Here is a 72,089-nt window from a genome sequence, read left to right as displayed (position 1 = left end):
AAACTCCGCCTACCAGTCGACTGCTAAAACTAACAGTCGACTGCCCTCTGTGGAAATTTGACCGTTACATCCCAAAGGCTCGATACCAGTCGACTGCCAAAACTAACAGTCGACTGCTCCACACAAACCGAGCGAACAAAAACATTCTGTTCGCTGCCAGTCAACTGCACAATCGACTACATCAGTCGACTGCTGAAAACAGCAGTCGACTACTTCAGTAACTGCTACAGTACTGCTATAGTATTAGCTACAGTACTGCTACAATAAACCCTAAACTTAGGATTTTACCCCGAGTACAATCTCTTAGCACTCGAACCATCACCCTTATGACTCACTTGACGCTTCTCTGCAGCCTTGACCTCTTGCCTTCAAGCCTACTTCCTTTGGCTCTCGTCCCTCGGATGCATCCAAGTCTGTAGCTTGTCCCCAATGCCATCCTTCGCGTATGCCTCGAAGTCGCTTCCCTCGACCCTTGTCCTTGCTGCCTTGTCCACGGTTCCTCGGATGCATACAAGCCCGCTGCTCATCCCCAATGACATCCTTCACCAGACCCGAAGCCATCAACCTGAGTCACATGTGTATCCTGCAGTCCTGCACAACTCAAGTACACATATCAAATACAAGGGTGAACCTAACTTAAACCCTTTGTCCAAACACCAAAATACATGGTCGCACGGACCATTGGGATTGCTCCAACAATCTCCCCCTTTTTGATGTTTGGCAATACGTTTAAGTTAGGGAAAATATAATAGCAAAATAATATGCTAAAAACAATGGATTACGATGCCAAGGCTACACACTTGGACTTACACCGCCGAATGAAAAATGCACCATGCATTGGAACCTATCCCAAGGCTCCCCCTACACCTAAGCTTCCTATTGAGCAAGGAATTTCCAACAGGGATATTTAAGAACCTATCACAAGGCTCCCCCTACGCAAAGGCACTAAGGTTTTCCCAACTAAACCTAACTTCTCCCCCTTTACCTAACATCCAAAAAGTTCTCCAATAATATCCCAATTATTGAAAACTTGTCATCCAAATTGACCCTAAACTCATGTATTAATCCCCCATGGATTTCATACATCTATACGAGTTGACCCGGTCACAAACAACGCTGAAAAATAGTTTCAGGCTGGTATCAGTCGACTGCCATAAGTACCAATCGACTGCCCCCATGAAAACGAGCTTACAGAGATATTCTGTGCTTAATAACACTGTTACCAGTTGACTGCTAACTATACCAGTCGACTGGTACACTATGTTGGCAAAAATCAACCTTTTTGACCCACTTTCAGAAATACGCCAAAAATTTCATAGATCTCCAAAAAATCCCAAATTTTGTGGAGAGGTCTATTTTATCAATATATACTTGGAAAAAATATATATATATAAATATATTTATCACAAATCCCAAGATTAACATAAAATACAAAACTAGCTAAAAAGTTCAATTGAACCTTGACCTAAAGTCCTAGTTTTGGCTTCCTCTTGATGTATTTGCCCATACTAACCCACAATGCATTCCTAGCATTAGTTTATATGGCATTTATACATCCAAAATCAATTATCATGCAATATGACCCCAATGTCATAGTTCTTGTATGAAACACAACCCAATTATGCCAAAACCCTAGGTTTGAGACTCAGCTCCATCCCTAAACCAATTGGCACATTTCATGACCCCTCTAGACTCCCAAGTAAAATCCACTTGAGATCCATTGGGCATGGGTCCCAAATTGACTCTTTGAGCTCTCCCTAGAGCTCTTAGCCATAGCCACATCCCTAGGTGACTCATCCACAATCGCTAGGCCACATCGGTACACCTCCGGTGACATTTGGCCTACAAACCTAACCTTCTTAACCTTGGACACCTTGTCCTTGGTTAATTTCTCTTTACCTTTAAATGGATTTCCCTTGTCATTTATTGGTTTCTCCTTGCTATAGTCATATGTAACCCTAGCATAAGGCTTTCCCTTAGCATTGGAGACCCTAGATCGGTATCCTAGACCCGATCTATTATTGTTGAGTCTTTGACTACCCAACACCATGTCTAAACCCTTAGATCCAACATTGAATCTTTCTAGGGTTTTCTCTAAATGATCAAGCTTTGCCTTCAAGGCTTGATTTTCCCTCTCTAGGTTCCTAACCCTAGAGTCAACATGTCCACCATGGACATTCCTAGACCTACCCTTTCTAGGCATATGTATCCCCTTCTTGAAATTAATGCCTTGGGTCTCCTTAGGTCTATCATTTCTAGATTTATCATGTATTGGTCTCCTAGGGTTTTGATCTACACTTACCCTATTCCTATCATGATATTTAAATCCAAAATTTTGCATGGGCATATAATGATTAACATTATTTTTCCTAGCATGCAAGGAGGAATGAAAATTTGAATTGCATTTCAAATTAGGGTATACCTCCCTTACCCTTGAAGCTCCCCCTTGACTTGAGCTCTTCTTCTTCTTCTCCGATTTCTTCAATTGTTCCAACTTCTTGAGCTCTCCCTTCCTAGGGTATTTTTTGTGGTAGTGTCCCTTCTCCCCACACGTGAAGCACACAATGCGCAATCTTCTCCTTTGGGCTTCTTCATTCCTACAACCCTTGTTAGTGTTTAAATTAACTTGAATGAGTTTAGGAGCTACCTTCTTCTTACACAATGGACACCTACTCTTGTAGTGTCCCTTCTCATTGCACCCGAAGTACACAATGTGGTCCTTTGACTTTGCTTCGGTGGAGGTGCCCACTAAGGTTGACCTCCAAGACCTCTTCCTCTTCTTCACTTGTCTTGGATTCTTCTTCAACCCTTGAGGATGTGGATGATGTCTCATTTTCCTCATCCACACTCGTGGATGGCCTCTCTTCATCCTCCTTCTCCTCGGACGTGACCGAATTCACTTCCTCTTCTTCTTTTGATGTTGAATTGGTCTCTACATCTGATTGGTTCTTCTTCTCCTCTTGGACCACTTCATCCTTTTCTTCATATTTTTCCTCTTCGTGTGTAGGCATGAGTTCTTCCCATTGAACCTTCTTTATCTTGCTCCACAAATTGTGAGCATTCTCATACTCACCTATACACCTCATCACATTAGAAGGCAACATATCAATTAAAATTGATATTACCTTATTGTTTGCCTCCGATCTCGAGGCTTGCTCCACTGTCCAATTTCGTGGTCAGAGCTTCTTCCCTTTCTTATCTTTTGAGACTTCGAACGGTTCCTTGATCACCATCATGGTATCCTAATCCGTGTCAAAGATGACCTCCATCTTCATCATCCAATAGGTGACGTCCCATAGGCCCCCGCCATCAAACTTTGGCGGTTCAATCAAGCCAGTCATCTTTTGCCTCCTTGGCGGCTAGTCCAATGGAGAGCGTCCTCGCTCTGATACCACTTGTAAGGGGATCGGTGGCCGGCTTGAAGGGGGGTTGGATAGACCCCCAAATACTCGCTTTCTTCCTACACTTGTTAGTATGTACAGCGGAAATCTAATACTAACTACAAATATGAAAGCTAAAGACAATGAAAAGAAAGCAAACCACTAACACGTCAATGTAACATGGTTCGGAGATAGCTTGCTCCTACTCCACGACTGTCTGTAAGGTGGACGATCCCTATCCGTCGATGGATTATCCCCCGACAAACTCCGGCTATCTCAAGTCGCTCCTTGTGGGTGGAGAAACCTCACCACAACACCAACCAAGACTCTTGAGATTAGTAGACTACTAATTAGGGTTTACCACCACTAATTTCGTCAACTATAACCAAGCTCCCAAGGCTTGGTTATATAGGCCACGGGTTGAAAACTCCACCTACCAGTCGACTGCTAAACTAGTAGTCGACTGCCCTATGTAGAAATTCAACCGTTACATCCCAACGGCTCGATACCAGTTGACTACCAAAACTAGCAGTCGAGTGCCAAAACTAGCAGTCGACTGCTCCACACAAACCGATCAAACAAAAATATTCTGTTCGCTGCCAGTGGACTACACAGTCGACTACATCAGTCGACTGCTGAAAATAGCAGTCAACTGCTACAGTAACTGCTATAGTACTGCTACAATAATAGCTACAGTATTGATACAATAAACCCTAAACTTAGGATTTTACCCCGAGTACAATCTCTCAGCACTCGAACCCTCACCCTTATGACTTACTTGACGCTTCTTTGCAACCTTGACCTCTTTCCTTCAAGCCTACTTCCTTTGACTCTCGTCCCTCAGATGCATCCAAGCCCGCGGCTCGTCCCCAATGTCATCCTTCGCGTCTGCCTCGAAGTCGCTTCCCTCGGCCCTTGTCTTTGCTGCCTTGTCCACAGTCCCTCGGATGCATACAAGCCTGTAGCTAATCCCCAATGTCATCCTTCACCGGACCCAAAGTCATCAACCTGAGTCACATGTGTATCTTGCAGTCCTGCACAACTCAAGTACATATATCAAATAAAATGGTGAACTTAACTTAAACCCTTTGCCCAAACACCAAAACACATGGTCGCACGGACCTTTGGGATTGCTCTAACAATTCTTGTCTATGGTGGATATCAACCCACTTGGAGAAAACCTACCATCTTCCGAATTTAAAATAAGGGTATTAAAATTTGATAAATAAGTGGGTTTTTATGTAAATTGTTTACATAAATAAAATCATGTCTTTTATATATTCTCATTTTTGTATTTCTAGGCTAATCATTTAATTATAACTTCTATTAATCTACGTTCAATTTTGGACTCAAACAAACTGACTGGGTTGAACTTCTTGGACCGGTTTCAAATTTGAGAATTGTTCTCAAAATTGAGAAGCTAGCTTATATCCTTGATCAGCGTCTTCCCACCAGTCTTGATGCCAATGCAACTGCGGACCAACTGCTGGCCCTTCAGAAACATAAGGATGATTCTTTACTTGCTAGTTGCATCATGCTAGCCGTTATAACTCCTGAATTACAAAAAGAACATGAGCATTTAGATGCTTATGATATTGTCTATCATCTTCATGAGCTATTTGATGAGCAAGCTAGATTCGAAAGGTTCGAGATCTCCAAGCTTCTCTTTTGCTCAAAGATGCAGGAGGGTTCGTCTGCAGTACAATACGTATTAAATATGAATGATTATATAGAGTGTTTAGCATCACTCAGTTTTACGATAGATCATGAATTATGTATTGACTTAATTCTACATAGTTTATAGAAAAGTCATTCATAATTTGTGATGAACTATCGGATGAACAATTTGGAATCAACCATTCCCGAGATGATAAATATGCTCAAGACTATGGAGCCTTCTATTAAGGGTGAAAAGAAAACTGCGATGTTAGTAAACTCCTCCAAGAAAGGTTCTAATAGAAAGTCAAAACATCATGCTAAAGGGAAGAGCAAAAATGCCAAGACAGTAGAATCAGCATAAAAGGGCACATGCCATCATTGTGGCAAGATGAGATACTGGTGAAGAAACTGCAAGATCTATCTTGAGTCAATGAAGAAAAATAAGGCATCCAATGCCCCATCCTCTTCAGGTATTTTCGTTATTAATTGTCATGATATTTCCTCAAACATTTAGATATTGGATACTGGTGTGACTCACATATATGTAATGACATACAAGGGCTAAAGAATCACAAAAGACTCGTCAAGTCTACCAGTTGGGAATGGAGCAAAGGTTGCTACAGTCGCCATCGGAACATACTTGTTAAAGCTTCCTAGTGGACTTGTCTTAGAACTAGAAATTGTTATTTTGTTCCAACATTAATAAAGAGCATTGTTTCTATTTCTTGCTTAAATAGAAAAGGTTTCCATTTAACTTTTAGTAACAATTGTTGTTATATAATCTTAAATGGCGTTCTTTATGGTACTGGAACTTTATGCAATATCATCTACGCATCAGACATATCTAGTGATTTACTCAATATCGAAAAGAGCAATAAACACACCCGAATAGATAACTAATTAACCTCTTACTCGTGGCATTGTCGTCTTGCCCATCTAAGTAAGAAACACATGTCCAAATTGCAAAAGATTGCAGTTCTCGAATCATTTGAATTAGATACATTTGATACATGTGATTCATGTTTAAAAGGCAAGATGACAAAGTTACTTTTTTCTCGAAAGGGTGAACGAGTTGATGAGTTACTTGGGCTTGTACATACCAATGTATGTGGACCAATGACAACTTATGCATTAGGAGGTTATAGCTACTTCATTACTTTCATTGATGATCACTCTCATTATGGGTATGTGTATCTAATGAAGAACAAGTCTGAAGCCTTTGAAAAGTTTAGAGAATCCAGAAGTGAAGTAGAGAAACAACTTGGTAAAAATATTAAGATACTTTGATCCAATCGAGGTGGTGAATATTTAAGCCAAGAGTTTCTAGATTATCTAAGGGACAATGATATATTGTCTCAATGGACTCCGCCTTATATACCACAATATAATAGTGTATCGAAAAGGTATAATTGAACCTTGTTAGACATGGTTAGATCAATGATGGATCGTGCAGATCTTCCCAAGACCTTTTGGGGTTATGCACTCATGATAGCTGTTTACTTGCTAAACAAAGTCCCGACGAAGGCAATCTCAACTATTCCATATGAGGTATGGACTAGTAAGAAACCCCTCATATCTTATTTGAAGATATGGGGATGTCCTGCTTATGTGAAGAGAACTATATCAGACAAGTTGGACGCCACGTCTGATAAGTGTTTATTTATTGGATATCCTAAAGAAACTAAGGGTTATCAATTCTATCACCCCTTGGAATAAAAAGTGTTTGTTTCAAGACATGCTACCTTCCTAGAGAAAGAATTTCTCTTATAGGAAGCAAGTGGGAGTATGATTAAACTTGATAAAGTTCAAGAGACTCTAATAAACACTAATGAGATGCCTAGTCAAGAACCACAACCGATTATGATACAACCTCCTCGTAGATCAGGTAGGATACGTAATATTCCTGAGAGATATGGATCTCTTATAAGAGAATCGAATAATGTGTTACTCATTGGGGATGAGGAACCTATTGATTACGAAGATGCTCTGAATAGTTCAAAAAAGGACAAATGGCTTACAACCATGAAGTCGGAAATGGATTATATGTACGAAAATCAAGTTTAGAACTTGGTGGATCCACCTGAAGGTATTACGTCTATAGGGTGCAAATGAATTTTCAAGAAGAAAATTGAGATGGATGGTAATATTATTACCTACAAGGCAAGGTTGGTAGCAAAAAGCTATCGTCAAAGGTAAGGCATTGACTATGACGAAATATTCTCACCTGTGGTCATGCTTAAATCCATTCAGATACTCCTAACCATATTAGCTCATCATGATTATGAGATATTGCAGATGGATGTGAAAACTTTCTTTAATGGAAATATGCTCGAGGATGTGTATATGACACAACCCAAAGGCTTCACATTTGTCAACAAAAATAAAGTATGCAAGCTTCAACGGTCTATTTATGGACTAAAGCAAGCATCTAGGAGTTCGAATATCCATTTTGATGAGGCGATCAAACAATTTGATTTCTCACAAAATCTAGATGAACCTTATGTGTATCAAAAGGTTAGTGGGAGTGTAGTCATATTTCTAATATTATATATTGATGACATATTGCTTATAGGAAATGATGTACCAGTTCTACAATCAGTTAAAGTTTGGTTGTCCAATATGTTCTCCATGAAAGAAATGGGAGAAGCAACTTACATCCTCGGGATTAAAAAATCTATAGAGATAAATCGAAAAGGTTGCTTGGTCTTTCATAGTTGACATATATAGATAGAGTGCTAAAATGGTTTAGAATGTCTGAATCCAAGAAAGGTTTCACACCTATGAGGTATAGAATTCAACATTTGAAGTCTATGTGCCCACGCACAGAAGATGAGAGGATTTGTATAGATAAGATACCTTATACGTCTGCAATAGGATCTATCATGTATGTTATGTTATGTACAAAACCTGATATATCATATGCTCTGAGTGTACGAGCAAATACCAGCCTGATCCAGGAATGGATCATTGGGTGGTTGTCAAGATGATCCTTAAGTACTTAAGAAGAACTAAGGATATGTTCTTAATTTATAGAGATGGTGATATAACTATACGCGGATATACAGATGCTAGTTTCCAGACAGACAAGGATGACTCCAAGTTTCAGTCTGGATTCATATTCATATTAATAGAGGTGCAGTTAGTTGGAAAAGTTCCAAGCAAGACACTATTGCAGATTCTACCTGTAAGGCGGAATACATTGCAGCTTCAGAAGTAGCAAAGGAAGCGGTTTGGATCAAGAAGTTCGTTACTGAACTTGGAGTGGTTCCATCCATTGTTGAAGCATTACCCATTTATTGTGACAACACTAGAACCATTGAGCAAGCAAAGGAATCGAGGTCTCATTAGCAATCAAAACATGTGATTCATCGTTATCATCTGATTAGGGAGATTGTTAGTAGGAAAGAAATACAACTCGAGAAAATTCCCACTGAAAGGAATCTAGTGGATCCTTTGACAAAGACTCTACCACAAAGCAAGTTTGGGAGTCATGTCTGTGCTTATGATTAGGACACCATGGCTAGGGATGTAAACAAGCCGAACCGAGGCGAACAGTATTAGGCTCGAGCTCGGCTCGTTTAAGTTATATTCAAGCTCGAGCTCGGCTCGAGCTCGAATCGAGCTTTTATCACAAGGCTCAAGCTCGACTCGTTTTAGAATTATCAAGCTCGCGAACAGTTTGAGCTCGGCTCGTTATTAGCTCGATTATCAAAGTTAACAAGCCTAACTTGTTAAGCGAGCTCAGGCTCATTTTCGGGCTCATTTAGAGCTCATTTTGGCTCATTTTAGAGCTCATTTTTTGGCTCATTTTATAGATCATTTAAGGCTCATTTTAGAGCTCATTTTTTTGCTCATTTTAGAGCTCATTTTTTGGCTCGATTTAAGGCTTAATTTATGGCTCATTTTTTTGGCTCGTGAGCCTATAAATGAACATGTTCGCGAGCTCACGAGCCCAATATCCTTAAGATCGACCTCAGCTCAATAAAATTGTTGATCTTGAAATCGAGCTCGAGCTCAGCTTGATAAGATAAACGAACGGACTCGAACGAGCTTTTTACCGAATCGAGCTCCGAATAGCTCACGAACCGTTTGGTTCATTTACATCCCTAACCGTGGTGATTGACTTTAGGCCAAGTGGGAGTATTAGAATTTGAGGGATGTCCTAAGGCAATCGCCTTACAATTTTTTCTATTTATTTGATAAGTATAGATTCACTATTTGAGTACATATTATATGTTTGATTGTCTTAAACTCATTTACTGAATATCCGTAATATAATTTATAGCATGAGAGAATTTGTTATTAGATCGCAACTAGTGATTATCTCTACATGTGTAATTATGAATATATTGAAATCTTCCTAGTCGTCGAATTGATGTATTTGGACATCATCAATTCTATAAGACTAGCACGGGTTATACTCCTTGGTTCGGCTAAGTAGCTGTTTTCTCACTGGCTGGAGACATTGGGATGTCGAGAGTTAAACGTGGATACTGGTGATGGTAACTAGTTCATTGGAGTGACTCACTGTAAGACTTCATATGGTTCTCTACATATATATAGATATGTATATGAAGTTCTTACTGCGACATGAGTGCAAGTTTCCTTCGACTTGAGGTATACAAGTCATCTTGGTCATGGAGACCTATACTTTGACATCTTAATCAAGCATTTCATTAAGGTGTGGACCCAAGATGATTGAGTATAATTTGAAGTGCCCAAAGGTATTTGGATAGCCCACAAAGGGTTCACCGCTCCTTGCGAGGAGACGTATACCCTATGGCAACTCGTTAGGATTATTACTCAAAGTCTTTGGTCAAAGTATCACATGTTAAGAGTGTGAGACTCTTATACACATGTACGAGTAATTTGAATCCGTAGAACGAGACAATGTCTTGAACCAAGTGGGTATAAGACGAGTGAAAGGAACAAGACACGACTCACTGTAGCTACTGAAGGGTTTAGAATTCATTCTAAGATCACTATGATTTTAAATAATGAATTTCATTTTTAGGTACATAAAAATGATTGGTCCTACTTGTGTGGTTAAGCATGCTTTCGGAACCCGGGCTTTAATTAGTTTCTTATTTTGATATATTAGTGATATAAACATTTTGTTAATCAAGCTGGACTTGTATTCGAGTCCGGATTTATTGTATACAGCTCTTTGTGATCCAAGTATCATGTCGAGTTACTTGGATCTAGTTGTGAATTTCTCTAGTAGTTCTTTTAGTTTAACCACTTCACCTTTCAATCTGGAATTATCATTTTCAAGTTTTACAACTTGAATTGGGATTTCAACTTGACTTGGCTCAGTTGTTGAATCTGAATTTAGTTGATTATTAAGTATTTTATTTTCTTTGATTAGTTTGTTTATTTTATTTTTAGAATTAATTAATTTTTTATTTAAACATGCTATTATTTTAAAGAACTTTTTTTTTAAAGTAAATTGTACCTTATCAGAACTTTCAGAAACGAGTGTAGACTCGTGGCTCGATTTGGGTTTGAACCCGTCTTCTTGGTCGCTTTTCGATTCTGGTCCATAAGCCATCGGTGCGAGGTTAATTGGTGTGCTTCGGTTCATCACCATCTGATTCCTCTACGGATGATTCGTCCCAAGTCACCTTGAGGACTTTCTTCTTCTTGAGATTTGGGTAGTTGATCTTGTAGTGCCCCTTCTTATTGCATCCAAAGCATGTGGTGTTTGACTTTTTGTTGGGGTTAGAGGTGGAGTTGATCTTCTGTAGGCCCCTTTTGGTGAAATTCTTCTTTCTCCTAGTGAACATCTTCCTTACCAGGTTCACCAGATATTCTTCATTGTCTGAGTCTTGGTCAAACTCAATTTCAGGTTCTGATTTGGTTCTGGATTTTTCTTTTGATGTTCCTACAATAAAGGCAACACCTTTCTCGGGTTTAGCATTAGTCTATTTGTATAGCTCCAATTTACAAAAAAAGTTCATCTAACTTTAACTTGGATAAGTTCCTTGAAATCTTATAGGCATCCACGATGGATGCCCACAGTGTATTTCGAGAAAATGCGTTTAGAGAGTACCTTATAAGATCATGATTCTCCATTTGGTGGTCGATCGTGTAAAATCCATTGAGGATGTTCTTTATCCTCGCATGTTGCTAATTTACAGTCTCACCTTCCTGCATTTTTATATTAAATAATTATTTAAATATATATCTCTTTTCATTACCTCTGCGTCGTTGGTTCACTCATGTAGTTCTATGAGTTTGTCCTATAGTTCCTTGGCATTTTTAGTGTGGGGCAACGCAGTTTAGCTCCTCCTTTGTTAATCTACACTGGATTATGTTAAGGGCCTTGAAATCAATCTGGGTCTTCTTCTTCATTTTTAGATTCTAATTTTCTGGGCCCATTGAAATTTCAGCATTATCAATTGGCACCTTGTACCCTTTGATGATGTTGAACCATTGGTCAAAGTCAGTTTTCATGTACACCTCTATCCGCTTCTTCCAATATGGGAAATCATCCCCGTCGAAGAGTGGGAGACAAACGGTGTTGTACCCTTTGTTTTGGGCCATTTAGAACTATAGATAGAAAACTGAAGAAAGGTACCAAGACTTGGTCTTGGATTAGAAAAGTTTGAGAAGAAGAATAAAAAACTTCGAGGAACTCGAGTTGTGTTGCACCAATTTCAAGTTAAAAACCGAACGAAAAATCATTATTTGAAAGGGTAAGTTTTACCAATTCAAATTTAGTACGAAAAACTAAAATTCGAAAAGAAAAGAAAATAATTCCCCCTGGCTTGATTTATGATTACACTAATTCAGAGCAGAACCTGTTCTGATACTACTTGTTGGATCAATTCGCACGTGAGAGGGAGGGTGATACTACTTGTTTGAAAATCTCGTTCTTTTCAGATTTTAAAAGATAAATACACAGTGGAAATTAAGTAAAAAACTAGAAAACATGATTGGCTTTACTTGGTTTGGAGCCTTCGGCGACTCCTACTCCAAGACCTAGGTCCTGCGGATCTATTGACGGATAATCCACTAAAATACCTTTTCTGGTACCTCCAGAAGAGGGAATCAAGTATAAAGAATCTAGGTGAAGTGTAACACACTACACTTCCCTTTTTCAGTAATTAAGTACAAAAAATTTTGCTACCAACATGTAGGGATCGATATGAGAGCGCTCTTGTGTTGGTGTCAGTATGCTGGCCACGATCAGAAGTCCTCGGAGCAGTCGTCGGGTGCAACAGATTCATAGCAGGATGTCGGAGTAGTCAAAACCTCAAATAGACGCGTAGTAGCTCGTATACTAGTTGTTGAATGAAGTTTGGTCGAGACTGCCTTAAATAGGGCATGGAAGGCCCCTTCCATTGGTGTTGAAGGTGCCTCCAATGAGAGAAATTTTATCCCGACTTTGTTCTGTCTTATCTACACCAAAATCCAAATTTTATCCCTTAGAAGACGCCTTCCATAAACAGTGCAAAGTGCCTTTCAATGCTTGAAGGCGCCTTCAGGTACTGTTCATTCGAAGGCTTTTTTGATCCTTTTGTTCTGCAAAATATGTTAGTTCAACCAAAATATTTAACCTGTAAAACAAGATTAACACGATAATAATATGATTAATTATTACTTAGACCCTGTCTCTAGACAAGGATCTAGTCAAAGTCTCAATTTAGGTTTTCGAAATGGACCTAAATTGGACTAACGCCTATTGTTCCCTCAATCGAGATGCATCCTCACTAAGTCACTCTCTTCCAGTGACTTACCTCTACTTACCAAGTGTCAAGTTACCTCCTTGACAGTGATTCTGACCCCGAGGTCTTCCCGCCGGAATAGAACATCCAGACTTCACCAATCGAGAATCAAACATCCTCATCTCTTGCCTGAATCATACATCCGGTCTTCAACCCATCAAAAATTGAATATCCCAACCTCCTGCCAGAATCTCATATATGAACTTCCTGCCTAGTGTCATGTCCTCTTGACCTATCAAGTTATTCAACCCTGCATACTTGGTAACAAGGTTAGATCACAAACAACTCTAACTTTAATCCACTTGTCATTCATCAAAACTTCAGTTTGATCATTGATGCCAATTATATCAACAATCTCCTCATTTTTTATGCAATAACAATCAAAGTTAAAGTTAGAAAAAAAATATGCAAACATAAAAAGAAATGACTTTAAGAGAAAAAAAATGAAACAAATAAGTTTTATTCTATTTTTCATTTTAGAGTTAAGTTTTTCATATTTGTGTTGATTTTTTTACTTAAACTCTAACTCTCCCCCTTTAACATTTATCAAAAAATACGTAGATAAATGTATCAAATTATGAGAAATATAATAAAACTTTCAAAAGCAAAAGTAAGCATGGCAGGTAATAAACTTTTAAAGTAATCATAAACATCTACAAGTATATTGGAGTGAGGAGTTAATAAATTTTTTCTAAAGTATATTGAAAGAAAGTTTCAAACTTTTCAAAAGGTTGTCAACATTTTGAAATTTGATTTTGCAAATACAAACCATTTAAAAATAAATAAATTTTGCAAGAATTTTATAAACTACTTTTTAAGATAATTTTCAAAATACTTGTTTTAAAAAATAATTTGTTGCAAAGTAATTTTTAGAGTTAAAATTGTTCAAGGCAACTTTTGAAAAGTTTTGCAAATTATCTTCCAAAATATTTTTCAAAGTGAAAAGATAACCTTTATAAAAATTTTATAAAACTTTCCAAAGTGTTTTGGAAAACCTCTTTGAAAATATTTTTTAAAGTATGTTTAAGCAGTTTTTCAATGTAATTTTCAAAACTCTAGCATTTTATTTTTCAAAATAGATAATGAAAAGATATAAGAGTTTTTTCAAAGTAAGTTTTAAAGGAAGTTTTGGAAGCACTTTGCAAAATATATTTCAAAAAGTAGTTTTCAAATGTTCTACCCCTGAACCTGATATTATAAAAAAAATATTTATTTAAAAATTATCTTTAAATGTCTAATCATTAGTTATCAACTAATTATCTGAAGATAGCAGTATTCACTTGGTTAGTCAAGTTAAGTAATAATATCTAGTTAGAAATTCATTGAAAAAGAACTACTTAACTTGATCAATGTAGTGTTGTATTTATCACTCAGACTTATGTTGATGCACTAATATAAGCATCTGAAGTCTAGGCAAAAGACCTACGTATCTAATGTCATTCTAAGTTTTGAATACACAATCAAGATAGACCTAGTGTGTTTATGAGATGCTCGTTATTTAGATCTATAGGATCATACTTTCTAGGAGATTGTCCTAGACTAAGGCCAAAATAAATTTTGAAATACTAGGGAAATGAGAATTTTTAGAAAGCATACATAATGAATTTTCCTAGAATTTTTAAATCACTTGAAGTAGTTTTAAGGAATAAGATATCCTACTCTTTCAAAAGGATTATCCAAATAAAGTGGTCAAAAATTAATTGAATATATAGATCAAGTCAAGCAGATAAACAATATATATAAGTGCACTGAATACAATCAAGTTTAGTCATCATCGATAGGTGGAGGTGGGGTTGATCAGTCACTCGTAAAGCTTGAAGTATTGATTGTATCTGTAGGTCTAACTGCCGAAATCCGGTGGTCATCTCCTCCTAGAGAGAGGTAAATCCAGTGGTCATCTCCCCTCAGAGTGAGGTGAACCCCTCTAAGACTGACTACCGGATTTGTACGAAAGACTCCTCAAGTCTAGCAAGTCGGTCCTCTATGGATAGAGAAGTCGAGGGATGGGTCAAGGTCAGGAGAGGTCTAACGAGCTCCTCCATTGTAAATGTTAGCATCTCCTCTCCCTCAGTCAGAATGACTGGTGGGATATTCTCCTCGACCTCGTCTGGAACGTATGGCTGAGGGCCCACTCTCCAAGTCAGTCTCTCCTAAGTGGTAACATCTATATGCACTAATGTAAGCTAATGCTGACCAATCTCATCATATGCGCTAAGGGAAGTAGACGCACCCTGTCTCATATCTACCTCTATGGCCAAAAATATGAAGGTCAAGATGTGACAGTAGGGCATATGAACCTGTCACCTAGTGATGAGACTTGATGCATGAATGGCATTCTGAAACATATGTAATGCAATGTCGATATCTAAGCGCTGGCATAGTGCATAAAGGAAGAAACGGTGGGAGGGTCACATTATCGCAACATCGCCAGATGTGATTAGCAAAATGCATGTGGTTAGAATTCTATACAAGACATAGTTCTGAACCCTAAGAAAGAGAGACCTGAAGTCAGTCACAGTGGTACATGCAAGGTTGTTAGAAAACAGACTAGGGGCTGCCCCGGTCTGGCCCTTTAACGCTCAAATTAGACTCCAGTGATAGAAATGAAGAAAATAAACAGTAGTGCAATGAAATAACTAAATGTAAGGCATACCAGACCCGCAAGAGCGGACCAAAAGCGGCATAAAGTTGGAGGTGATGGCATGGAGCCGAAGGGTGGGACACAGTCAGAGAACGACAAGGAGGCGGAGGTGATGGCAATGGCGTAGAGCCAGAGGGTGGTATGGAGGTGTAGGATAACACGGAGCCAGAGGAAAACGCAGAGCCAGGGGAACCGAGTAGACAGACAAGTTGATGATGGAAGGATTTTGAGCTGGAGATCAGGAGGTGAGTGAGTTGTCCCCGTCGTCGGAAGAGCCTGCGAAGAGTAAAAGAGCGAAGGAGGGGTTAGAACGGAGATCCAACTACCCCGATCGTCCACTCTAACTCTTAAGTCAATTTCCGATGATGCCAAGAATAAAGAAGATGAACAATGCATAACATAGTGAAGATAAGTGTACGTAGAAAGGAGTCTCCCCCCTAGCCTGCGGGGGCAGGGCTTTTTATAAGAGGGTCATGTCAAGATAAAAGGTGTCAGAGGGTCATGATATCCTTGTCTAGGTGTCGAGGGTCCTGTCTAGATAAAGATGTCATAGGGTCATGTGTGTTGGGGCAATTTCCTTAGGTCAAGGTTGACCAGTTTGACTAAACTTGAGTTGAGTCAAACTTGAGTTGAGATTTAAATTTTGATGTTTGACAATATAAGGAGATTGCTGGAGCAATCGCCCAGTTATGGAGATGGTCAAAGGGTTGACCAAGTTGATGATAATACAAGTCAAGTAGGTCAAGGTTGACAGGAGACTTGACTGGGAAAGTCCTAATTGGAGGTTAAGCATTTGGAAAGTCCTGGTGAGGAGCCAGGCAACGGGAAAGTCCTAGTGAGTAGCTAGGCAGGAGAAAGTCCTAATGAGGAGCCAGGCATTTGGAAAGTCCTAGTGAGGAGCTAGGCAAGGAGAAAATCCTGGTGAGGAGCCAGGAAATTAGAAAGTCCTGGTGAGGAGTCAGACAAGTGGAAAGTCCTGGTGAGGAGCCAGGCAGTTGGAAAGTCTAAGTGTGATCTTGGCAAAGGATGTAAGTCCAAGCATGTGGTCTTGGCAAGGTAAGTCCTAGTGTGACTTGGCAAGGAGAACTCGACAACTAGGATGATATCGAAGGAAGCTCCTGAAGGCAAGGCGTGAAGGATGAGAGATATTCGAGGGACGCAAGGATGATGGAGGAGGCTAGCACTACAACAAAAACCTTCATAGACATCGGTTTTCCACCGGTGTCTATTTCATTTTCAACCGATGTCTATGAAGCCGATGTTAAAAGTCTGTCATTTTAGACATCGGGTTAAAACCGGTGTAGTATCACTTAACGACACCGGTCTTCGAATCGGTTATTAACCGGTGTAGTATCACTTAACGACATCGTTTCATCAACGGTGTAAAACCGATGTAATATTGTATGTTAATAACACCAGTTTTGACAGCGGTAAATGACCGATATAATATTAGTTAATAACACCGGTTTTGCAGCGGTGGAAAACCGATGTAATATGTATATTTTTTAACAGCACAAATTTGATTTCCGAAACAATGAAAAACCGACAATAACAAAAAAAAAATACACAAATATTCACAAATTATACAAATATTCTTCATTCAATAATATCCATAAAATACACAAATATTTACAAATTATATAAATAATCTTCTTACAACAATATCCATAAAATACTCAAACATTCTTTTTACATCAAAAGCTAGCTAATAGATATCAAAAATCAAGGTAGAACATTCTTTTAACACATCAAGGTAGAACCGCACTTCAAATGTAATCTAGCATGCATTCAGCCCACTCGAACCGCACTTCATCAATTTCAACTCTGGAGTACTTGAGATTTGTAAACTGTAAAAACACATAAATCCACCATATGTCAAATAACTAAAACAAATGTGTACATGTATCAAATAAAATAGAATACTAAGTTTTTAAAGGCTGCTGTGCAAGATAACGAATATAATATAGAATCTAAAACTTTCATATATGACACTTAGTATATGATGCTTAGAATATAACATAGATAATTTGCTCCTTCTAATTCAAGTGTACAGATTGATAAGAACCGACAGCATCATACAACAACTTACTAGGCATGATAATGGTTGAACAAAGAAATATGACTACACAACAAATCTAGTGAAGCATAGAAGAACAAAGCTACCTCTGATGAAGAGATATACTATTTATTATACTACCTCTGATGCCATCTTGGTATCCTGAATATCCTGCACTAAGCCCCCTATTTTCTATGATTTCTGTTACCAACCACAGCAGCAAGGAATGCGGCAAGAAGGCAGCTGCCTCCTTAGTTCAGCACCCAAAACATCAAGTTAGAGCTTCCTTTTGGGTCCATTCAATCCTCTAGTAAGTAGAAACTATTTTCCCTTTGGTTTATGTTGGATTTGGAGTGTCTTGACCTAAGATATAATCCTCTTGTAGCCCTCTATATTAAAGGCCAGCATACATGGAAAATTCAGCATGTTCTTCTGAAGTCATAACAGGGTAGGTAAACTTTACTTGTAGTTTTTATTCATTTGCTTCATGTAGGAGTAGATTCTAGTAAATTCCCACACATTTAATGTTTAATGATCGGCTAGGGATAAGATTAGGGATCAACATGATCATTTCCTCCCTATAGCCATGTGGTAGAGGTCGAGCTTGTAGCCTAAATAATGTAGTTAGGGGTCTCTATCTGATTAATGAAAAACATGAATATAGGTAAAAACAAAAGAGGTGAGTAAAATAATGAAGAGGGGTTAAATCATAAAAACAAAGAGTTCCCTATTCTTGAGGTACCCACAGGCATATTGACACTCACTCTTACTTCTAGTTGAACTTGAAATTCATTGGTATAGCTAAATATGGTAATGGGTACCCTTTAGGTTTGATTACCCATTTATCTTAATAGGTTAGGTTAAATTCGAGTATCAATGTGTTAGATATTTAGAGGAAGTTGAGTAGGTTAAAAAAATGTAATCAATACTTTAATCCTAAGGTTACCATTTAAGATAGCTTATCCAGCCACTCTACTCACTGTAGCTCCTAATCTCTAATTCCTTTCTTCTTAGGCAATCATTTAGTCTCCAACTAGTATCTGGTTTGTAACAAAAGCATAGCATCCGGTTTGTAACTTATTTTAGGCAAATAAAGCAACCATATAAGCTTATGAAATGAGAGAATGCTACACTCATTAATGGTTGCATAAGGATTGCTTAAGTCAACATATAAATTTTCTTTAATGGGATGTAGGTCAATTAATATGGGTTGTTTAATTCATGTGTTTTATGTTGTGTGAATTGCTTAAGGTCATCCCTAAGCTACTGTACATGCTATGTCAGAGCTAAATTCGTCCCAATTTGTGTGGGTTCTTTTCTCCTTTTCACCTAAGCCATATGCATAAACCATGTACATATTAAGTAGAAGCAACTAGTTTTCACTCTTGTGAAACAAAACATCTAATGCTTTTTGTAAACGTTTACATGCTATCAAATTAAGAGTGTCAAGTTTTGATTGGAAGTGTGGATGTTGACAGGTGTAGAGAAGGCATATGAAAACCAAAGTATCAGAAAGGACAATATCTAATGGAAAAAAACTGTATTCACTAATGCATTAAAACCCCCATTGAATCAAGAACACAAACAAGTACTTATGAACTTTTGATGTAGCATGATGTGGGCATATAGTGAAATATACTGCCCTAATTCCATTTGTGGAAATAAAATTGTCAGTATAGATTTTGGCAAAAGTTGGAATGTAAAATTTGTTTATTTATCTCCTCATAATTTTTTTTGATAGGATATAAATAATTTAACCTGAAAAATCCAAAAAAGTTAATGTAGGCTGTACACTCAGAGCTAATATCAATTAATTTCAATATTCCTAGTGATAAAATATTGCATATAGCTCAATGGAAAGATAAGATCCATATAGTTAAGCCCAAATAATTAAGACAAACACATCACGATTAACATGATAAAGGTTAATTATATTAAAATTAACAACCCCGACAATAGAGGCGATGGAAGATTGCAGTGATGCTTATTTCACCAAAAAAAATGCCTTTAGTGTTGAGCATGAATGACATCATCACATGGACAGAAGACGAGTGTGGTCCTCTATTGTCTTTAAAGACTCGCTTCAAAAAAATATATGGGAAAATGACTTTCCAAAACCTTCATTATAGATAAACAAATACCTTCATAATCCCATATATTGAGGAAGCCATCCTCAGCAGCTCTTCTAAAAATTGATGCTTTGTCAAGAAACCACTGGAATAAAGTCAAAAGGATAGTAAGTTATAGCAGCAGTTAACAGAAGTATTCCAATGCTAATAATATAGTAATATAGCATGCCTGAACATAGAGAACAGCAACCTTGTGACCATCAAGTTTGTGTACTGGTGCACCAACACCACCAGAAGTTAGGTTACGTTGATCAAACATATGCACAGACTTATCAACAAACCTGAGAAAAAATATGATCATAGATAAAGAAATGCTAAGGCTGCATATAATCACTGACTCACAAACTCAAGACATCATGTTTATAGGAGAAAGTAACAAAATACTGCCTAAGAACCAGCAGAGGTTATAGAATGGGAACAAATAAACATCAAGAATATACGTAGTCACCAGCTCTCCTCATTGCAGCGATAACTCGTCAATAAAGATCAATTTTTAGCACAGAAAGGTCTTCCACCCACCAGTCCTGACAATGCATCATTAATTTTCCTGATCTACTATCACATTCTAAGTGAGCTAAACCAGAAACCAATTGCTCCTTGCTAGCGTTGATCGCGATTGCATCTATGCATCGATTCACTATACCGACCTCGTCGACTATGGGAGACTAACCATTAGATGAAGATAAAACTTCCAGGGACTTTTCGAGGCTTTGAAACACAACCTCGTTTAAGAACGCCTCTGCTCTGACGATTAGGTTGCGTTCTTGATATTGTTCAGTCATTTCCAGATACTCGGCAATGCAACGAAATTGGGCAACATTACTCGCCGTGATCTCGAAGTTAGTCCCGTAACAGAACTTAGCGGCGAGTTCAAATGCTTCAGCTCCCCCAGGTACCTCATGAAGCTCTAATCTGGAAAGGTCTGGCTCCCTGGATTCAACTACCATTTTCCAGATTTTTCCACTTCGTGAAACCAGAGGGAACTTGGACAACAATATGCAAAAATTGAAAAGAAAGTTATGAAAAACAATATCAAGATATGTCTGCAGAGCCAGTTTAAGAATGTATACCTTGTGAAATAGGAACGATTGGCCATCCACATAAATAGTTACATCCCCAGCAACGTCCGAGAATATCCTACACAAAACAAAACGACATTTCTTTATAGAGGAAACGCAGCGATGTCACAATTCTAAAGATGCTAAGAACGATACCAAGTCATCAGACTGGCTATTCTCTTTGTCATTGAAATTAAAGAAGGAAAGGCAAAATGACAGGATAATCTCAAGAAACCATCAAGAACCATAAAGATTTGAAGCGAGAAGAAGAAACAAGTTTCAGGAAAAAAAAAAGAAGAGGTTTTCATGAAAAGAGCATTTGCAATAGATGTCCTTCAAAACCAATTAAACTCCATTAAATGCGTGCTTTATTTGACATTAATTGATCATCCGTTATATCATCCCCTGGCAATCGCAAGAACAAGATAGTCGTGATATCACAAGAAAGCGAAGTCGAAGTAGATGACCTCCTACCGATCGGTGCACATAATCGGGGAGAGAGTAAAGAGGTGTCCGGCGTAGCTCCCATGACCTCCTCCCTTCACTTCACTTCACTTCACTTATCCTCTCTCTCTTTCTCCTTCTCTAAACACACTGCAAGATAAAGAGAAAGCGAAGACAGGGTCGTGTTTAGGGACTGAGGGAACAGAAAGAAACTCAAGTGCAGTTCCAACTGTGACCCTCGATAATTCTATAGTTCACAGTATGAATCTCATCAAACCCCTTGGCTACGAATTACGGATCTAAAGTAGATAAAAAGAAAGAGACCTGTAAATCGGACCTACTGCCAATGTTCGAACAGGTGTAAGAATATACGAGCGTCGACCCCTCGTGCTCGAACCGCTCGATGCGTGACACCAGCTTCAGAATCTCGTCGTCCGCCTGGAATCCGAGGCAATCCTTTACGGTCAACGTTTCCAGCTCCCGGCAGCCGCCGATGACCACCAACAGCTCGTCCTTGGTCAAGTAGGACTTGCTCAACTCCAGGTGCTTCAGTTCCAGCAGGCATCGCGCCAGGGCCTTGGCGTCCTCGCGTCCGATTAGCCCGCGCACCTTCAACCCGACGAACCGCGGGCAGTTACGGCCGATCTCGGCGACCGCCTCCAGGAACGAGGAGGGCTTGGTCTCCATCTCCAGATGCTCCAGATCCTTCCACCGCCGCACCAGCTCCGGGATTCGAAGGTCGTCCTCCAGCATCAGGTTGTCCGGCAAAGCCAGCGCCTTCAATCTCGGGCATCTGCGCTAATAATCGATGAGCAAATTCGTCGAACAGGTAGTGAGCGATGAGGGCGACGAAACCAGAAGGAGGCGTAAACTCACTTGACAGAGGCATAGGCGAGGTCGTGGATGGAGGCGGCAGAGGAAAGGGGGAAGGTTAGTTGGTCGACGACGCCGCAGGAGCGGTGGAGGGTGAAACGGAGGAAGGCGGAGAAGGAGAGGGGGGAGTGGAGGCAGTAGCGGAGCGCAAAGGCGCGGGAGAAAGGGCTCCAGGGCGTGAAATCGAGGGAGCGGAAGTTGAGGCGGCGCCAGCAGCTAGGGTCGAGGGAGGCGCGGTACCAGGACTTGCAGACGAAGGGGACGGAGACGGCGAGATCTCCGAGGGCGAGGCAGCGGAAGGGGAAGAGGGAGATGAGGCTGAGGTTTAGGTTTAGGCTGAGAGAAGGGGCACGATATTGGTTTAGGTTTGGAGGGAATTTTGTGAAGTGTTGTAAATTTTGGCCGGTGAAAAAATTAAATTATTTTTTTTTGGTTCATTAACACCGGGTTTTAAAAACCGCTGTTAAAACCGGTGTCTATTAACAAAAAAAAAAAGGCGCTCATAGACACCAGCTAAAAAACCGATGTCTATGAGCGAAAATCTGCGCTCATAGACACCAGTTTTTAGAAAAATCGGTGTAAAATACTCAAAGACATCGGTTTTTGCTTAAAACCGTTGTTGTTCCACCGATGTCTATGAGGATTTTTCTTGTAGTGTAGAAGGCTAGTTCGAGGTTGGTCGGGTGTGGCCAAATGCTAGGCATAGAGACCCATTAGATCACGGTTAACCAGGAGTTGGGTTGGAAATTTTTGGACTTGAGTTTGAGTCAAGTCCAAGCTGGTCAATCGATCAGGCGATCGATTGAACCAGGGTCCAATCGATTAGTCGATCGATTTGGACTGTGCTGCGATTGTGGGAAGGCCCAATCGATCAACCGATCGATTGGGATGTGAAATCGCAAGCACAGAGGATTTCCCAATCGATTAGGCGATCAATTAGGAGCTGCTAATCGATCGGTCGATCGATTTGGCAGCAGAAGCTCTCACACGGATGTGAGAGCATGCACAGAAAGGTGTTGAATTGATCGGGCGATCAATTTAGGCAGTCCCAATCGATCGATCGATCGATTGGTAAGTGACCGTTGCGCAGGATGTAGGTGATGGACGACTACAATAGAGCGGTGCTGACGTGGAAATCGATTGGGGATGAATTCGATCGATTGAGAGCACTGTTTAAAGCCTGGGCGAAGTGTTTTCTTTGCCAAATCTTTGTGATTTCTTTCCTGCGAGCTTACAGCGATCTTCAGTGACTTTCTCCGATCTTCACTGCCAGTTCTTGAAGGCTCTTGGGAGTGTTCTCTCAAGGTTCAAGAGGCAACAATAAGCAACAAGTAAGTAAGAAGAAGTAGTGTTTTCATTTGTATCTTATACTCTCTTCTTGTATTTTTGTTTGTGTTGTTGTGTGAGTTTGTACGAGGCTTCTCTGCCTCGGCTGCGACCGAGAAGGAGTGTTTCATTAGTGGAGATAGCGTCATGTGTGGATCCTTGGATTAGTCACCTCATCTTGAGGTGGATACCAAGTAAATCCGTGTGTTAGCATTGTAGTGTATTTGTATTTTATTTTCCGCTGCATATCAAGATGAAGCAAGCACAAGTGCGTGACAAAACACTATTCACCCCCCCTCTAGCGGGCACATCAGTCCATACAATTGGTATCAGAGCGAGGTCGCTCTTCTACGGACTAACTGCCAAGAGAGCAAGAAGCTAGAGGAAGAAGAAGATGGAGTCCGAAGGATCGCTCTGATGGGATATCCGGATTCCACCTCCATACGACAAAGAGGACTTCAATTTTTGGAGGAACCGATTGGAGACTTGGTTCCAAATAGATTGAAACCAATGGATGGTCTTGGAGGATCCATTTGAAGCTCCAACAGACAAAAAGGGGAAGTGCCTCCGACCTCGACATTGGACCAAGGAACAAAGGGAGCAAGCGGAGGCGGATAAGGAGGTAACAAAATTTTTGTTAAATCTATTACCCTCTAACATAATTTTGAGTGTAGGTGAATTCATGAGTGCAAGTGATCTTTGGAAAAAGATCATTGCCTATCATGATAACCCCACTCAATTTCAAGGAGTGGATGAGCCTAAGAAGAAGGGTTCATTGGCCCAAGAAGAGAAGGACCAATCCGATGTTGACATAAGGTCAACATTCGAGGAGGAGAAGGAAGAAGATGAGAGATCTTCTACATCTTCATTTGAGGAAGAGGCGGAAGTATCCACATCCTCAAGAGTTGAAGAGGTGGAAGCACCCACACCCTCAAGAGGAGAAGAAGAAGAAGAAGACGCAACCTCCACAATCCAAGCTACATCAAATGGAGAATCGAGCATCATCTCTACAAGCAAAGGTATAGAAACTTCAATTGTAAAAAATAAAAACCATATCATTTGCTTTGAGTGTAGGGAGCATGGGCACTACAAGAGCAAGTGCCCCATGTTGGCCAAGAAGAAGACCCAAGTAGTACCCAAGGGCAAGGAGAAGCCCAAGGAGACAATCCCCACAACAAAGAAGAGCAAGGAACACATTGTGTGTTTCTTGTGCAACCAACATGGACATTATCGAAGTCAATGTCCAAAGAGGAAGAAAACAACTAAAGTTAAAGGAGGAAGCACAAGTCAAGAGGGAGCTTTTAAGAGCAAATCCAAGGTAACCTTTAATAGTGCAATTCCTCTTAGTCATGATAAAATGCATGTTAAAAATAACTCTTATCATTTTAATGTAAATTATCATGAAAGTAGGAAGCATGATAGTGTTAAGGGAATATACATTCCTCCTCATGTTAGAACTACCACACCTAAGTTTAGGAAGGTAGATACTATCTTAGGCAATAACTCTAAGGATTATAGATATATGCTAAAATATAGAAATGCTCATAGGGGTCAAGAAAAATCTAAATCTATGGATTTAATGACGGAGAACCAAGTCTTGAGTATAATTTAGAAAGAACCCTAGCAAGAATGGAACATGCTTAGGGGTCAAAATGAGCATAACCTAGGAAAAGCTAGACAAGAGCCATCCAATGGCTATAGAGGTTTGGGATACAAACCTAAAGCCAAGAAGGATGTGATTTCCTTTCATAGGGTTCCATATAGCTATGGGACCAACCCTAGGTATAGAGGTCAAGTCAAAGATACTAGGAAAGCAATCCCTAAGAGTACTTTTGACAAGACTAATGTGACTAAGACTTTCAAGAAGTCTAACAAAGTCTTAAAGAAGGTCACAAGGGAGGTCATCCCTAAAGTTGACCTAGTAAAGGTGACTAAGGCTCTAAAAAGGTCAAATAAAGTCACAAAAAATGTTACAAGGGAAGTTATCCCTAGGAGTGACCTAGTAGAAGTGACCAAGGCCTCTAAGAAGCCTAGAAAGGTCCTTAGGAAGGTATCTAGGGAAGTTATCCCTAGTGAGTATCTAGATCATCCAAGGAGTACCAATAGGTTTTGGGTTCCTAGGAGTATATTCTGTACATCTTAGATGGGTTTAGAGAGTGTCAACTCTAATTGGAAGGGTAGTCAACCCAAGCTTGATGAAATTGGCACTTGGAGAGCATTTTCAAAGGTTCACTAACCTTTGAAAATGAAAAGGATTATTAGTGTTACTCTTCGAAAGAGTAGAATGTGTCAAAATTTGAGGAGTTGAATCTAATTTAAATTGACACACTTGAGAGAAGCAAAAGTAATGACAAATTTGGAATTCAGTATTTTCTTATGGAATTAAGGGAAATGTAAACCTTAATCCAAATGATCACTCTTGGAAAGAGTAACATGTGCCAAATCTTAAGGAATTATGTTTGAATTAAATTGACACAATTTGGAGAATCATATGAACTACCAAGTTGGGATTTTAGTATGTTCTTAGGGAGTCAAGGGCAAATCCAGGCCTAAAATATAAGGTGATTACTCCTTTGGAAGGATAAATATGTCAAAATTTGAGGAATGTGCTTAATTTTAATTGGCATAAATAAATCAAGAGATTAAAGAAATGCCAAGTTGGGGTTTGACACTTTCTTGATGAAATTGGGCAATCTAGGATTTAATTTTAAGATTAGATAAGATTTAAGGACACTTAGATAGGTAATCTAGGTATGTTATTTATGCTAATTTTCCATACTTTGTTTGTCCATCATATGTCATGACATCATATTTATTTTTTCATTCATTTCTATTATGAAAAATACAAAAATACCATGTCATGTCATACATACATCATGTAGCTATAGCTTGCTTTTCGTTTGGAAAATTACTTCTTTTGATGTATGTCATATAGCATCATGCATTATTTTAATTTCCTTGCTATTAAGGACAAATGACATATATTTTAAATGTTAAATATCCCAACAAATGGGATGACACCAAGTGACATCCTAGGTGAATGATCACAAGTTTCATAATGCCTAGAAAGTTATGCATGATCCCTTAGTTTAGGGCAAAACCAAATATACATCTCACAAAGAACCATAAGGTGACTTGTATGTATTTTAGTACACATTAGATACAAGTGAGATGTTAGGATGGTGAACAAAACTCAAGATGTTGATTTAGTGCATCTTGTTGAGTTTTAGGTTCATCAAAACACATAGTTATGTATTTTCCAATCATTGGGAAAGCTAATGTACAAGTCATGTGCATTGAGCCCAAAGAATATGGTTGGATATTAGTTTTTAAAATTCTTTTGAAAACCTTGATGAAGACTATCTTTTGATAGTATTCATCATTGAAAAGTTAGACATAAACTAGGAGAAAACATTGAAGTTTTCAAGAGTTTTCACATTTGTGTCACTCTTTGAAAATAGGAAGTATTTTTATAGAAAACTATTTTTTCTTGATAGAGTATACCCTAAAGAGTCTCTACATGAATTTTCATAATTTTTATAATTTTGTAGAATTTTTGGGGAGTTTCTGAATTTTGCTGAAACTAAATTTCAGAAAATTAGAAACTCAATCGATTAGTCGATCGATTGGGATGGTTTATATCGATCAGTCGATCGATTGGGAAGCCAATCCCCGTGAACAGAGGGTCAGTGGATCGATCATCCAATCGATTGACCCAGGCTGGATTGATCATCCGATCGATTCAGAGGGAATTTCTATGAGCAATAGCTTGCGAAATCGATCAATGGATCGATTGAAGTAGCTTCAATCGATTGGGAAGTCTGATTATGGCTGGAAAAGTTTGATTTCAGCACTTTAAGCCACTTCAAGTTCCAATAACCATTCTAAATCCCTTGGAATACATTTATATACATTTAGGAGGAGTTTTCTTGATGAAAATAGGTATGGATTGGTTAAGATAAATCAAAGTGAAGTTTAGGATGGGGTTTAGTTTCAATTTCAAATTTTGGAACCTCAAAACTTTAAGTTTTGGTTTTCAAGGGTCATTAACCATTCCTAACCCTTTGGAATACACTTGTATATATTTAGGGGGAGCTTTCATGATGAAAGCAAGTATGGATTGGTTATGGTAGACTTAGGTGAAGTTTAGGTTGGGGTTTAGTTTCATTATTAAATTTTGAACCTCAAAACTTTAAGTTTTGATTTTCCTAACTGTTTAGGAACTCCAAGTCATTGTTGGTGCAATGACAGAAGTTTGACCATGTTTTTAGGGGGAGTTACTCCTTGAATGCATGAAAATTCACTTTCAAGAACCTTGGAAGGGGGTTAAACCTTCGTGATGGATGATAATACTCAGGGTCGAATATTGGGGAACAATGGAAGATTGGTTATCTTCATTGCTAGGATGATAAATGCTCTCGGATGAGCATTGTGGAGTAGGTTACTGCTCAAGGGGGAGCATTGGATTAATGAAGGAGATCGGACCTTCATTGGTAAAATGAAAAATGCTCTTGGATGAGCATTGAGAAGAAGATTACTGCTCAAGGGGGAGCATTGAATACAATGAATGGGAGTTTCATTGGGAAGTTGATGCATGCTCTAGGATTGTGAAGTGAAATAGAGCTCAAGGGGGAGCTTTGGCGGCAATGAAGAATATGATATCTTCATTGTGGGGTTGTTAACAACATATGAGGTTGTAAACAACGTAGAGTTAACTCTTATGAAGAAGAGTGTGTTTTCTTGGTTTGATGTGTGACAAAGGGGGAGGATGGAAGGTTAAGTTAGGCTTTCATCCCAAGAAGGGGGAGTTTGTCCTCTAGGAAAGGGAAAGGATGAAGGAAACCTTCATTCATGCTTTATCATGGAGTTAACGCTATGGGAATTAGCCTTGTGATAAAGAAGAGGTTAAGGCTATGGGATTTAGCTTAGAGGTATTGTCAAACATCAAAAAAGGGGAGATTGTTGGGGCAATTTCCCTAGGTCAAGGTTGACCAGTTTGACTAAGCTTGAGTTGAGCCAAGCTTGAGTCGGGATTTGAGTTTTGATATTTGACAATATAAGGAGATTGCTGGAGCAATCATTTGGTTATGGAGATGGTCAAAGGGTTGACCAAGTTGATGAGAATACAAGTCAAGTAGGTCAAGGTTGACAGGAGACTTGACTGGGAAAGTCTTAACTAGAGGTTAGGCATTAGGAAAGTCCTGGTGAGGAGCCAGGAAACAGGAAAGTCCTATTGAGGAACTAGGCAGGAGAAAGTCCTGATGAAGAGCCAGGCATTTGGAAAGTCCTAGTGAGGAGCTAAGCAAGGAGAAAGTCCTGGTGAGGAGCCAGGCAATTGGAAAGTCCTGGTGAGGAGTCAGGCAGTTAGAAAGTCCAAGTGTGATCTTGGCAAAGAATGTAAGTCCAAGCATGTTGTCTTGGCAAGGTAAGTCCTAGTGTGACTTGGCAAGGAAAACTCGACAACTAGGATGAGGCCGAAGGAAGCTCCTAAAGGCAAGACGTGAAGGATGGGAGATATCCAAGGGACACAAGGCTGATGGAGGAGGCTAGAAGGCTAGTTCGAGGTTGGTCGAGTGTGGTCAAATGCTAGGCATGGAGACCCAACAGGTCACGGTTGACCAGGAGTTGGGTTGGAGATTTTTGGACTTGAGTTTAAGTTAAGTCCAGGCTGGTCAATCGATCAGGCGATCGATTGAACTAGGGTCCAATCGATCAGTCGATCGATTTGGACTGTGCTGCAATTGTGGGAAGGCCTAATCGATCGACCGATCGATTGGGATGTGAAATTACGAGCATAGAGGCTTTTCCCAATCGATCAGGCAATCGATTGGGAGCTGCAAATCGATCGGTCGATTGATTGGGCAGCAGAAGCTCTCACGCGGATGCGAGAGCACAGAAAGATGCTGAATCGATCGGGTGATCGATTCAAGCAGTCCCAATCGATCGATCGATCGATTGGTAAGTGATCATTGCGCAGGATGTAGGTGATGGACGGTTGCGATGGAGCGGTGCTGACGTGGCAATCGATTGGGGATGAATTCAATCGATTGGGAGCACTGTTTAAAGCTTGGGCGGAGCGTTTTCTTCGCCAGATCTTTGCGATTTCTTTCCTGCGAGCTTACAGTGATCTTCAGCGACTTTCTTCGATCTTCACCTCCAGTTCTTGAAGGCTCTTGGGAGTATTCTCTCAAGGTTCAAGAGGCAACAATAAGCAACAAGTAAGCAAGAAGAAGTAGTGTTTTCATTTGTATCTTGTACTCTCTTCTTGTATTTTTGTTTGTGTTGTTGTGTGAGTTTGTATGAGGCTTCTCCGCCTCCGACTGCGATCGAGAAGAAGTGTTTCATTAGTGGAGATAGAGTCGTGTGTGGATCATTGGATTAGTCACCTCATCTTGAGGTGGATATCAAGTAAATCCGTGTGTCAGCATTGTAGTGTGTTTGTATTTTATTTTCCGCTACATATCAAGACGAAGCAAGCACAAGTACACGACGAAACGTTATTCACCCCCTGTAGTGGGCACATCGGTCCCTACAATGTGACCCCTGTTTAGGTGTCATTAAATGAGATAAAAGGGTTGATGGGCCTAGTGGTCTGCTCTGCTATACTCTACCAAGTATACTGGTTGACTCGTCCAGGAAGACTAGTTAGATTGACTCAGTCAGGAAGACTGATCAACTTTGATAGGCTCGTGCGATCGGTAAGTGGGGAGGGGTGAATTTCTTGTAAATTAAAATGGAAAAATTCTTCTTGTTCTTTCTACGTAGATTAGTCGCACGATAATAATTATAATAACAATAAATGAACAACTAATAAAATAAAGAATAGATAAAAGGCCAGAGGTTTACTTGGTTACAACCTAGGTGGTTGTTAATCCAAGGTGTCGAAAAATCACTAGCGGATCTCCTTCATTGAAGGCGGAGAAGCTTTTTGCACACTTGAACGCTTAGAAAGTTGCTAGAAAATAAATACCAAAGTTGTTGAATATTTCCTACCTCTAGGGGCCTTTTTATATCTCTTGGAAAATCCTATCCGTAGCTTGAAGGCGCCTCTAAAGAGGTCCAAGGTGCTTTTCATCAGATAAATTTTATTCGTTGAGGATAAAGCTTATCCAGGGCTAACAACTATCGGAAGATGCCTTCAAAGGATGGAAGTTTGTACTATTCATCAAATGCACCTTACAGCCATGGAAGGTGCCTTCCACAGAGAAACACGGGGGTACCTTCAACTCTGTTGAAGGTGCCTCTAGCAGTTGTTACAGCACTCCCTTTGCTCTTTTACTACTCTGATCATCTGACTGATTTCGTCCATCCAGAATTGGGCTCACCCAGACCCATCTTCCGGCCTTCTTCTCAAGTAGGCTTCCTCCCCAGCTTCTCATCCCTCGAATGTTATGCACGAGCACCTCGTCCCTCGAACGCACCTCGTCCCTCGAACGCACCGAGCCCGTCAACTGCCCCCCATGCCGTCCTTCTCACTAGCTACATCTTCTGCTCAACTTCTTGCATTTCTAAGCTTGTGCACACTTATGCACAAGGATCAAATACAACAGGACCTAACTAAATTTGATTGATCACATCAAAACTACCCCGAGGTTCTAATAGACTTGACCAAGCTAGGAAGACTAGCGAATCGAATGCTATACTCTACTAGGAAAACTAGTTAGCTTGACCAAGCCAGGAAGACTAGTGGATTGGATGCTCTGTTATGCTAGGAAGACTAGTTGGCTCGACCAAGCCAATAAGACTGATGGGTTATACTCTGATCTACTAGGAAGACTGGTCGGTACTGCCAGTCGGCTCTAGTCTGAGTCAGCCCTAGAATACTGCTAGTTGACTTTGGAATTTTATCGGTCGACTCTGGTCTAGGTTGGACCTGGAAGAATGCCGGTCGACCCTGGTCTAGGTTGATTTTGGAATACTATCAGTCAACTCTAAAATACTGTCAGTTAGCCCTAATTTAGGTCGACCCTAAAATATTATTGGTTGGCTCTGGTCTAAGTCAGCCCTGGAATACTGTCAGTTGACTCTGGAAAACTGTCAGTCGACTCTGGTCTAGGTCGACCCTAGAATACTACTGGTCGGCTTTGGAATATTATCAATCAACTTTGGTTTGGGTCAACCTTGGAATATTACCAATCGGCTCTGAAATATTATCAGTTGGCTCTGGTTTAGGCCAGCTCTAGAATATTTTTGATCGACTCTAGTCTAGGTCAGCCTTGGAATACTGTCGATAAACTCTGGAATACTGTTGGTCGACTCTGGTCTGGACCAACCCTGGAATACTGTCGGTTGGCTCTGGTCTAGGTTAGCCCTAGAATACTGTTAGTTAGCTCTGGTTTGGGTCGGCACTGGAACGCTGCTGGTCAGCTCTAGATGGTTATTGACATCTCTTGACTTTAACCCAACTCAGTATGCCATTTTGACCTTCTTTACCCTCATGACAGCTTTAATACTCATCGTATCACAAGCCTCCCCTTCAAGTTTATTCGAAAGAGACACGAGTCTGATTGACTAGACAATCTATTATTCGGTTGAATCACCCCAACTGGCTAGATTAAGTTTGGATGGAACTTAGTATAAAATTCAAGCTTTAGACTTATCTATGTGATAACATGGATGGATAATCTCAAGCTGCCAAGTAAGATGGATGAGATGCTTGAGATGAGTGATGAGTAGATCATTGAGTGCCGAGCAAAGCGGCAAGGGCGATGAGTGCCGAGCAGAGCGGCAAGTGCCTAGCAGAGCGGCGATGAGAGAGTAGTGCCAAGCAGAGAAGAAAGTGAGACGAATGTTGAGCAAAACAACAAGCAGAGCGGTGAGCGAGACGAGCACCAAGTAGAGTGGCGAGTGAGACGAGTGCCCAGCAGAGCGACAATAAGAGAGTAGTATTGAGCAGAGCGATGATTTGAGCAACGAGCGAGACTAGTGCCGAGAAGAGCGGTGAGCGAGATGAGTACCGAGCTAAGTGGCGATGAGAGAGTAGTATCGAGCAGAGTGGCAATGAGATAGTAGTGCCAAGCAAAGCGGTGAAGAGAGATCAGTGCCAAGTAGAGTGGTGGGTGTCAAGCAAAGCGACGATGAGAGAGCAATGCCAAACATGTTAGAGTGTATACTAAAAGCCTAGCTTTTGTAAACATTTATTTGTTGAAATAAAAGAATCACATTGGTCAATATCTGCATTTATTTGTTAAATGTAATTATTCAATTAATTTATATAGTAGACAATATGGAGTGTGGTATCACACTCAGAAGATCATGTTACTGGTTCTCTATAAATTGCTCGCGACTAAAATGAAAAGGAACAAACCATCAGAATAGTCGTAGTGTAATTAAGTATTAGTTTATCTTGACTAATAAATTACACTGATACACTTTAAGTGTATTGAGTAGGACCATTTAGGTAAGTTTTTTTTGTACTGACTTAGTAAAAGAACTAGACCTTAGTTATTATGGAAGTGTGTGCTCTTAATCCTAATATAATAACAAGCACATATATTTAATATTTATTTCTTTGACTTATCAAAGGGTGAGGTTTAGCTCGATAAATCAATATGCCCGATAAGTTGAGAAATGATATTACTTATAGTGTGTGTTGTTGATTATAGAAGGAATCTGTGTCCTAGTTATCTAGGTTGAGAATGCCCCCAAGAGGAGCTCATAAGGATTGCCATGTTAAATCCTGCAGGTGGACCTAGTCCGACATGACAATGAAGTTGAGTGGTACTACTCTTAGAGCTAGATATTAATTAAGTGAGTTGTCAGTAACTTACTTAATTAGTGGACATTCGTAATCTTAAACACAGGGAGACTAACACACTCATGATAAGAAGGAGCTCATAATGTAATTTGGGATTGGTGCGGTAGTGCGGTAATAACTCTCTAGTGGAATGAGTTATTATCGATGAACTTGAGTTGTGTGTTCGGGGCGAACACGGGATACTCAAGCTCATCGGAAGGCCAAAACCAATTTCTCCTCTAGGTCCCTGTCGTAGCCTCATTAAAGCCTCAAGTCCATCCAAAGAAAGGCCCGTCTTGGTGTCCAAGAAGGGGGTCGGCCCATTGCTTGGTGACCAAGCAATGGCCGACCACATCTCCTTTTAATAGGGTCGACCCTATTGCTTGGTGACCAAGCATGTAGGGGCCGGCCACAATTATTTCAAATAGGAAGGGTGTTTTGAATTTTTAAAATCTTCTCTTTGTAGAAAATTATAAGTTTTAAAAGAGAGGTTTTAATTTTTTAAAACTTTCCTTATTTGAATTAGGCCACATGTTTTAATAGAGAGTTTTACAAGTTTTAAAACTTTCCTTTTTTAGCCATCCTCATGGTTTAAGAAAAAAAGGGAAATAAGTTTTAAAATTAAAATTTTCTATCATCATGTTAAAAAAGGAAATTTTGTTAGAGAAGTTTTAAATTTTAAAATATGGTTTTAATTTTTAAAACTTTCCTTTTTTAACTCCTACTTTAGGAAAGAGAGCTTGTAAATTTTATAAGAAGATTTCTTCTTGTAAAATTTTTAAAAATTATATTTCCTTTATTCCCTTGATGAGGTGGTCGGCCACCTTGCTTGGTGCCCAAGAAAGGGGCCGACCATAATAAAATAAATTAAAATCATCACAAAATCAAATTTGTTGATTGATTCAATCAAGAGGAAAGAAAAGGAAAAATTAAAAGGGAAAAGGAAAAACTCTTGGATGATTTTTTTTTTTGTAAAAAGTTTTTCCTTATTTGCCTTGGGAAAGTAATATAAAAGAAGGGGTGAGGGGGGCTTCATGAGACACAACTCTTATTCTTGCTTGGAGATCTCTTGGTGGTCGGCCCTCTCCCTTTCCCTTTGCTCTCTTCTCCTTGGTGGTGGTGGTGGTGGCCAGATTTTAGAAGAAGAGGAGGAAGCTTTTGGGTGGTGTTCATCTTGGAGGATCGTCGCCCACACGACGTCCAAGGCGAGGCGAGGAATACAGCAGAAGATCTTGAGGTCATTAGCTTACAAAAAGAAGGTATAACTAGTAGTTTTCTTCAGCATCATACTAGTTATTTTCTTTGTAAGAATTCTAAATACAAGAGCCAATTAGATCTAGTTTATCAAATTTATTTTTCGAGTTTGTGTTTTCTTCTTTTTCGAATTTGTGATTCGATTGTTCTTTTTGGTTAACCTAGAGTTATTTAAGGAAATTAAATATTAGCTTTCCTTAAAAGGCTTTGACTAGGCGGTGGTGGTTGCTCCCATATCCAAGAAGGCCATGTGCCTTGCCATGCAGTCCTGGAAGCCAATTTTGGAAATTAATATTTAATGGAATTAATAACCTAGGTGGATTTGAATCAATAGTGTTAAGTTCCATTTGCGATTCAAATCTAAACCATTAAGAACAGATAAGTTAAATTTTGAATCAATGATGTTAAGTTCCGTCTGTGATTCCTAATTTAACTTTTAAAGAACACAATAGGTTATTTAAGGAAATGTTCAACACTTGTACAAAAAATTTTATACAGTGGAACCGGTACGTTTTCCTAGGACTAACCAACAAAGCAGAGCGGTGAGTGCCGGGCAAAGCGATGAGTGAGACAAGTGTCGGGCATAGCAGCGAATGAGACGAATGTCGAGCAGAGCAGTGAGTGAGACAAGTGTCGGGTAGAGCGGTAAGTGAGATGAGTTCTGAGTAGTGTGATGAGTGAGACGAGTGTCGAGCAGAGCGACAATGAAAGAGTAGTGTATGTTGGAACCCCAAGGTTATTTTTGGTGTGATCAACCAAGTTAGGTTAAGTCCTGTTATGTTCTGATCCCTGTGTCTAAGTGTCTAGAGCTTAGGAGCAAAGGAAGTCGAGCGGAAGACGCGACTAGTGAGAAAGATGGCACAGGAGAGAGTCGATGGACTTGATGCGTCCGAGGGACGAGACGCTACGGAAGAGTACGTCGATGGACGAGAAGGACAAGCATGATGCTCGAGGGACGAGAAGCTGAAGTTGAAGCCTGCTTGAGGAGAATGCCGAAATTGGGTTCAGGTGAGCTTTATTTATGTTGGCCAAAATCACCGAGGCGATCGGAGCAGCGGAAGAGCTAGAGTAGAGCTATGGAGCTACTAGAGGTGCCTTTAACAGGAGTTGAAGGTGTCTCCATAACCTTTAGGCAGAAGGCGCCTTCAATGGCTAAAGGCGCCTTTAACCAGCCATAGAAGGATGGCTAGCTATGGAAGACGCCTTCGACCAGGCAATCTGGTCGTTAGCGGAAAGGATAAAGTTTTATCCTTTGCCTCGCTGGAGGCACTTTCCAGCCTTATGGAAGGCGCCTTCAGCCTGAGGATAAGTTTTACCAAGGGCTATCAAAAGGCCCCTGGACCTAGGAAAGATGTAACAACCTGTGTATTGATTTCCTAGCAATAGTTTGAGCTGTTAACGAGTGTAAGAGGCTTTTCCACCTTTAGTGAAGGAGATTCTTAAGAGCTGTCATTTGTCTTGGATTAACAACCACCTAGGTTATAACCAAGTAACTATGGTGCCTCTTTTTCTTTAGTTTCTTATTGTTTTATTTTTATGCTATTGTTGTTAACCTGAGTTGAAAGATTGAGAAAGGTATTGCTTTAAGTGTTTCAGGCAACTCAACTCTCTAGCCGGCCGACCCGATCCAACAAGTGGTATCAGAGCCTAACACTTCAAGAGGACTAACCGCCAAACGAAGCACATGAGATGGGTGGATCAAGCATCCACCCACCAAATTTTGAGGGGGACTTCACCAATTGGAAAAGAAGATGGAGGTATTTTTCAAGACTGATTTTGATTTATTTTTAATAATAGTGTTTGGTTTTGTAGCACCCAAAGGTAAAGATAAATACCACTGGACCAAAAAAGAGCAAGCTGATTTCGTGGCAAACGGCAAAGCAGAGTTCCATCTGCTAAGCATTCTACCGCCACAAGAAGTCAATCAGATCGGAGCCTATAAGTCTGCAAAGGAACTCTGGGAGAAGTTCCTGGAACTACACGAAGGAACCTCGGAGGCGAAACTCGCAAGACAGGATCTGCTCAGAAACCATATCAGCAACATCAAACTGGAACAAGGTGAAACAGTTGCACACCTTCATTCAAGGATCAAGGAGCTCATCATTGGACTCACGAATCTCGAAGAAAAAGTAAGTAATCGAGATTCACTAAGGTTTGCGCTTAATGCATTCCCTAGAAATACTGAATGGGCATCATTAGTAATAGGCATCATTAGTATGCCTATTACATATCTAAGGATTTAGATTTAACTATGTTAGAAGAATTATTTTCTACCTTTGAAGTCCACGAAACAAGATGTACAAATCCAAAGGAGCTGAATCACAATATTTCCCTTAAGGCAAAGATGGACGAACAAACTTCAGAATCCTCTCTCGACGACAATGAAATGGTGATGATGGTAAGACAGTTTAAGAAATTATTTAAAACTCAAAAATCTAACCATCTGCAATGTAGAAAGAAAAGGACAATCAAATGCTACCACTATAATGAAGGAGCGCACGTTAAAGACAACTGCTCTAAGTTAAAGATCAACGAGAAGGGCAAAGGCAAGAATAAGAAGCTCATCCAAAAGAACAAATACAAGACCCTAAAGGCAACGTGGGATGAAACGTCGTCTGAATTGGAGGTCGAAGCCTTTTTCGGACTCGCGTTGATGGCAAGTTATCAAGAAGATGAACACGAAGAAAGCTCTTCCGAAATGAGCATCGAGAGCATCGATGAAAGGGGAGCTACATCAGAAGAAAGCAACAGTTTAGGGGGAGCTACGGATGACGAGATCGACAAGGTAAGTCAGGTACGATCTCTTCCACCTGGTAAGCTATTCAAATTTGTTAAGTTCTTATCAAAAAATTATTGCAAGTAAGAAAAAGAAAACATAGATTTGAAAATACAATTGTCCAAAGCATGTCTGCTAGATTTATATGATAATTTGAAAATAGAAAATGATAAATTAAAAATAGAGATAGAATATCTAAAAAATCGTGCATGCTCATATAATGAAAATATTAGGAAATATAAAAATCTAAACTGGTATCTTAGATTTGACAAGGTTCAAATTAGAAAAATACTCAAAAGTTATGTACCCCATAAATTTCTAATTAATCAAGAAGGAAGAAACCTATATTGGGTTCCAAAAACTTGTATAAATTAAAGTTTAATTTGACTTAGGGCTTTCATAGAATACATTAAATATTTGATTTCATTATGAGACTTTGTCTAGAAGTAGTTGATGATCCAATAACCAAGAAGGCCTAGTGCCTTGCCACAGTCTGGAAGTCAATTAATGAAATAAAATGTTTAATTGACAAACTGATAAACATGATATAGTTAGTTAAAATAATACTTTCAATTTTTGTCAATTTCATAACTTAGAAAATTTTTTCAAAACTTAAAGTTTCAAAAAATTGTTGCAAATTTTTTAAAAAAGTGATATCAAAACAATTTCCAATTTTTTTTTCAAATTTTTGAAAACTTGATAAGTTTTTTAACTTACTTTTTGTTTTTGGATAGTTACCCTTAGCTTTTTGTTACCCCAATTTTTTATGTGATCAAAGGGGGAGAAGGAAAGATTAAGTCTAGGGGGAGGTACTAGTTAAAATTTTAAATTTTAAAATTAATCTTTTTGCGCTTTAATTGCATACTTGTATTTTTATTTCTTTAACTTTATATTCATTTACCCTAACTTAACTTGGGTTGCTCACATCAAAAAAGGGGGAGATTGTTGGAACCCCAAGGTTATTTTTGGTATGATCAACCAAGTTAGGTTAGGCCCTGTTATGTTCTGATCCCTATGTCTAAGTGTGCAGGAGCTTAGGAGCACAAGAAGTCGAGCAGAAGACGCGGCTAGCGAGAATGACAGCACGAGAGAGAGCCGACGGGCTCGGTGCGTCCGAGGGATGAGACGTTGCGAAAGAGTACGCCGGTGGACGAGAAGGACTTGCGCGGTGTTTGAGGGATGAGAAGTTGGAGTGGAAGAATGCTCGAGGAGAAGACCGAAATTGGGTTCGAGTGAGTCTTATTTCGGTTGACCGAAATCACCCAGGCGATCAAAGTAGCGGAAGAGCTAGAGTGAAGCTATGGAGCTGCTAGAGGCGCCTTCAACTCCTGTTGAAGGCGCCTCTAGGACCTTCAGGCAGAAGGCACCTTCAATGGTTGAAGGTGCCTTCAACCAGCCATGGAAGGCACCTTCCATGGCTATGGAAGGCACTTTCGACCAGGCAATCTGGCCATTGGCGGAAAGGATAAAGTTTTATCCTTTGCCTCGCTAGAGGTGCCTTCCAACCCTATGGAAGGCGCCTTCAGCCTGAGGATAAGTTTTGTCAGGGGCTATAAAAAGACCCCTGAACCTAAGTAAGATATAACAACTTGTGTATTGATTTCCTAGCAATAGTCTGAGTTGTTAACGAGTGTAAGAGGCTTCTCCTCCTTCAGTGAAGGAGATTTTTAAGAGTAATTATTTGTCTTGGATTAACAACCACCTAGGTTGTAACCAAGTAACTTTGGTGCCTCTTTTCTTTAGTTTCTTATTATTTTATTTTTATGCTATTGCTGCTATTCTGAGTTGAAAGATCAAGAAAGGTATTGTTTTAAGTGTTTCAGGCAACTTAACCTTCTCCAGCCAGCCGACCCGATCCAATAGTGTCTGGCAGAGTGGCGATGAGAGAGTAGTGCCAAACAAAGCGACGATGAGAGCAGCGAGCGAGATGAGTGTCGAGTAGAGCGGAGAGCGAGATGAGTACCAAGCAAAGCGGCGATGAGAGAGAAATGCCAAGTAGAGTGGCGAGTGTCGAGTAGAGCGACGATGAGAGGGTAGTTCCAAGCAAAGTGACGAGTGCCGAGCAAAGCGCTGAATGAGACGAGTGTCGAGAAGAGCAGTGAGTGAGATGAGTGTCAGATAGAGCGGCGAGTGAGACAAGTACCGGGTAGAGCGGAAAGTGAGAAGAGTATCGGGCAGACGAGTGTTGGGTAGAGTGGTGAGTGAGATGAGTGTCGGGCAAAGCGGCGAGTGAGACGAGTGTCAGGTAGAGCGGCAAGTGAGATGAGTGAAGAGTAAAGCAGCGAAGAGAGAGTAGTGTTGAGCAGAGCAACGAGTGAGATGAGTGTCAGGTAGAGTTGCGAGTGAGACAAGTGTCGAGCAAAGCAGCAAGTGAGATGAGTGCCTAGCAGAGCAACGAGTGAGACGAGTGCATAGTAGAGCGGCGAGTGAGATGCTTTGATTGGAGTTAGTCGGGAGCTATGTTCAAATGAGCTAAAGTAGGGGGACCTGCCCTAGTGAGTTGAGGTTGGTCGCGTGAGTCATGCACACTTATAACTCATCGCTGGAATGAGAGTCCGAAACCCAACCGGATAGTTGTTGGGGTGCGTGAGTCATGCATGTTTATACCTCATCATCAGGATAAGAGTCTGGAACCCAATCAGATGGTCGTTGGTGTTGGATCATGAGCATGTGAGAGGGGGTGAATGGTATTCGTCGCCTTTTTCAAAATTAGAGTTTGCAATAGAAAAAAAAATAAGGAACAAAAGTGAGAAAAGGAGAAAACAAGCACTAACACAAATAACTCATACTTCAAGGCTCTCACTCATTGAGTGTTTTCATTGGGAAATCACTATCAATTCAAAAATGAGTTGGAAAACTTGAGTACACGAACTATAAAATGAAAGATTACCGACAACAAGATAGTATGAATAGAATTCCTTGATCATAGGTTGTGGAAGGAGCGTTACAACGTCATAGGAGCTTCTTCGGAGCAATGTACAGGAATGAAAGTCATAAAAATTGATGTGTTGAAGCTGCTGATCAAAGCCTCCTTTTATAGCCCCATCCAGGCACATGGATCCCCTCTTAGGCGCCTAGACTGTGATGACATGGCGAGCTCTCGTCGAAACTTCATCCCTGAAGTTTATCCACCTCCGGACGCCCTGACCCCTTCTAATCGCCTGGACCATTGACGGGGATTCAGTCAGTCTTCTGAATGAGTTTTGTCAGTCCAGGTGCCTGGACCAACTTTAGGCGACCGGACCGCTCGGGTGCCTAGCCAGGCACCCGCCTGGTCGAAACTCGTCCGAGCACCTGGACCAACTCCGGGTGCCTGGACCCACTTTTCACCTTTATCTTTCCTAAAAAAAGAGTTAGTCCAAGAAACTATAATATGTTTATCCTGCAAAACAAAATTAGTATAATAAGGTTGTAGTATTAATTAGATCTTGTCTCCCCGAGACAAGGATCTAGTCATGGTCTCAACTTAGGTTTCCCAAATGAACCTAAGTCAGACTGACATCTATTGTTCTCTCAACTAGGAGCGTGTTCTCATTGGATCTCTTCTCCAGTTGCTTATCTGTTACTTACCAACTATAGTCGCTTGACTTACCTTTGACCCACTAGGTCTTCCTATCAGTTGTCAGATCTGCAGACCCAACTAAATTTCATACGGCTGTCAGGTTCCTATAATCCAATCAAACTTTTCATCAGATATCGGGCCACTCCTTGACCTATCTGGACTTTGTACCATCTATCAGGTCCAACGAACCTAGCTGGATTTTAACCTGGTGTCAAGTTCTCCAAATCTGTCAACTCCTACACACTTGGTCAAGTAATTAAATCACAAAACTCTAACTTTAATCCACTTGTCATTCATCAAAATCTGAGTTTGATCATTATTGAAATTGCACCAACAGTTGAAATGTGTGATCAATGAATGCTTATAACTCATTGCTAGGATGAGAGTCTAAAACTCAATTGAATGGTCATTGGGGTGCGTAAGTCATGCACGCTTATAATTCATCACTAGGATAAGAGTCTGGAACCCGATCGTAGGGTTATTGGGGCGACTGAACACTATGTGAAAATGGACAATAGACTTCACCACTGTTTACTTCGTCAATCAGCAATTGCGAAGTAATATATGATAATCAACTTCGATAATAAATTTGATGCAGTAAATATAATTTTATACTTCATAGGTTTAAAAATGTGGACCTCACTTCTAATTTTATCTGACTTTTTACTTCATACTATATATTCGGAGAAGTAATAAGTTATCAAATAAATTTTATATGGATAATTGATCAAGTAATAAGTTAAATGAATTAATATTAGTGTTATAGTTGGTTAAAAGTTGAATTGGTTTATTATAAGGATTTTTCACCGAATTGGTTTATTATAAGAATTTTTCACTAAACCCTAAACCTTAATCTGCCCTTTTAATTTCTTCTCGCATTTTCTCCTCTTCACTTTCTCCCCGACACACGACGGCCACTCGTCGCGGTTCCTCCCTGACGCGCGACAGCCACTCGACACCAGCCTTCTCCTTCGTGCATCTTCCCCCCCCCCCCCCCCCGACGGCTACCTCCTCCTTCGGCGTTTCTCCCCAACGCGAACAACAGCTTCTCCTTCTGCATTTTCTCCCTGACGCCGAGAGTCACCCGACACTAGGTTTCTTCCTTCTCGACCCCTTCTTTCCTATGTTGTGCCATTAATGTTCTTCCTATAGATATCTCCTCCATCTCTTGAGTAGTAGGTATGTTCTGATGAAAGGTTTCAGTTTTCTGTTAGTTCCTCTAGAATTAGTTCGTCTATTGCTGGAACATGGAGTCTGGATTGCTTCTGGATTTCTAATTAGACTGCACGGTGTAGTTTCCCTGTCATACCTGAAAACAATTACCATGTTAGAAACATTTATCTACAGAAACCCAAGAGCCAAATTGTGCAAAACTAAAGTCAACCATTAACACTTCAAATTGTTAGGAGCCAAGAATATAAAACTAGGATGGTATTTGTTTTTTCTTCCCACTAAAAGAATATGAACTCCAAAAATTGTTTACAGCAGTACCCTAACAAAGACAACTTTTTTACACGATATATGACTAAACTAAGGATAGGTTACTTGGTATGTCGATAGATTTTCTCCAATTAATCCCGAGTAGCCTGCCAAAAAAATTTTGATCATAGCACCTAATGCATGAACAGCCACAGCACTGTTTGAAGCTTGGTATCGATGGTAAATCTTCAACTTCAGAAAAATCAGCAGTAGAGAGGGGCACAAGTTTGGAACAGACAATTTGTCATAGGTTTTAACTCGTACGACTTGAATCATTAGGAGAAGGAAATGAACTGCTGGAGAAAAAGGGGAAGAATATGCACTTCTTGAGCAAGAAGGAAGATGAGTGAAGAAAAGAAAGGAACGTAATAGGATTACAAAGGTAGGTGATAAAAAAAACTAATACGGAAGTGTACAAACAAATGAGAACATTAACTACAACACATATCAAATGCAATGTAGGTTGACCATTAGAGAAATGTTATGCAATGCAGGTTGACCATTTTATAGCTCTTTCTATAATGCAATTATGTATTTACAAATCTATATTATTATTTACAATGCAATTATGAAACTATTGATCACTCTTTTGTTAACCAACACATATTATAAACAACTTAATACCATTAGAGATTAGTATATTAATTTTAATAAATTTTTCTTCATACCACACACCAACCTCTTTGGTTTGTCTCTTCTTACTTGCATTAGATTTCACAAATTGAAGTTCCAATGATTTTACATTTTGAGTTGCATGTAGTATTTTTTTAACTTTTATTTATTTACTTTAATATCTTCAGATTTTGACCTATTTGTTTAGGAATTTTTCTAGATTGAAATGAATAAATCCTGGATATACTTGGATAGAAGGTCCAAACAATATGAGGAGGGTGTGGAACAGTTCATTAGAGATTGTTTATAGAATCTGAATATTGACCCCAATGACATTCATTGTCCTTGTTGCAAATGTATCAATCTTAAAAAAGGGTCGGTTAAGTCCATTTCAGAGCATCTTTATTTCCATGGTTTTAGTCAAAACTATGTGAATTGGATTTGGCATGGCGAGCCTGCTAAAGATGATAAAGTAAAATGGAGTGTCAACCAGGGGCCAATTAATAATGATTATGATAACTTTGAAACCGCTCATATGTGTGAAGCAGCTTACGATAACTATACAGAAAATCCTGAAGCGTTTATGAAATTTTTAGAGGAATCTGAGAAGCCGTTGTATAAGGGATGCCAACGTTACACAAAGTTGAGTGCACTTGTTAAACTGTACAATACCAAAGCAAGGCATGGAATGAGTGATGCTCTATTTTCAGATCTACTATTAGATTTTGGGGATATGCTACCAAATAATCACAATCTACCATTCTCAATGTATGATGTAAAAAAGACATTGAATTGTTTAGCGCTGACTCATGAAAAGATTCATTCTTGTTCAAATGATTGCATTCTTTATAGGAAGCAGTATGAAAACTGCGTAAGTTGCCCTAGATGTGGCTTGTCACAGTGGAAGCTAACCAAAAACAAGGTTGAGAAGAAAGGTGTTCCTGCTAAGGTGGTTTGGTATTTCCCTCCCATTCCAAGATTTAAGCGCATGTTTAAATCTTTAGAGACCTTGAGAAATTTAACATGGCACGCAGATTCTACAAGAGTTGTTGGTCAGTTACGTCATCCAGTTGATTCACCGTCATGGAAGTTGGTGGATCATATGTGGCCTGAATTTGAAAGTGAGCCAAGAAATCTTCGCCTAGCACTTGCAGCTGATGATATTAATCCTCATAGCAACCTTAGCAGTCGGTACAGCTGTTAGCCAATCATGTTGGTCAACTATAATTTACCTCCAAATATGTGCATGAAGAGGAAATACATCATGCTAACTATGCTCATTTCAGGGCCTAAGTAGCCTGGAAATGATATTGATGTCTATCTGGAGGTGTTAGTTGAAGATTTGCAACGATTGTGGGAAGGAGTTGATGGAGTCTATGATGCTTATCGAAGGTAATTCTTCACTCTTAAAGCAGTCTTATTATGGATCATCAATGTCTTTCTTGCCTATGGTAACCTTAGTAGATGTACTACACATGGTTATTATGCATGTCCAGTATGAGGAGAAGATACTTATGCAAGACACTTGGAAAATGGGAAGAAAATATCATTTGTTGTCCATAGAAGATTCCTATCACGATTTCATCCCTATCGTAGGCAAATGAAGGAGTTTAATGGCATGGAGGAACTTGGAGAAGCAGCTAGACCATTATCTGGGATTAAGTTATTTGACAAACTTTCTGACATAAGGTGTGAGTTGGAAAGAAGATAAGTGTGAGAGGGAAAATAAAGAATGCAAAGGCTAATAAGTTGGAAGTCAATATAGAAGAAAAAGATTTAGGAGCAACAAATTTCAAAAAATGTTGGAAGAAGAAGTCAATCTTTTTTAATATTCCTTACTAAAAACACCTGCATGTAAGGCATTGTCTTGATGTTATGCACATCGAGAAAAATGTCTTTGAATCCCTTATTAATACTTTGATGAATGTTAAAGGAAAACCCAAGGATAATGTGTCGGCTAGGTTGGACATGGTTGAGATGGGAATTAGGTCTGAATTAACACCTATAGTTGGGGAGAAGAGAACATATCTTCCTCTCGCTGCGTGCTCATTCACAAAAAAAGAAAAGTTGCAAGTGTGCAAGTCATTAAAGGATATAAAAGTTCCAGAAGGTTTCTCTTCGAACATGAATAATATTGTGTGCATGGATCAGTTGAAGTTGACTTGCTTGAAATCCCATGATTGTCATGTATTAATGCAGCATTTCTTGCCAATAGTCATACGTGATGCACTGCCAAAACATGTTAGATATGCCATCATAAGATTATGCTTCTTCTTCAAAGATATTTGTTGCAAGGTTATAGATGTAGCCAAGTTAGATAAGCTGCAATCTGACTTGGTTGTAACACTCTGCTTATTGGAGCAATATTTTGTAACGTCCGCCCTTCCCCTACTGATAGTAAGGGCAGCGCTACGCGAACATACATACATGCATATGCAATCATTGCAGCGGAAGAAAATTTAAAACTTAATCATATAAACAAACTAGGTGAACATGCCAACATTCATGCATATAAAATTGAATTTACTATCTATTACTTGAAACATGATACATGCTTGTTTAACTAGAGCATAAAGCGTACTAAATAAGAGAGAAACTAAACATGTATATTGTTCTCTAGAGTTCATGATAACTAACAATTCTCTAATTAAACAAGCGCTTAACATTTCAAGGTTTCATGGAAACAAGAGAAAGTATAAGTTCACTTTAAGTATAAACCATCCAAACAAGTCCAAATTAATATCAAGTAGCAACCATCAAAAGTAGCAAGAAAAGAAATAGTTCACATGCAAAAGCTTAAAACATATATAAGTCTTAAAACACAAAACGGATCTCTTCCACCATGCCACTGCCACATACATCCTTTGCCCCTCCTGCTGCTCCCTTTAGTTTAGCCATTCTTTACCCTTTTCTACAGTACAAGGAAAAGTAAAACTATAAGCACATAGGCTTAGTAAGATCCTTTCCTACTCACAAAAACATACATCATGAAATTGTTGGAGTGTATACTGAAAGCCTAAGCTTTGTAAACATTCATTATGAATAAAGAATCACATTTGGTCAAATTTTCTACATTTAGTTGTAGTTATTCAATTAATTTATCCGGTAGATAACATAGTATGTGGTGCCACATGCAGAAGATAATGTTATCAGTACCTTATAAATTATAAATAGTAGCTCACGACCAAAATGGAAAGGAACAAACCATTAGAAGGTTGTAGTGTAATTAGGTATCAGTTTATCTTGATTGTATAATTACACTAGTACACTTAGAGTGTAATGAGTAGGACCATTTGAGGTCGTTTCTTTTATACTGACTTTATAAAGAAACAAAGACCTCGGTTATTATGGAAGTGTGTGCTCTTAATCCTAATATAATAACAAGCACATATATTTGATATTTATTTCTTTAATTTATCAATGGGTGAGATTTAGTTCGATGAATCAATAAGCCCGATAAGTTGGGAAATGGTATCACTTATAGTGTGTGTTGTTGATTATAGAAGGAAACTGTGTCCTAGAGATACTAGGTTGATAATGTCCTCAAGAGGAGCTCATAAGGATTGTCATGTTAAACCCTGCAGGTGGACTTAGTCCGACATGATGATAAAGTTGAGTGGTACTACTCTTGGATTAAGATATGAATTAAATGAGTTGTCAGTAACTCACTTAATTAGTGGACATTCGATATCTTAAACACAGGGAGACTAACACACTCATAATAAGAAGGAGCCCAAAAATGTAATTTGGGATTGGTGCGGTAGTTCAATAATAGTTCTCTAGTGGAATGAATTATTATTGATAAAATTAAGTTGTGTGTTCGGGGCGAACACGGGATGCTTAATTTTATTGGGAGACCCAAATCAATTCCTCCTCTCGGTCCCTATCGTAGCCTCTTATTTATAGAGTACTATACCCACCTATACCCACTTTCTATACCCACCTAATAGGGGCCGGCCAAGCTAGCTTGGGAACCAAGCTAGGGCCGGCCTAAGCATAAATTGGTGTGGCCGGCCCTAGCTTGAACCCAAGCTAGAGGGGCCGGCCATATTAAATTAAAAATGATTTTAATTTTAATTTTTATTATGTGGAATATATAATTTATTAAAGAGAATTAAAATTAAAATATCTCTCTTGTAAAAGATCTACAAAAGATTAAAGAAAGAGATTAGATCTCTTTCCTTATTTGTAGATTGGTGAGATATTTTATTTTCTCTTTAAAAATTATTCACATATTGTTAAATTAAAATTATAGAAATTTCTTTCTATCAACCATGAAGAGATTTTTGAAGAGAAATTTTATTTTTAAAATTTTCAGAAACAAATTAGGAAGTTTTAATTTGTTGATTAAAACTTGTCTAATTTATTTGATGTGGCCGGCCAATATTGTTTTAATTGGAAATTTTATTTTATTTTTCTCAATTAAATCATGTCAAGGAAATTAAGGAAATTTTATTGTAATTAAATTTCCTAATTTGCCTAGGCCAAGGAATATAAAAGAAGGGGTGGGGGTGCCTTCATGAGATACAACCTCTATTATTTCTCTCCCTCTTTTGTTCCTTGTTGTGGTCGGCCATCATCATCCTCTCCCTCTCTTCCTCTTGTGGTGGCCGAAACATCCCTATTGCTTGGAGTTTTTGTGGAGGCCGGATACTACTTGGAGAAGAAGAAGAAGAAGAAGGAGAGAAAGCTAGCATCTCTTGGAGCTTGGTTGGTGTTTTGATCTTCTTCCTTGGTGAAGCTTCCTTGTTGTGGCCGAACCTAGCTAGGAGGAGAAGAAGGTGGTTGGTGGTTTCTCATCTCGGAAGATCGTTGCCCACACAACGTCCGAGATTAGAAGAGGAATACGGTAGAAGATCTTGAGCTCTTTCTAGAAGGTATAACTAGTAGTTTTTCCTTTTCCGCATCATACTAGTTATTTATGGAAATAATACCAAATACAAGAGGCTTACGTTCTAGTATTTCGAATATGTTTTTCGAAGTTGTGTTTTTTTTGTTTTATTTTTCCTTGTGATTTGATTGTTCTTTTCGGTTAACCTAAAGTTATTTTAGGAAATTAAATATTAGATTTCTATAAAAGGTTTTGTCTAGTCGGTGGTGGTTGCTCCCATATCCAAGAAGGTGATTTGGGTCGAACGTGTTAAGTTCCGCATGAGATCCAAGTCAAAACCTAAAAGAACAAAAGATTAAGTTTTGGATCAAACGTGTTAAGTTCCGCAGGCGATCCAAAATTTAATTTAAAATAACACATGGTAGCTAGGAAAAGGTTCAGACCTTTGTACAAAATTTTTGTAAAATGGAACCTCTAGGCTTTCCGAGTAGCAACCAACAATTGGTATCAGAGCTAGGGTTTTGCCTCTGTGTATTTGGTATTAATTTAATTATGCACATGTCATACATAATTTAGGCAGGATAATAGTAGGATGTGCTAACTTTGTGGATGCAGGATCCAACTATTATGGCTTATAGTTTTATGTGTGTGATTGGACCCTTGGACATGTCAAGGGCATTTATATGTATGTGTATAATTGTATTAAAAATACAGCAGGAGCTGTATTTAGTTTTAATTAGGATTTTATTTTTGATCTAGATACATGTACATTCCTTTTATGGAATATAGGATCAAAAATGTAAAATTCTATTTATGTCGCGGATCAAATCTTGCAAAGCGTGGAACCTTCTAAGGACCAGAGGCGCAGCGGAACTAGGAGCAAGATGGATGCGACAGCTAGACCCGGTGGCGGTGGCCAAATATGGCAGCAGTTTGGGATGACAACACACGGAGGACAACTATAGATAAAAGCCATAATAGTTGAAAATTAGATTTTCTATTTATTACTTTTATATTGTGCTGTGTGTGCATGTTAGTATACACGACTAGTAGGCTAGCATAGTTAAAATTCCTCATTTATAAATAACTAAGTGGGAGAGGGATTTTTAAATAAATCTCATGGTCTCCATTACTGGTTTGTAAGTGATGCAAACAAGCTTGCGCGTTGGCTCTGAGTGCCTTCCTCCATAACGGATGAGCTTGTTTGTGGATCACTAGAACAGACTTCCATTTTTGGATGACTATAGGAAGTTAATTAAGAGCGTGTGATCTTCCCCAACGGAAGGGGCATAATCTTATTAATTGACTTAGTGTCAAGTAATGGTATACACTTAGACACATCTAATAGTATCCTCCCCATCGGAGTCACTACTATTATTTGTGTGACCAAAAGACACCAACTATTAATTTTATTTGTCAAAAAGTTAGGTTGACAAGATAATAAAATTAATGGGTTAAAACCCTCCTTTTACAAATGTTGAATTTGTATACGTCCACACTAACGTGGCATACAAAATTCACGGTGTTTTGAGGTGATTGGTTAATTTAAAACAGTATTGTTTGAGGAATCAATATTATTCTAAATTTAGAGTTTTGACCAAAAGTTATTTGTGATTCTTAGGATGACTTTCAACCCACTGTCCATCATACTTCAACAGAATAGACTTACTGGACCTAATTACATAGATTGGAAAAGGAACCTGGACATTGTTCTTACTGCTGAAAGCTATAAATTTGTACTGACTAAGCCTTGCCCTGAAGCACCTACTGGTGAATCTACCCAAGAGGAGATTGAATATCATAGGAAATGGGTAAAAGCATATGAGATGGCGCGGTGTTACATTTTGGCTTCAATGTCAAATGTATTGCAACATCAAGATTTACCAACAGCTTATGATATTATGAACAATCTCAAGGAACTCTTTGGTCATCAGGATAGGGCTTCTAGACAAGAAGCCATGAGAAAGATAATGACAGCCACCATGCAAGAGGGTACTCCTGTAAGGGATCATATCCTAAAGATGATGGCTTATCTGAACGAGATACAGATCCTTGGAGGAGAAATTGATGGGGAAACCCAGATCGATATGATCCTCCAAACACTACCTAGAAGTTTTGAGCAATTCCGCCTGAATTACAATATGAATAAAAGGGTATATTCATTGGCGGAACTACTGACAGAACTTCAGGCAGCAGAAGGATTATTTCGTCACAATGCTCAAATTCACTATGCTGAAAATGGTTCTACTTCTAAACCGAGAGGAAAGAAGAAGAAGAAACAAGTCGGTTCAGCAAAGAAAGTGAATAAGTCTCAGAGTACGGGATTTAAAGCTGGAGTGAAGAAGCCGAAGGGCAAGTGCTTCATCTGCAAGCAGGCAGGACATTGGAAGGCGGACTATCCTCGTAGGAACCAAAACAAAGGTATATCTCATGCTCTAGTTGTTGAAACATGTTTAGCGGTGTTATCTACCAGCATCTGGTGTGTAGATACGGGAGTCACTGATCATGTCTGCAATTTCTTGCAGGGGTTCCAGGAAACCCGACGACTATCTGAAGGAGAAATTACCGTCTACATGGACAATGCTACTAAGGTGGCAGCTGTTGCAGTGGGAGATGACTACTTATCTTTTAGTAGTAATAGAAATTTGGTTTTAAGAAATTGTCTTTATGTACCCAGTTTTAGAAAGAATTTAATTTCAGTTTCTAAACTATTTTTAGATGGATATTCAGTTTCTTTCAGTAACGATGTAGTTATTAAGAGAAATAAAGTGATTATCTGTTCTGGTACATTAGTTGGCAATTTGTATACTTTAAATCCAATTTCTTCCACAAAGCAAAACATGGAAATTTATAACTCATCTTCTAACTCTAATAAGAGAAAAGTGTTGGGGTTGCAAGGTTGCAAACATAGTCCCATATTGGAAACACATGGGAAAGATCATGGGTTTATAAGAGAAAAAGATATCTCCATTGGCATGAGGCCTTTTGGGGAGAGCCCAAGAGTAAAGCCATGAGGGTGTAGGCCCAAAGTGGACAATATCATGCTATTGTGGAGATATCTAAATTCTTTTCGATCCTACAATTGGTATCAGAGCCCGGACTGCCAGAAGGTTTAACCGCCGACTGTGCACAAGAGCTATGGTTGATTGAACCATGTGAGTACAATATTGACCTCGAACAAAAAAAGTGGGGGCTCCTATGTTCGAATCAAGAGGACCAGACACCAGGCAGGAAGTCCTAGTAGGTCGGGTGGACCGAGGGGCAGGAAGTCCTAGTTGCGGCTAGGCAAGGAAGTCCTAGTAGGTCGAGTAGACCGAGGGGCAGGAAGACCTGGTGGGTCGAGGATCGGACGTGGGAAGCCCATGGTCCTTTGTTTGAGGGGAGGATTGTTGGGGTTGCAAGGTTGCAAACATAGTCCCATATTGGAAACACATGAGAAAGATCATGGGTTTATAAGAGAAAAAGATATCTCCATTGGCATGAGGCCTTTTGGGGAGAGCCCAAGAGTAAAGCCATGAGGGTGTAGGCCCAAAGTGGACAATATCATGCTATTGTGGAGATATCTAAATTCTTTTCGATCCTACAATTGGTGCAACCTTAGGTCAAGGTTGACCTGGTTGACCCGACTCGAGTTGTATTTTGATGTTTGATTTGGGAAGATTGTCGGTGCAACCTTAGGTCAAGGTTGACCTAGTTGAGTTGCATGTTGATGTTTGACACTCGTGAGAGAGTTCTATTCTTGATGTGAGACAAGAATAGATGGTTGGGAGATTATTGGTGCAACCCTAGGTCGTGGTTGACCTGAAAAGTCCAAGTATGGAGACTTGGCACTGGAAAAGTCCAAGCAGGGAGCTTGGCACGCGAAAAGTCCAAGTATGGAGACTTGGCACTGGAGAAGTCCAAGCAGGGAGCTTGGCACGGGAAAAGTCCAAGCAGGGAGCTTGGCACAAGGGAAAGTCCTAACTGGGATGTTAGGCAGTTGGAAAGTCCTGGTGAGTGAAGACAGGCAGTGGGAAAGTCCTAACTGGGATGTTAGGCAGTTGGAAAGTCCTGGTGAGTGAAGCCAGGCAGTGAGAAAGTTCTAACTGGGATGTTAGGCGGTGAAAACCCTAGTGAGTGAAGCTAGGTGAAAGTCCCGTGAGTGAAGCCGCAAGGAAAAATCCAGATGGATCAAGGGTAATCGGACATCCGGTGATGGGAAGTCCAAGTAGGTCATGGAGTGACCGGATACTTGCACGAAGAGGAAAGTCCAAGTGGGTCAAAGGGATTGACCGACACTGTGGGGAGTCTTAGCAGGTCAAGGGAGTGACCGGATGCATACATGATGTACCAATAGGTCAAGATTGACCGGATATTGGTTTGGAAGGTTTGGGACTTGGTTTGGGCAAAACCAAGCTCGGATCACCGCATCGATCCGGTGATACGTTGTGTATCCGATCGATCCGTGACCGATCGATGACAAATGTAAGGTGATCATGGTTCGTGTTTACCGATCGGCCTAGGGACCGATCATTGAGCTGATCGGTCCCCGGACCGATCAGGGAGCTCGGTCCCCGGGACCGATCAGATTCCACACAGAATTGGGCAACTGCTGAAAGCTTGATCGGTCCCCACGACCGATCAGGAAAGCCCCAGACCGATCAGGCTGAAGCCTGATCGGTCTGGATCAAGCCGTTGTGAGAGACAACGGCTAGGTGCTGCGTCTTCTGTCTTCGTTGCAGGTTCTTCGCAGGAGCAGGTATAAAATGAGCTACAGGGCTTCGTTGCTTTTACTCCTTTCTTCCTCCTTGCTAATGCTACTGTGACTTGAGCTTTGATTGAGCTCTCCCTCGAAGCTTCGCGTGAGCTTCCAGTCGTCGACAAGCTGCTGCGTTTGGGTTGTGAAGTTGCTGCTTCACCTCCAGTCGACAAGAAAGCAAGCAATTGGTAGAGTGCTATTGTATTCATATTGTATTGCTTTTCTTACTGTTCTTGTACTCTTTGTTTGCTGTTGCAAACGTTTGTGGCGAGGTTTCTCCACCCACAAGGAGTATATTGTATTAGCCGGTTCTCCGGGGATTCATCCACCGACAGATTGACTGGACTCATCCACCTTACGGACACGCCGAGGAGTAGGAGCCCTAATCTCCGAACCTCGTTACATCCTTGTGTTAAGGTTTGGTTTTCTTCTCTTTCGTTTCTTTGTATTTTCCGCTGCGCTAACACGTTTTGTAGAAAGAAACGACGATTTGGGGTCGGCTATTCACACCCCCCTCTCTAGCCGAGTACGAACGATCCTAACAAAAAGAACCTTCGGAAATAAACCAAGCATATCTTTGGCATCTAAGGCTTGGTCATATTAACTTAAGTAGGATTCAGAGGCTTATAGCTGATGGACTTTTGAGTTCGGTAGAGTTGGAAAATTTTCCAACTTGTGAATCTTGCTTGGAAGGAAAAATGACCAAGAGGTCGTTCAAGGCCAAGGGGTATAGAGCCAAAGAAGTGTTGGAATTGATTCATTCTGATTTATGTGGTCCTATGTCTGTCCAGGCAAGAGGTGATTTTGAATATTTTGTCTCTTTTATAGATGATTATTCAATATACGGATATATTTACCTAATGCGCCACAAGTCTGAATGCTTTGATAAGTTCAAAGAATACAAGGCTGATGTGGAGAAACGATTAGGTAAAAGTATCAAGACACTACGATCTGATCGTGGTGGCGAATACCTCTTAGGAGAGTTTAGGAATTACTTAGCAGAGGCCGGGATTCAATCCCAATTGTCTGCACCTGGAACACCCCAACAGAATGGTGTAGCAGAACGAAGGAATAGGACTCTTATGGAGATGGTTAGATAGATGATGAGTTATTCAGAATTACCAAATTCGTTTTGAGGATATGCTCTGGAAACAGCAGTGTATGTTCTGAACTTAGTACCTTCTAAATCAGTTTCTTCTACTCCCATAGAATTGTGGAATGGGCGAAAACCCAGTCTAAGACATATTCGGATTTGGGGTAGTCCAGCACATGTGCTGAAACCAGATGCTGATAAGTTAGAATCCCGTACAGAAGTTCGTGTGTTTGTAGGATATCCTAAAGGAACGAAAGGTGGTTTATTTTATAGTCCTAAAGACCAGAAGGTCATTGTTAGCACCAATGCCCAGTTTTTAGAAGAAGACTATATAATGGATCACAAGCCCAGTAGTAAAGTTATTTTAGAAGAACTAAGAGAGGACATGTCTACTTTAGTACCAATAGTACAAGATGAAGTACCACAAGAGACTGCAACACGTGTCACACATGATACACAACCACAGACAGTGCCTCATCATAGTGGGAGGGTTGTGAGGCAGCCTGAGAGATTCATGTTTTTGGGAGTCTTCGGACCTAATCCCGGGTAAATATGAACCTGATCCCTGGACATATGACGAAGCACTCCAAGATATAGATGCAGTATCTTGGCAAAAGGCGATGAATTCTAAAATAGAGTCTATGTACTCTAATAAGGTCTGGGAGCTTGTAGAACCACCTGATGGTGTAAAATCCGTTGGATGTAAGTGGATCTACAAAAGGAAAAGAGGGACAGACGGGAAGGTAGAAACCTTCAAAGCTAGGCTTGTTGCGAAAGGGTACACTCAGAAAGAGGGAATCGATTATAAGGAAACCTTTTCACCGGTAGTCATGCTTAAGTCTATCCGGATACTCTTATCCATTGCTGCTCATATGGATTATGAGATTTGGCAAATGGATGTCAAGACAGCTTTCCTTAATGGAAGTCTTGAAGAGAACATCCATATGAAGCAACCAGAAGGGTTCATTGAAAAAGGCAAAGAGCATCTAGTGTGCAAGCTCAATCGGTCCATTTATGGACTGAAGCAAGCTTCAAGATCTTGGAACATCCGGTTTAATGAAGTAATCCAGTCATATGGATTTATTCAAAGTCCGGATGAGTCTTGTGTATATAAGAAGTGTAACGGAAATGTGGTGGTATTTCTTGTACTATACGTAGATGATATTTTGTTAATTGACAACAATGTCAAGGTATTATCAAACGTAAGGGTATGGTTGTCCAAACAATTTGATATGAAGGACATAGGAGAGTGTGCACACATTCTTGGGATCAAAGTAATAAGGGATCGCAAGAAAAGAATGTTATGTCTGTCCCAAGCTTCATATATAGATACAATCCTTGCTCATTTTAGCATGCAGGATTCCAAGAAAGGTTTCTTACCTTTTAGGCATGGAATAGCTCTATCTAAAGAGATGTCTCCTAAGACATCAAAGGAGATAGAAGACATGAAAGCAGTTCCTTATGCCTCGGCTGTAGGAAGCCTTATGTATGCAATGCTATGTACGAGACCGATATTTGTTTTACTGGGCATGGTCGTGAGATATCGAGTAACCCGACAAGGACATTGGATCGGTAAAACATATATTAAAGTACCGAGAAGGACTAGAGATTATATGCTAGTTTACCAAGCGGACGATTTGCTCCCGTGGGTTACACGGATTCTGATTTCGAAGGGATATAAGTCTAACATCAGCTATGTGTTTACTTTAGGAGGTGGAGCCATTTCATGGAGGAGTGTTAAGCGGAAACGTTTCGGACTCAACCATGGAAGCAGAGTATGTAGCAGCCTCTAGCTAAAGAAGCAGTATGGCTCGGAACTTTCTAATGGACTTAGATGTGATTCTGGTTTTCCCAAAATCATCACAATTTATTGTGATAATAGCGGCGAAACTCCAAGGAACCACGAGCTCATAAGGCAAGTAAACATATAGAGCGCAAGTACCACCGATACGAGATATCGTGAAGCGAGGAGAAGTTGTCATCGCCAAGATTGCATCAGCGGATAATCCTTTCACTAATGCCCTTCCGGCGAAAGCTTTCGATCGGCATGTGGAGGGAATGGGAATCAGATGTATGGTAGAAGATATGGCAGCTTAGTCATTAGTATAAGTGGGAGATTGTTGGAGTGTATACTGAAAGCCTAAGCTTTGTAAACATTCATTATGAATAAAGAATCACATTTAGTCAAATTGTCTACATTTAGTTGTAGTTGTTCAATTAATTTATACTGTAGATAACATAGTATGTGGTGCCACATGCAGAAGATAATGTTATCAGTACCTTATAAATTATAAACAGTAGCTCACGACCAAAATGGAAAGGAACAAACCATTAGAAGGTTGTAGTGTAATTAGGTATCAGTTTATCTTGACTGTATAATTACACTAGTGCACTTAGAGTGTAATGAGTAGGACCATTTGAGGTCGTTTCTTTTATACTGACTTTATAAAGAAATAAAGACCTCGGTTATTATGGAAGTGTGTGCTCTTAATCCTAATATAAAAACAAGCACATATATTTGATATTTATTTCTTTAATTTATCAATGGGTGAGATTTAGTTCGATGAATCAATAAGCCCGATAAGTTGGGAAATGGTATCACTTATAGTGTGTGTTGTTGATTATAGAAGGAAACGGTGTCCTAGAGATACTAGGTTGATAATGTCCTCAAGAGGAGCTCATAAGGATTGTCATGTTAAACCCTGCAGGTGGACTTAGTCCGACATGATGATAAGGTTGAGTGGTACTACTCTTGGATTAAGATATTAATTAAATGAGTTGTCAGTAACTCACTTAATTAGTGGACATTCGATATCTTAAACACAGGGAGACTAACACACTCATAATAAGAAGGAGCCCAAAAATGTAATTTGGGATTGGTGCGGTAGTTCAATAATAGTTCTCTAGTGGAATGAATTATTATTGATAAAATTAAGTCGTGTGTTCGGGGCGAACACGGGATGCTTAATTTTATCGGGAGACCAAAATCAATTCCTCCTCTCGGTCCCTATCGTAGCCTCTTATTTATAGAGTACTATACCCACCTATACCCACTTTCTATACCCACCTAATAGGGGCCGGCCAAGCTAGCTTGGGAACCAAGCTAGGGCCGGCCTAAGCATAAATTGGTGTGGTCGGCCCTAGCTTGAACCCAAGCTAGAGGGGCCGGCCATATTAAATTAAAAATGATTTTAATTTTAATTTTTATTATGTGGAATATATAATTTATTAAAGAGAATTAAAATTAAAATATCTCTCTTGTAAAAGATCTACAAAAGATTAAAGAAAGAGATTAGATCTCTTTCCTTATTTGTAGATTGGTGAGATATTTTATTTTCTCTTTAAAAATTATTCACATATTGTTAAATTAAAATTATAGAAATTTCTTTTTATCAACCATGAAGAGATTTTTGAAGAGAAATTTTATTTTTAAAATTTTCGGAAACAAATTAGGAAGTTTTAATTTGTTGATTAAAACTTGTCTAATTTATTTGATGTGGCCGGCCAATATTGTTTTAATTGGAAATTTTATTTTATTTTTCTCAATTAAATCATGTCAAGGAAATTAAGGAAATTTTATTGTAATTAAATTTCCTAATTTGCCTAGGCCAAGGAATATAAAAGAAGGGGTGGGGGTGCCTTCATGAGATACAACCTCTATTATTTCTCTCCCTCTTTTGTTCCTTGTTGTGGTCGGCCATCATCATCCTCTCCCTCTCTTCCTCTTGTGGTGGCCGAAACATCCCTATTGCTTGGAGTTTTTGTGGAGGCCGGATACTACTTGGAGAAGAAGAAGAAGAAGAAGGAGAGAAAGCTAGCATCTCTTGGAGCTTGGTTGGTGTTTTGATCTTCTTCCTTGGTGAAGCTTCCTTGTTGTGGCCGAACCTAGCTAGGAGGAGAAGAAGGTGGTTGGTGGTTTCTCATCTCGGAAGATCGTTGCCCACACAACGTCCGAGGTTAGAAGAGGAATACGGTAGAAGATCAAGAGATCTTTCTAGAAGGTATAACTAGTAGTTTTTCCTTTTCCGCATCATACTAGTTATTTATGAAAATAATACCAAATACAAGAGGCTTACGTTCTAGTATTTTGAATATATTTCTCGAAGTTATGTTTTTTTTATTTTATTTTTCCTTGTGATTTGATTGTTCTTTTCGGTTAACCTAAAGTTATTTTAGGAAATTAAATATTAGATTTCTATAAAAGGTTTTGTCGAGTCGGTGGTGGTTGCTCCCATATCCAAGAAGGTCATGTGCCTCGCCACGTCAGTACTGGGAACCAATTATGGAAATTAATATTTAATGGAATTAATAACTTAAGGTGATTTGGGTCGAACGTGTTAAGTTCCGCAGGAGATCCAAGTCAAAACCTAAAAGAACAAATAGATTAAGTTTTGGATCAAACGTGTTAAGTTCCGCAGGCGATCCAAAATTTAATTTAAAAGAACACATGGTAGCTAGGAAAAGGTTCAGACCTTTGTACAAAATTTTTATACAGTGGAACCTCTAGGCTTTCCGAGTAGCAACCAACAGAAATTGATATAGAGTAATGACATGTTCATCTAATCAACACATAGATTTAACATTTTGCATAATAGCATAAAGTAGTGTCATACTCATTTGGCAAATCATAAACATAGCATATGAGAGCATAAGCATAAGGTAGTAGCATGTTTATTTAGGCATCATAGGCATATCACAAGATTTTCATGAAGCATAAAGATCAAATATCATGAAATAGGTATATGCAAAAATATTCTTTTGAAAATATATATCATATAGGTACTTAAATATAAATCTCAACATGAGGGCCCAACATTGTACTACATACATGATTTACACGCATCCCTAAATAAATTCTAGGTAGCTAATCCCGAACTTACTAGGGAACTAGGCTCGTGCTTCGACCAAGGGGTGATGTAGGAGCCCATCACCTGGACCTTGCTAGGGTCCGGTACAAGCCATACAAAAGTAAAATAGCATATCATGTTCCTTGTCATGTCATAAAGAGTGCTCTTAACCCCAACTTATAGGAAAACAACCCTTAGGAATTTCATCATACATAAGCCTTGCATAAGCATAACATGGTGACATAAGGTTCACATATCACATAGCATATCATAGAGAGTCATTATCATGCATAGATGGGGTTTTGAACTTTCTACAAACTCTAACTCCATATCTTGGCCGAAACTTACAAGGCATGAATCTAGGTTTCTTTTAAGCAACTTTAAGCATGAAACTTTAAACTAATATCACATAATACATGGCATAGCAAGTGAGACTTTTAGCAAGCATAAATGAGTTTCTAACCCTAATTTCAAGTCTTGGCCGAAACCTATAAAACATGAATCTAGGTTTCTTTTAAGCAACTTTAAGCATGAAACTTTAAATTAATATCACATAATACATGACATAGCAAGTGAGACTTTTAGCAAGCATAAATGAGCTTCTAACCCTAATTTCAAGTCTTGGCCGAAACCTATAAAGCATGAATCTAGGTTTCTTTTAAGCAACTTTATGTATGAAACTTTAAACTAATATCACATAATACATGGCATAGCAAGTGAGACTTTTAGCAAGCATAAATGAGTTTCTAACCCAAATTTCAAGTCCTGCCTGAAACTTATAAAAACCTAATCCTCGGTTTTAAGCAACATTAACCATGAATAGCATCATAATAACATCACATAACATATTAGATATCATGAGAGAAAACATAAGCAAGTCTAATTGGAGTTTGAACTTCCCTAAGCCTTTTATTTCTTCTTGGCCAAAACTTCATGAGCATGATCCTAGGTTTTTAAGCAACATCAACCATGAATAGCATCTTAATAACATCACATAACATATTAGGTATCATGAGAGAAAGCATAATCAAGTCTAATTGGAGTTAAAACTTCTCTAAGCCTTTTATTTCTTCTTGGCGGAAACTTCATGGGCATGATCCTAGGTTTTTAAGCAACATCAACCATGAATAGAATCTTAATAACATCACATAACATATTAGGTATCATGAGAGAAAGCATAATCAAGTCTAATTAGAGTTAAAACTTCTCTAAGCCTTTTATTTCTTCTTGGCGGAAACTTCATGGGCATGATCCTAGGTTTTTAAGCAACATCAACCATGAATAGAATCTTAATAACATCACATAACATATTAGGTATCATGAGAGAAAACATAAGCAAGTCTAATTGGAGTTAAAACTTCTCTAAGCCTTTTATTTCTTCTTGGTCGAAACTTCATGGGCATGATCCTAGGTTTTTAAGCAACATCAACCATGAATAGCATCTTAATAACATCACATAACATATTAGGTATCATGAGAGAAAACATAAGCAAGTCTAATTGGAGTTAAAACTTCTCTAAGCTTTTATTTCCTCTTGGCCGAAACTTCATGAGCATGATCCTAGGTTTTTAAGCAACATCAACCATGAAAAGGATCTTAATAACATCACATAACATATTAGGTATCATGAGAGAAAACATAAGCAAATCTAATTGGAGTTAAAACTTCCTTAAGCCTTTTATTTCTTCTTGGCCGAAACTTCATGAGCATGATCCTAGGTTTTTAAGCAACAATAAAAAAAAAACAACAACAAGAAAACTACTTGTACTGCAGGTGAGGGGAATACTTACATCCTCTTGCTTGGTTTACTAAGAAAATACCCTTTGGTGGAGAAGAAGAAGACTTTTCACTTCTAGAACTCCCTTTTCCTTATTTTGCTTGTAAGAAGAAGTATGTTTTAAGGACTTCTCTTTGTGAAGTTTTCCTAGGAAGAAACCTTTAGCTTGAATTCGACAATGGGAGAGAAGAGGCTTAGGGTTTCAGTGGAGGGAGGAAGAAGGAGGAAGAAGGAGGAAGAAGATAAAGAATAGCTTTTCTTTCTCTTACTTTTATTTATTCTAAATGAAGGGGGAAAGGGAAAACTACCTTCTCATTCCCTTACTTTATTTTCCCTAAATGAAGGGAGAAAGGAAAATGAACTTTTCATTTTAAGTGAAAGGAGATAGGAAAGATAAACTTTTCCTTCTAAGTGAAGGGAGAAAGGTGTCCCTTCACTCTCCCTACCCTTAATTACAATTTCCCTTTCCTTCCTAACAACATTCCCTCTTGAGCTAATGGTTCTCCCATACCACATAAAGCTCTGTCACTTACTAAAAGGTTCAAGGTTCGAACCTTGGTCATGCTTCTTTTTGGTTCTATTTTCTCTTATTAACTTTTTTTTTTGAAAGAGTCCACATAAAGCCCATTCTAATCATGCAAAAATTTATATAAAATTACTTGAGACTTTATGGGTGTTACAATCTCCCATACCTCATAAAAAGTTTATCCTCGAATTTAGAATAACTCTGGGTACTTTCATTCTTTTTAACACATAATTTCCCTTCCTAGGGTTGGGACAATGCCAATAGCGACATTAAGGTGGCACAGGACTTCCTGCTGAGTGCATCGGCCACTTTGTTCGCTTTCCCCGGATGTAAAAGATCTCGCAGTCATAGCCCTTGACCAACTCAAGTCATCTGCGTTGTCTCATGTTTAAGTCTTTCGGTGTGAACAAGTATTTCAGACTCTGGTGATCTATATAAAGCCTACACTGAGCTCCGTATATATAATGCCTCCATATTTTGGGAGCAAAGACCACGGCTGCTAGCTCTAGATCGTGAGTGAGATAATTTCTTTCGTGTTCCTTGAGTTGCCTAGAGGCATAGGCAATGACTTTACCATTCTGTATGAGTACAGCTACGAGTCCTAATCTGGAAGCGTCACTGTACATATCGAAACTTTCGTTACTTTCCGGAAGAGTGAGGATTGGAGCACTGGTCAATCTCCTTTTCAATTCTGTGAAACTCTTCTCGCAGTCGTCTGTTCATTCATACTTCTTGTTCTTCCTGGTGAGAGCTGTCATAGGGGCTGCAATTCTAGAGAAGCCCTCTACAAACTTCTTGTAATAGCCTGCTAGCCCGAGAAAACTTCTGATCTCACTGGCATTCTTTGGCCTGTTCCAGTTACTCACAGCTTCAATCTTTATTGGGTCTTCCATTACTCTGTCCTTGGAGATAATATGACCCAGGAATGATACTTGATCGAGCCAGAACTCGCATTTGGAGAATTTCGCATACAGCTGCTTCTCCTGAAGAATCTGCAATACAATGTTCAGGTGTTCGGCATGCTCTACTTGGGTTCTCGAATAGATGAGGATATCGTCGATGAAGATGATCACAAATTTATCGAGAATGCTGAGAATACCCGATTCATCAGGTCCATAAACATAGCAGGAGCATTCGTCACTCCAAAGGGTATAACTACGAACTCATAGTGTCTGTATCTTGTTCGGAAAGTTGTCTTCGGTATATCATACTGTTTCACTTTCACTTGATGATAGCCAGACCTCAGGTCGATCTTAGAGAAGATGATGGTACCCTTTAACTAGTCAAACAGGTCATCAATCTGTGGTAGAGGGTACCTATTTTTTATCGTAACCTTATTTAACGCTCGGTAGTCTATGCACATTCACATAGACCCATCTTTTTTCTTCACAAACAGTACTGGAGCTCCCCATGGAGAGTGACGAGTAATTCCCGTAGCTGTCCCTGAAGTTCCTTCAATTCAGCTGACGTCATACGATAAGGTGCTTTTGAGATCGGTTTAGTACCAGGAATCAATTCGATCTCAAATTCAATTTCTCTATCGGGGGCTAACCCTGGTATTTCATCGGGGAATACCTCTGAATAGTTGCAGACAACTCTAACATCTTCCAGCTTCTGGTCCTCTGCTTGGCTGGTATAGACCACATGTGCTAGAAACCCAGTGCATCCGTTGTCTAACATCTTTTGTGCCTTTAAGGCTGATAAGAATTTCTTAGTTCCTTTCCCTAGTTCTCCAATAAATTCAAACATCGGTTCTACTTCAGGCCGAAAGATCACCCTTCTTTTATAGCACTCGATCGAAGCACCGTACTTGCTCAGGAAATCCATGCCCAATATAATGTCATAATCCTGCATGTCGAGCACTATCAGAACACAATAGAGTTCTCTGTCTGCGATTCTGATAGGAGCGACTCGCAGTAGATGGGTGGATGGCATCACTTCTCCCGAGTGCAGGGTCGTTAAAAACTTGCAATCTAAAGCTTATGGTGGCATGTCTATCTTCTTTGTGAAAGGCATAGAGACGAACGAGTGTGTTGCCCCAGTATCAAATAATACGGTAGCATGCTGACAGAAAATAAATATCTGACCTGTGACAACCGTAGAAGCATTCGCCACGTCTTCCTTGGTGAGAGAGAAAATCCTGGCATTTGTCGTAACTGGCGGGGCTTCCAATCTCCCTTGGCTTATCTGAGTACCTTCTATCGCAGCTTGCATCTGGTGTAGCTGTGAGGGAGCACCCCGGTTCTGAATATACTACTGAGGAGGTGCCTGAACCTGGGTAGGACAGTCACTAGCTCTATGTCCTTCCAGTACATAATTGAAGCACCTATTTGTGCCCTTGTGGCACACCCCGGGATGCTTCTTTCCACATGTAGTACACTGAGGGTACGTGGGTTGTTTGTTTGCTGGGCCACCCTTAGAGTTGTTCCATTGCTTTCTCTTACCATTGGGATTTCCTTTCCAGCTGGCTTTGGTACTTTGAGATTTCTGTCCTCTTGACTGGGCTCGACTCTTGCCTTCGTTCAGCGCCTTCAGATAGTGTTCAGTGATCAGGGCACTGCTAAACAGCTCTTCTGCGGTCTGCGGTCTATTAACCCCGTTGGCCACATTTAGAGCTATTTCAGGTCGGAGCATCTTCAGCATGAGTCTGGCCCTTTCTCTTTTGGTACTGACCAACTCTGGGCATAGGCGCGCTAGTCGGTTGAATCTTTTCACAGCTTCATTAACTGATAGGTCACCTTGCCGGAACTCGGTGAATTCGTCGTAATGCTTGTTTGTTACCCGCATATGGAAGAATTCTTCAAAAAATTCAAATTCGAAGTCCATCCATCTCATTTGGTTCACTTGCCTCCTTGCTTTAACCCTGTCCCACCATATTCTGGCATCTCCCGAAAGGTAGAATGATACACACTTGACCTTTTCATGTTTAGGTCAGCACAGTAGCTCTACTATACTTTCCACAGTCTTGAACCAGGCCTGGGCGTCCCATGGTTCACAAGTGCCAGAGAAATTTTTCGGCTTCAGCCTCTGCCACTGAATTAGATACACCTCTTGTCGAACTACTGGGGTTGGGCCTATCGGTGGTACTGGTGCAGCTGTAGGTATGACTGGCATCTGATTCTGGTTCACTGGTGGGGTGGTAGGATTCCCTTGTTGATTCATCTGAGCATTAATTACTTGCTGTTGTTATGTAACCTGACGCTGGAGTTCAGTAACTACATGCATCAGATCAGGTGGGGGTACTGTCTCATCGACTCTGTTATTGCGTCTTCTAGCCATGCTTATCTTTATCAATGACAACAAGACTAGCATAAGATTACTATCATCTTAACCTACATTCATGCATACTTAAACTAAAGCATTCCTTATCATACATAAAAGAAATATAGTAGACATAGAACTTCTTACTTGGAGTGGCAGGATGGAGGCTTGATGTGTGTGTAGTGGAAAAGCATACTTGCTCTGATACCAAACTGTAACGCCCGCCCTTCCCCTACTGATAACAAGGGCGGCGCTACGCAAACATACATACATGTATATGCAATCATTGCAGCGGAAGAAAATTTAAAACTTAATCATAGGAACAAACTAGGTGAACATGCTAGCATTCATGCATATAAAATTGAATTTACTATCTATTACTTGAAACATGATACATACTTGTTTAACTAGAGCATAAAGAGTACTAAATAAGCGGGAAACTAAACATGTATATTGTTCTCTAGAGTTCATGATAACTAGCAATTCTCTAATTAAACAAATGCTTAACATTTCAAGGTTTCATGGAAACAAGAGAAAGTATAAGTTCACTTTAAGTATAAACCATCCAAACAAGTCCAAATTAATATCAAGTAGCAACCATCAAAAGTAGCAAGAAAAGAAATAGTTCACATGCAAAAGCTTAAAATATATATAAGTCTTGAAACACAAAAAACATATCTCTTCTACCATGCCATTGCCACACACATCTTTGTCATTCCTGTTGCTCCCTTTAGTTTAGCCATTCTTTATCCTTTTCTACAGTACAAGGAAAAGTAAAACTATAAGCACATAGCCTTAGTAAGATCCTTTCTTACTCATAAAAATATACATCATGAAATTGATATGGAGTAATGACATGTTCATCTAATTAACACATAGATTTAACACTTTGCATAATAGCATAAAGTAGTGTCATACTCATTTGGCAAATCATAAACATAGCATATGAGAGCATAAGCATAAGGTAGTAGCATGTTCATTTAGACATCATAGACATATCACAAGAGAGCATTTTCATGAAGCATAAAAATCAAATAACATGAAATAAGTATATGCAAAAATGTTCTTTTGAAAACATATATCATATAGGTACTTAAACATAAATCTCAACATGAGGGCCTGACTTTGTACCACATACATGAATTGCGCGCATCCCTAAATAAATCCGAGGTAGCTAATCCCGAACCTACTAGGGAACTAGGCCCGTGCTTCAACCTAGGGGCAACTTAGGAGCTCATCCCATGGACCATTCTTAGGGTCCGGTACAAGCCATACAAAAGTAAAATAGCATATCATGTTTCTTGTCATATCATGAAGAGTGCTCTTAGTCCCAACTTATAGGGAAGCATCTCTTAGGCATTTCATCATACATAAGCCTTGCATAAGCATAACATGGTGACATAAAGTTCACACATCACATAGCATATCATGAAGAGTCATTATCATGCATAGTTGGGGTTTTGATCTTTCTACAAACCCTAACTCATATCTTGGCCGAAACTTGCATGGGACATGATCTTAAATCTTAAGCAACTTTAAACAAGGAAAGCATCCTACTAGCATCACATAATACATAGTATATCATGGGAGAAAACATAAGTAATTCTAGTCAGAGTTAAACTTCCCTAAGCCCTTTCATTTCTTCTTAGCTGAAACTTACAAAACATGGTGCTAGGTTTTTAAGCCACATTTAAGCATGGAACATCAACTAATACCACATAATACATAGCATAACATGGGAGAAAACATAAGCAAGTCTAGTTGGAGTTAAACTTCCCTAATCCATTCCATTTCCTTCTTGGCCAAAACTTACAAAAGGTATAGTCCTATGTTTTAAGCAACATAAAGCACGGAAACCTTAAACTAACATCATATAATGGATTACACGCCATGAGGAATCATAAGCAAGCATAGTTTAGGTTTTAAAACTTTCTCTAATCCCTTTTATTTCTTCTTGGCCGAAACCTAAAGGAGCATGGTTCTAAGTTTTTAAGCAACATAAATCATGAAAACCTTAAACCAACATCATATAATAGATTACACACCATGAGGAATCATAAGCAAGCATAGTTTAGGTTTTAAAACTTTCTCTAATTCTTTTATTTCTTCTTGGTCGAAACCTAAAGGAGCATGGTTCTAAGTTTTTAAGCAACATAAAGCATGAAAACCTTAAACCAACATCATATAATAGATTACACACCATGAGGAATCATAAGCAAGCATAGTTTAGGTTTTAAAATTTTCTCTAATCATTTTATTTCTTCTTGGCAGAAACCTAAAGGAGCATGGTTCTAAGTTTTTAAGCAACATAAAGCATGAAAACCTTAAACCAACATCATATAATAGATTACACACCATGAGGAATCATAAGCAAGTATAGTTTAGGTTTTAAAACTTTCTCTAATCCTTTTATTTCTTCTTGACCGAAACCTAAAGGTCTAAGCTTTTAAGCAACATAAAGCATGAAAACCTTAAACCAACATCATATAATAGATTACACACTATGAGGAATCATAAGCAAGCATATTTTAGGTTTTAAAACTCTCTTCAAACCCTAATTCATATTTTGGCCGAAACCTACAAGAGGTTTATCCCTAAGCTTTAAGCAATATTAACACATGAAGACATCAAACTAACCTCACCTAATAGATTTCACATCATGAGGGATCATAAGCAAGCATGGTTAAAGCTTTGAACTCCCTTTAAACCCTATTTCATGTCTTGGCCGAAACATACAAAGGCATGGTTCTAGGTATCTAAGTAACCTTAAGCATAGAAAACATTCGAAAACCACTTGTACTGCAAGTGAGGGAGATACTTACATCCTCTTGCTTGATTTACTAAGAAAAATACCCTTGGTGGAGGAGAAGAAGAAGACTTCCGCTTCTAGGACTCCCCTTTGTGTACCTTGCTTGTGAGAAGGATTAGGCCTTAAGGACTCTTCCTTGTGTAGTTTTCTTAGGGAGAAACCTTAAGTTTGTTTTCGGAAATGGGAGAGGGGAAACTTAGGATTTTGGTGGAGGAAGGAGAAGGAGAAGAAGGAAGGAGAAAACCAATTTTCCTTGCCCTCTTATTCCTTTTTATTCTAAATGAAAGGAGAAGGAAGAATGAACTTTTCTTTCCCTTATCTTTTTATTCCTATTTATTCTAAATAAAAGGAAGAGGGAAGAACACAACTTGTCATTCTCTTGCTTTCTCTCTTCATCCCTCTCACTTATTCTTGGTGAAAGAAGAAAAGTGTCCCCTTACCTTCCCTACCTTTAACCACAAATTCCATTTCCTTTCTAACAATACTTCCTCTTGGCCTATTGGTTATTCCATACCACTTAAAGCTTGCCACTTGTTAAGAGGTTCAAAGTTCACACCTTGGCCATGCCTCTTTTTGGTTCTATTTTCTTTTCTTTTTTTTTTTTTTTTGTAGAAGGAACCCACATAAAACTCATTCTAATCATGCAAAAACTATATAAAATTGCTAGAGACTTTATGGGTGTTACAATCCCCCATACCTTATAAAAAATTCATCCTCGAACTTAGCTCTGGGTATCTTCATTCCTTTTAACACATAATTTCCCTTCCTAGGGTTGGGACAATGCCGATAGCGACATTAAGGTGGTATGGGACTTCCTGCTGAGTGCATCGGCCACTTTGTTCGCTTTCCCCAGATGATAAAAGATCTCGCAATCATAGTCCTTGACTAAGTCGAGCCATCTGCGTTGTCTCATGTTTAAGTCTTTCTGTGTGAAGAAGTATTTCAGACTCTGGTGATCTATATAAAGCCTACACTGAGCTCCGTATATATAATGCCTCCATATTTTGGGAGCAAAGACCACGGCTGCTAGCTCTAGATCGTGAGTGAGATAATTTCTTTCGTGTTCCTTGAGTTGCCTAGAGGCATAGGCAATGACTTTACCATTCTGTATGAGTACAGCTACGAGTCCTAATCTGGAAGCGTCACTGTACATATCGAAACTTTCGTTACTTTCCGGAAGAGTGAGGATTGGAGCACTGGTCAATCTCCTTTTCAATTCTGTGAAACTCTTCTCGCAGTCGTCTGTTCATTCATACTTCTTGTTCTTCCTGGTGAGAGCTGTCATAGGGGCTGCAATTCTAGAGAAGCCCTCTACGAACTTCCTGTAATAGCCTGCTAGCCCGAGAAAACTTCTGATCTCACTGGCATTCTTTGGCCTGTTCCAGTTACTCACAGCTTCAATCTTTATTGGGTCTACCATTACTCTGTCCTTGGAGATAATATGACCCAAGAATGATACTTGATCGAGCCAGAACTCGCATTTGGAGAATTTCGCATGCAGCTGCTTCTCCTGAAGAATCTGCAATACAATATTCAGGTGTTCGGCATGCTCTACTTGGGTTCTCGAATAGATGAGGATATCGTCGATGAAGACGATCACAAATTTGTCGAGGAATACTGAGAATACCCGATTCATCAAGTCCATAAACATAGCAGGAGCATTCGTCACTCCGAAGGGCATAACTACGAACTCATAGTGTTCATATCTTGTTCGGAAAGTCGTCTTCGGTATATCATCCTGTTTCACTTTTACTTGATGATAGCCAGACCTCAGGTCAATCTTAGAGAAGACGGTGGCACCTTTTAACTGGTCAATCAGGTCGTCAATCCGTGGTAGAGGGTACCTGTTCTTGATCATCACCTTATTTAGCACTCGGTAGTTTATGCACATTCACATAGACCCATCTTTCTTCTTCACGAACAGTACTGGAGCTCCCCATGGAGAGTGTCTAGGGCGAATAAGTCTCTTGTCGAGTAACTCCCGTAGCTGTCCCTGAAGTTCCTTCAATTCAGCCGGCGTCATTCAGTAAGGTGCTTTAGAGATCGATTTAGTTCCAGGAATCAATTCGATCTCAAATTCAATTTCTCTATCAGGGGCTAACCCTGGTAGTTCATCGGGGAATACCTCTGGGTAGTTGCAGACAACTCTAACATCTTCCAGCTTCTGGTCCTCTGCTTGGCTGGTATAGACCACATGTGCTAGAAACCCAGTGCATCCGCTGTCTAACATCTTTTGTGCCTTTAAGGTTGATAAGAATTTCTTAGTTCCTTTCCCTGGTTCTCCAATAAATTCAAACATCGGTTCTACTTCAGGCTGAAAGATCACCCTTCTTTTACGGCACTCGATCGAAGCACCATACTTGCTCAAGAAATCCATACCCAATATAATATCATAATCATGCATGTCGAGCACTATCAGATCACAATAGAGTTCTCTGTCCGCGATTCTGATAGGAGCGGCTCGCAACATATGGGTAGATGGCATCACTTCTCCCGAGGGCAGGGTCGTTAAGAACTTGCAATCTAAAACTTGTGGTGGCATGTCTATCTTCTTTGTGAAAGGCATAGAGATGAACGAGTGTGTTGCCCCAGTATCAAATAATACGGTAGCATGCTGAAAGAAAATAAATATCTGACCTGTGATAACCGTAGAAGCATTCACCACGTCTTCCTTGGTGAGAGAGAAAATCCTGGCATTTGTCGTAACTAGCGGGGCTTCCAATCTCCCTTGGCTTATCTGAGTACCTTCTATCGCTCTAATACCAAACTGTAACGCCCGCCCTTCCCCTACTGATAGCAAGGGCAGCGCTACGCGAACATACATACATGCATATGCAATCATTGCAGCGGAAGAAAATTTAAAACTTAATCATATAAACAAACTATGTGAACATGCCAGCATTCATGCATATAAAATTGAATTTACTATATATTACTTGAAACATGATACATGCTTGTTTAACTAGAGCATAAAGCATACTAAATAAGAGGGAAACTAAATATGTAAATTGTTCTCTAGAGTTCATGATAACTAACAATTCTCTAATTAAACAAGTGCTTAACATTTCAAGGTTTCATGGAAACAAGAGAAAGTATAAGTTTACTTTAAGTATAAACCATCCAAACAAGTCCAAATTAATATCAAGTAGCAACCATCAAAAGTAGCAAGAAAAGAAATAGTTCACATGAAAAAGCTTAAAACATATATAAGTCTTAAAATACAAAACAGATCTCTTCCACCGTGCCACTGCCACACACATCCTTTGCCCCTCTTGCTGCTCCCTTTAGTTTAGCCATTATTTACCCTTTTCTACAGTACAAGGAAAAGTAAAACTATAAGCATATAGGCTTAGTAAGATCCTTTCCTACTCACAAAAACATACATCATGAAATTGATATAGAGTAATGACATGTTCATCTAATCAACACATAGATTTAACATTTTGCATAATAGCATAAAGTAGTGTCATACTCATTTGGCAAATCATAAACATAGCATACGAGAGCATAAGTATAAGGTAGTAGTATGTTCATTTAGGCATCATAGACATATCACAAGAGAGAATTTTCATGAAGCATAAAGATCAAATAGCATGAAATAGGTATATGCAAAAATGTTCTTTTGAAAACATATATCATATAGGTACTTAAATATAAATCTCAATATGAGGGCCCGGCATTGTACCACATACATGATTTGTGCGCATCCCTAAATAAATCTAAGGTAGCTAATCCCGAACCTACTAGGGAGCAAGGCCCGTGCTTCGACCTAGGGGCGATGTAGGAGCCCAACCCCTGGACCTTGCTAGGGTCCGGTACAAGCCATACAAAAGTAAAATAGCATATCATGTTCCTTGTCATAAAGAGTGCTCTTAACCCCAACTTATAGGGAAACAACCCTTAGGCATTTCATCATACATAAGCCTTGCATAAGCATAACATGGTGACATAAGGTTCACATATCACATAGCATATCATATAGAGTCATTATCATGCATAGATAGGGTTTTGAACTTTCTACAAACCCTAATTCCATGCCTTGGTCGAAACTTACAAGGCATGAATCTAGGTTTCTTTTAAGCAACTTTAAGCATGAAACATTAAACTAATATCACATAATATATGGCATAGCAAGTGAGACTTTTAGCAAGCATAAATGAATTTCTAACCCTAATTTCAAGTCTTGGCCAAAACTTATAAAGCATGAATCTAGGTTTCTTTTAAGTAACTTTAAGCATGAAACTTTAAACTAATATCATATAATACATGGCATAGCAAGTGAGACTTTTAGCAAGAATAAATGAATTTCTAACCCTAATTTCAAGTCTTGGCCGAAACCTATAAAGCATGAATCTAGGTTTCTTTTAAGCAACTTTAAGTATGAAACTTTAAACTAATATCACATAATACATGGCATAGCAAGTGAGACTTTTAGCAAGCATAAATGAGTTTCTAGCCCAAATTTCAAGTCTTGGCCGAAACTTATAAAAACCTAATCCTCGGTTTTGAGTAACATTAACCATGAATAGCATCATAATAACATCACATAACATATTAGATATCATGAGAGAAAACATAAGCAAGTCTAATTGGAGTTTGAACTTCCCTAAGCCTTTTATTTCTTCTTGGCCGAAACTTCATGAGCATGATCCTAGGTTTTTAAGCAACATCAATCATGAATAGCATCTTAATAACATCATATAACATATTAGGTATCATGAGAGAAAGCATAAGCAAGTCTAATTGGAGTTAAAACTTCTCTAAGCCTTTTATTTCTTCTTGGCCGAAACTTCATGGGCATGATCCTGAATAACATCTTAATAACATCACATAACATATTAGGTATCATGAGAGAAAACATAAGCAAGTCTAATTGGAGTTAAAACTTCTCTAAGCCTTTTATTTCTTCTTGACGGAAACTTCATGGGCATGATCCTAGGTTTTTAAGCAACATCAATCATGAATAGCATCTTAATAACATCACATAACATATTAGGTATCATGAGAGAAAATATAAGCAAGTCTAATTGGAGTTAAAACTTCTCTAAGCTTTTATTTCTTCTTGGTCGAAACTTCATGAGCATGATCCTAGGTTTTTAAGCAACATCAACCATGAATAGCATCTTAATAACATCACATAACATATTAGGTATCATGAGAGAAAACATAAGCAAGTCTAATTGGAGTTAAAACTTCCTTAAGCCTTTTATTTCTTCTTGGCCGAAACTTCATGAGCATGATCCTTGGTTTTTAAGCAACAAAAAAAACAACAATAAGAAAACTACTTGTACTGCAGGTGAAGGGAATACTTACATCCTCTTGCTTGGTTTACTAAGAAAATATTCTTTGGTGGAGAAGAAGAAGAAGACTTTTCACTTCTAGAACTCCCTTTTCCTTATTTTGCTTGTAAGAAGAAGTATGTTTTAAGGACTTCTCTTTGTGAAGTTTTCCTAGGAAGAAACCTTTAGCTTGAATTCGGCAATGGGAGAGAA

The 72,089-nt window shown here is 39.2% G+C and overlaps 2 protein-coding genes and 1 pseudogene across 2 annotated transcripts; all 3 read right to left on the bottom strand.

Moving 5' to 3' along the window:
• Window positions 1-17,198: 17,198 nt before the first annotated feature.
• Window positions 17,199-20,021, bottom strand: LOC122025148 (WD-40 repeat-containing protein MSI4-like). Its single transcript, XM_042583914.1, has 3 exons — window positions 19,765-20,021; window positions 19,608-19,680; window positions 17,199-17,257 (listed from the first exon to the last, which is right to left on the bottom strand). Exons 1-3 carry the CDS (start codon window positions 19,894-19,896, stop codon window positions 17,229-17,231), a joined length of 234 nt encoding a protein of 77 aa, XP_042439848.1. The 5' UTR covers window positions 19,897-20,021; the 3' UTR covers window positions 17,199-17,228.
• A 2-nt stretch (window positions 20,022-20,023) lies between these two features.
• LOC122022944 lies at window positions 20,024-20,817 on the bottom strand (annotated as a pseudogene).
• A 571-nt stretch (window positions 20,818-21,388) lies between these two features.
• LOC122022943 (F-box/LRR-repeat protein At3g48880-like) lies at window positions 21,389-22,287 on the bottom strand (the record flags this gene model as incomplete). Its single annotated transcript, XM_042581045.1, has 2 exons — window positions 21,389-21,890; window positions 21,974-22,287. Coding segments are annotated over 2 exons (816 nt in total), but the record flags the coding sequence as incomplete, so codon positions are not given.
• Window positions 22,288-72,089: the final 49,802 nt, after the last annotated feature.

Source organism: Zingiber officinale, chromosome 9B (assembly GCF_018446385.1).
Source record: "Zingiber officinale cultivar Zhangliang chromosome 9B, Zo_v1.1, whole genome shotgun sequence".
Taxonomy (NCBI): Eukaryota; Viridiplantae; Streptophyta; class Magnoliopsida; order Zingiberales; family Zingiberaceae; genus Zingiber; species Zingiber officinale.
Note: the sequence above shows the minus strand (reverse complement) of the source record. Positions and strands in the feature narration are given on the sequence as shown.

Excerpts from the sequence above, each read along its gene's own strand:
- LOC122025148 (XM_042583914.1), bottom strand. The coding sequence starts at position 19,896 with ATGATCATATTTTTTCTCAGGTTTGTTGATAAGTCTGTGCATATGTTT. Across the intron at positions 19,681-19,764 it reads TTGCTGTTCTCTATGTTCAG|TGGTTTCTTGACAAAGCATC; the intron begins GCATGCTATATT and ends ACTTTATTCCAG. Across the intron at positions 17,258-19,607 it reads CAATATATGGGATTATGAAG|TTTACAAATCTCAAGTACTC; the intron begins GTATTTGTTTAT and ends GTGTTTTTACAG.